Source organism: Malus domestica, chromosome 10 (genome assembly GCF_042453785.1).
Source record: "Malus domestica chromosome 10, GDT2T_hap1".
Taxonomy (NCBI): Eukaryota; Viridiplantae; Streptophyta; class Magnoliopsida; order Rosales; family Rosaceae; genus Malus; species Malus domestica.
The window spans coordinates 20,921,846-20,993,934 of NC_091670.1; the positions used below are offsets into that span (position 1 = coordinate 20,921,846).

At 38.4% G+C, this 72,089-nt stretch overlaps 1 long non-coding RNA gene and 1 pseudogene across 1 annotated transcript; both read right to left on the reverse strand.

Moving 5' to 3' along the window:
- Positions 1–29,790: 29,790 nt before the first annotated feature.
- LOC139188338 (uncharacterized) lies at positions 29,791–31,547 on the reverse strand. The gene is made up of 3 exons (XR_011571710.1): positions 31,411–31,547; positions 30,755–30,813; positions 29,791–29,918 (listed from the first exon to the last, which is right to left on the reverse strand). It is a non-coding gene; the product is annotated as an uncharacterized lncRNA (long non-coding RNA).
- An 8,986-nt stretch (positions 31,548–40,533) lies between these two features.
- LOC103431944 (squalene monooxygenase SE1-like) lies at positions 40,534–58,660 on the reverse strand (annotated as a pseudogene).
- Positions 58,661–72,089: the final 13,429 nt, after the last annotated feature.

Sequence of the window (72,089 nt, forward strand, 5' to 3'; positions counted from 1 at the left end):
CCTCTATTACTCGTTGGCAGGACACATCAAGATGGCCTTCTAAAGAAGCCAGGATGACAAGAGTAGCTGCAACAGTTGAAGGCCAGTAACGAAGTTGGTCGTGGTCCTGCATCTGCAGCATTGCCAGGTACCTGGCAGGGAAACGGAAAACACATAAATATAACAAAATTCAATACCAGGACCAAGACTTATTACACCAAAGAAAACTTTAACCAAACCCATTATCCCAACTTTAGAAATTCCAATTGTAACATCGAATTTTTGCCCCACCCTCACAAAACCCTAAAAAGGCACCAATCAAAAAATAAAAAATTCATGATGATTTCTAGAATCAGACCTCAAACAATCAGTACAACAATCAAACGATCTTACCTCAAAATGTTTTTCAAGTCCTCCTTACATTTAATGTCCACGGTACATAAAACAATGTGGTTTAATTACTAATAATATTGACCACGGTTAATACCCGTGGTGGTTTAATATTTTCATAACGTGCTAATTAAGACCGTGGTAGTAAATTATTTTATTATAATGGGCCATTACTTGCTTGTTGTAAAAGACTGTTATCTACAACACGCTAAGTCCGTGGTAAATGGTCACTTTTTATAACGGGCACATAATGTCCGCGGTAAAATTAACGTGGTAAATGAGCTATTTTCTTGTAGTGCTGGTTGGTGGCCTTCAGTTGTGTCTTGAGGATCGCAATAGTGACCCTAATTTGTTGGATGATGCGTGCTTATGCATTTAAGGGGGCAAGATATTCTTGGGTCTTGGTCGTCTGCAAGACAAACACACTTCAGAATGATTTTTGTCTGAGGCCTCAGACAGTTTGGGGTGAAGTGAGATGGTCGTCTGAACCGTAGTTTAGGTTTCGAAGTTGATGGACCAGAGAGCGTCTTATTTTAAATTTATGGCCCAAACAACTGGCAGACTCATTTTCGTTGAAGTCCTTTAGTATTAATTAGATGATTTGATCACACTTTATCACCAGAAATTTACTAAAACTAAGTGTTTCTGAAAGTTTTCTGATACGATTCGTTGCCTCGTAGGAGGCAAATACATAAGGTACAAAGTCTTGCACAACTAGAAAAACAATAACTTCTAGTTCTAACTGCAACATAATAAAATCCTAATAGAAAATACTAATTACAATTACAATAAATCCTGAAAGCCAACTCATGGTAATACTCTGTTAGATTAAAACGGTATTTCTCTATTTGAATTTCGTTTCACAATTAATGTGTTTATTTCCTATTGGTGATACATATTTGGTTTGCAAATTTGGTTTAAAATTTTGGTCTCCTACTCTTTTCTATTAGAGTCCATTTATGGGTAGGACTTTATTATATTAAAGCCTATAAATACTTCAGATCCCTACTCATCCTTCTATTATCCCAAACCCTAAATTCCCCATATAGTTCTCGTGATAAAGGTGCGGTTGTGAAGAGAAGATCTTGAGTTCTTTTCTGTTGCAGTGCAGCCGCTGTTGATCATCATCTCTTTCACCATGTCGAGCACTCCAGATTAGTTGATTCATTGTGTCCTAATGGCATGAAACTGATAAGGACTTACATACACTTCCTCAAATTGTTGCAAAGATTCATAACTCTTCAGAAGGAAAAGAATGGAAAACAAGAAAGATAAATTGTAGAGATAGAGAAACGTAGAAAACGAAGCTCTCTATATTGATGAACTGATTTTAATTTAACAAATTAAAACTATATGATCTGTTCTCAAACCTCACAACACTCCTCAACATATGTACTTCTATAAGTGATGATTTTGGATCATCAGTATATTATGCAGGTTGCAATCAAGCCACCCAATCAGTCTAAGACATACTTTCTCGTGATAAAATTATATCTTGTTCAGATCAAGCAACTTCAACACCCAAGAATTACTTCTCCCCAATGCCTTTCGTCTCAAACTCCATCTCCAAGTACTCCTTCAGTCTAGAAATTTCTTCCTTGTCATTTACAGTCACAATCATATCATGTACGTTAATTAAGACTCTTGTCAGTTTACTCCTGTAGTTCTTTTTTTGTTGAAAACTTTACTCTGGCAGTTCAGAAAGAATATGATTGGAATTCATCTGCCTGTTCCTGATTCTTCATTTGAAGAGGAGGAGCTTTGTAATATGCCGGGATTGTTGCTGGAAAGAACATTTGTCTAACTCCTTTGCCCTTAATAATGGGGAATATAATTCCTGATGCACCCTAAAAATAAAAGGAAAAACCAAATTTTAGTTCAAGTGAAATCTTACGTTTGTATTAATTGGTAATTGACAAGCATGTTGATAACGAGGAACTATTGGGAATTTAAGTGAACATACCAAGATCAATCTAGTCCCAAGCCATATACCTTTAGGCGTAGGGAATGTAATCATTAAGCGGCCAACTCCAAAGACAGCCACAGCAAAGAAATGGAGAAACAGATGGACCGGACGGGGATTAAGACCAGAGAAAAGAGACATAGGTCCGTATGAACATATGCCTCCAAGGCTCAAATAGTCGAAACACGCTTCTCGGATTTCCTGTCTTGCCGGGTCAGGTGATGCACAAAATACCTTGTACAAGGCTCCGGTCAATGTGCACAAATAGAACGAGAAACGGTGTTGGCATCATCGTGGACAAGACCTTGACACAAGATGTTGTAGATGTCAAGAGGGTAGGAGATAGAATCATGGCAATCAAGATTGTAATAGGACAAGAACTTATCAATGTGATTAGTGCGTACGCACCTCAAGTAGGGTTGGATACGAGTTCGAAGGAGAAATTTTGGGAAGACCTTGGAGACTTGGTGCAAGGAATTGCTCAGACGGAGAAGTTATTTATAGGAGGAGATTTAAATGGACACGTGGGCAGGGAGACAGGCAACTATGGAGGTTTTCATGGTGGCCATGGTTTTGGGGAGAGAAACGAGGATGGGGAAGCTATCTTGGATTTTGCAATGGCATATGATCTCTTCTTAGCCAACACCTTCTTTAAGAAGAGAGAAGAACATGTGATCACCTACAAGAGTGGGTCGTCAAAAACACAAATAGATTTTCTTCTAATGAGGAAAGGGGATCGTATAACTTGTAAGGATTGCAAAGTTATACCAGGAAAGAGCGTGGCTAATCAACATCGCTTGTTGGTGATGGATGTACATATCAAACGAGTGAGAAAAAAGAACAAGACTTGGAAGTGCCCAAGGACTAGATGGTGGAATCTAAAAGAAGAAAAACAAGCCATTTTCAAAGAGAAAGTAATCACCCAGTGTGTGTGGGATAGAGAGGGGGAAGCTAACCAAATGTGGGATTCCATGGCTAGTTGTATCCGAAAAGTAGCAAAAGAGGTATTAGGAGAGTCCAAGGGCTTTGCCCCACACCAAAAGGAATCTTGGTGGTGGAATGAGGAGGTACAAACAAAGGTGAAGGCTAAGAAGGAATGTTGTAAAGCCTTATACAAGGATAGGACCGATGAAAATGGTGAAAGGTATAGAAAAGCGAAGCAAGAGGCGAAGAAAGCTGTGAGAGAAGCTAAGTTAGCGGCTTATGACGATATGTATAAGCGACTAGATACCAAAGAAGGAGAGTTGGATATCTATAAACTAGCTAGAGCAAGGGAAAAGAAGACAAGGGACCTAAACCAAGTGAGGTGCATCAAGGATGAGGATGGAAAGGTTCTTGCTACAGAGAACGCGGTTAAAGACAGATGGAAAGGTTATTTTCATAATCTTTTCAATGAAGGACATGAAAGGAGTGCTTCTTTAGGGGAGTTGAGTAACTCAGAAGAGTGTAGAAACTACTCTTTTTATCGTAGAATCCGGAAGGAAGAAGTGGTTGTAGCTTTGAAGAAGATGAAGCATAGAAAAGCAGTAGGCCCAGACGATATACCAATCGAAGTGTGGAAAGTTTTGGGAGAGACAGGTATAACATGGCTCACTGACCTTTTCAATAGGATTTTGAAAACGAAGAAGATGCCAAATGAGTGGCGAACGAGCACTTTGGTGCCTATCTACAAGAATAAGGGCGATGTACAAAATTGCATGAACTATAGGGGTATTAAGCTAATGAGCCATACAATGAAGCTCTGGGAGAGAGTCATTGAGCATAGATTGAGGCAAGAGACACGGGTTTCGGACAACCAATTCGGGTTCATGCCAGGGCGCTCAACCATGGAGGCAATCTATCTCTTACGAAGATTGATGGAAAGATATAGAGATGGGAAAAAGGATTTACACATGGTCTTTATAGATTTGGAAAAAGCGTATGATAGGGTCCTAAGAGACATTCTTTGGAGGATTTTAGAGAAGAAAGGAGTACGAGTAGCATATATCCAAGCTATACAGAATATGTATGAAGGAGCAAAGACTGCCGTAAGAACTCATGAAGGACAAACCGAAAGCTTCCCCATAACTGTAAGATTACATCAAGGCTCATCCTTAAGTCCTTACCTTTTTGCGTTGGTAATGGATGAGTTAACAGGACATATTCAAGATGATATTCCTTGGTGTATGCTTTTCGCAGACGATATAGTGTTGATAGATGAAACTCAGGAAGGGGTAAATGCAAAGCTTAACCTTTGGAGAGAAGTGTTGGAATCTAAAGGTCTTCGCCTAAGCCGATCAAAGACAGAATATATGGAGTGCAAGTTCAGTGCAAATGGAGGCCAAAACGAGTTAGGGGTGAGGATCGAAGATCAAGAAATACCAAAGAGCGACCGTTTTCGTTACCTAGGATCTATCTTGCAAAAGAACGGAGAATTAGATGGAGATCTCAACCATAGAATACAAGCTGGATGGGTGAAGTGGAAGAGTGCATCCGGCGTGTTGTGTGACCGCCGTATGCCACTGAAGCTCAAGGGAAAATTTTATAGGACGGCAATAAGGCCGGCGATGTTGTATGTCACAGAATGTTGGGCGGTGAAGCATCAACACGTACACAAAATGGGTGTAGCGGAGATGAGGATGCTTCGTTGGATGTGTGGGCACACGAGAAAGGATAAGATTAGGAATGAGGATATCCGGGGTCAAGTAGGAGTAGCCGAAATTGAAGGAAAGATGAGAGAAAATCGGTTACGGTGGTTTGGACATGTGCAAAGAAGGCCTACTGACGCTCCGATTAGAAGATGCGACTATGGGACAGAGGTTCAAGGCCGAAGGGGTAGAGGAAGACCTAGGAAAACTTTGGAAGAGACCCTAAGAAAAGACTTAGAGTACTTGGATCCAACGGAGGACATGACACAGGACAGAACACAATGGCGTTCTAAGATTCATATAGCCGATCCCACTCAGTGACTTGGATTTTCCAAGTCTCCAACCGAGAAGTTTTCCTTACTCGGGAAATTAAGGGAACACTACCTCAACCTACATGCTCCACTCACAAAGCTTCAACATACAAGCTTCAACAAAAGAAAATTCAAAGAACTTAGCGAAGAAGGCTTTGGTGTATTTAACACAATACGTTGAAATGAAGGAAAGCTTATTTATTGATATTCCCGATAAGTTACAAATATGTACATATACTTGAGTCAAAATAAACAAACAAGAGGGAGCCTTCACAAAGGTTGCTTAGGAGAAGTCTCAGCAGTCGGTAGAGCCCCAGAAAGAGAAGGCACCGGAGGGGGATCATTCGGAGCCTCAGTACTGGACAAAACCCTAGAAGGAGGAGGCATCAGAGGTTGATCATTTGGAGATTCATTACGCGGTACAGCCCCAGAAGACGAAGGCAATAAATGCCTTTGGAACAAACCCACAAATCTCTGATGATCAAGTAAAACTTGACCATCAGATTCCTTCATCTGGTTAAGCTTCCTCTTCATGTTTGTAGCATAGTCATGTGCGAGCCGGTGCAACTGTTTATTCTCATGCTTGAGCCCTCTAATCTCCTGTTTGAGACTTATCACTTCAGCCGCCAATGATTCAACTTGGCGGGTTCGAGCAAATAGGCGTTGGGCCATATTAGACACAGAACCTGCACACTGAACACTAAGAGCCAGAGAATCCTTAACAGCCAACTCATCAGACCGTTTGGAAAGTAGTCTGTTATCTTTGGGAGTGAGAAGGTTCCTGGCCACTACCGCAGCGGTCATATCATTCTTCATCATGGAATCCCCAACGGTAAGAGGACCAGTAGGGGAGACGAAGGATGGGCGCCATATGTTGTCTGGAGAAGGCGGGGCTGCCTCTTCAACAAGGTTCAAGTCAAAACGACGGTCGGAGGGGCCAGACATTTTCAAAGGTGTTGAAGAGAGAAGAGGTCGGACAAATCAAGATCTTAGAAGTGCAAGAATGGAGCTTCTACTGGTGGATATTCAAGTGTGCTTTGGAACTTAATGTCTGCCCCTATAAAAATCTGCACTCGATGAAGCTTCAGAAATCGAAGAGGCGCCTGCTCAGAAATCGAAGAGGCGTTTGCTTTCTCAAAAGCTGGGCTGCTCAGAGACCACGAGGGTCGATCTCAGAAATCGAAGAGGCGTTTGCTTTCTCAAAAGCTGGGCTGCTCAAAGACCACGAAGGCCGATCTCAGAAATCGAAGAGGCTTGCTTTCTCAAAAGCTGGGCTGCTCAGAGACCACGAGGGCCGATCTCAGAAATCGAAGAGGCACCTACTTTTCCAGCCCTGTCAGCACCTGTCACACGCACACTCAGCTTTGCGAAAATTATGGGCATTATGTCGAAGATTTCTGGCGAAGTAAAAAGCACATGAATCGTACTGTTCAATCACCCACTTCCCACACGCAACAATAGCTCATGGGTACCACATATAACTTTGCCAAAGTTCTCTGACAAAGTTGAGACACGTGAAGCTTGCAGCTCCCACTACATCGCTCTGACCAAGAAAGGTAAAAGATTAGCAAAGAAACAACACTAACAAAGTTTAGACACATAAATTTTGAAGGTCTAGATACCATATTATTACCCACAAGGGTAAAGGAACAGTACCACTGCTGGATAATTGGAAAGTCCCGGTGTGTCAACCTCTGTGCTTCGTGGCAAGGTAGACTAGCAAACATGCCCAACCTTTACTCACATTCGAGAAAACACTCCCAACAAGATTGCTTGCTCCAAAATCGAAAAGGCACCGCCCTCTGAATCTCGAGACCCAGACTCCCAACATGATTACTTTCTCAAAAATCGAAGAGAGGGTAAAGGAACAGTACCACAGCTGGATAATTGGAAAGTCCCTGTGTGTCAACCTCTGTGCTTCGTGGCAAGGTAGACTAGCAAACATGCCCAACCTTTACTCACATTCGAGAAAACACTCCCAACAAGATTGCTTGCTCCAAAATCGAAGAGGCACCGCCCTCCGAATCTCGAGAGCTAGACTCTTAACATGATTACTTTCTCAAAAATCGAAGAGAGGGTAAAGGAACAGTACCACTGCTGGATAATTGGAAAGTCCCTATGTGTCAACCTCTGTGCTTCGTGGCAAGGTAGACTAGCAAACATGCCCAACCTTTACTCACATTCGAGAAAACACTCCCAACAAGATTGTTTGCTCCAAAATCGAAGAGGCACCGCCCTCCGAATCTCGAGAGCCAGACTCCCAACATGATTACTTTCTCAAAAATCGAAGACACCGCTCTCCGAATCTCGAGAGCCAGACCCCCAGTAGGATTACTTTCTCAAAAATCGAAGAGGCATCGTTCTCCGAATCTCGAGAGCCAGATCCCCAACAGGATTGCTTGTTCAAAAACCGAAGAGGCACCACTTTCCCAACTTCAAGAGCTGGATCTCCTTGGATAAAGCTTGTCTATAATCTTCACACGCAACATCAGCTTTCCAGATACCACTGACCACTTTTTCAAAGTGATCTGACAGAGTTAAAACTTGTGAAGCTGGCAGCTCCCACTACCGTGCTATGACCAAGCAGGGTAAAGGAATAGCATTATTACTTGATGTTAGGGAGACTCCTATATATGTCGACCTCCATCCCCAACGGACAGGCAGACCTGCAAAAATGCTCAACCCTTCCTCTTATCTGAGAGGGCACTCCCAACGAAGCCTTTCGAAATATTCAGCTTTCTTTCCCCCTGATAATACCTCTGTAAACAAGCTATACTAGAGCAAGAATATCTCATATCATCAGGGTTAAAAGCAAGAATATCTCATATCATGCTTTTTCCCTGTCTTTTCCTTTGGCCTTGTTCTTACCTGCAAGACAAGGAGAAAGAGAGCAATCAGTCAGCACTTGGAATCAAGCTTCCAGCCAGGAACTGACTGCCTGGAACCCCTTACCTGATTACTTACCTGGCATTGCTCTCGAGTACTCATCTTCAACACCTTATGCTTCCAGGGAAGATCCCGCATCTGCCTGAGGAACAGATAGGGCAAGTGAGAAGGATACAAGGAAGCATGTGGAGACAAGCGTAACAGCACACGTGCCGATACATCCATTACTCTGTCAAAAGCAAAAGTATCCCATATCAGCAGGGTTGAACGTACTCTAGATTTGATGGACTTGTTTTGACCCTCAAATTCTTCAATCGGCCTTATCTCTGGAGGAAACCAGAAAACCCTCTAGCCCAGTTCAAGAATAGGCCTGTGGAAAGTTACTTCTTCAAAAGCAAAAGTATCCCATATCATCTCTTCTCATTTTTCTTCTCTTTATCCTTCATGTTGCCTGCAAGATAGGGAGAATGTGAACAATCAGCCGGAGCTCTGATTGCTTACCTTGTCTGTCACCTCTTTCAGCAGATCCCCTAGCTCGGCGACTTGGGGGACTCCTACTACATGGTTTGTATCGCGCTTGACCAAGCTTGAAACTACAAGTAAGCTTCAAGTGACATTGATACATTACCTTGTGCATCTCCACCAGTTACAGATACCACCCCTGGATGGAGGAAGAGTACTTCCAGAGAAGATGCCACATCTACCTATGAGACAGATAAGGAAAGTCAAGACGATACCACACTCCAGTACTTAGAAGTTTCGTGGTTACGAGATCATTCTCCCACAATATTTCCTAATGTCATTTGTACTAAATCATTCACTTGTACTCACTAAAGGAGAGCTTGAACCTATGTACTTGTGTAAACCCTTCACAATTAATGAGAACTCCTCTATTCCGTGGACGTAGCCAATCTGGGTGAACCACGTACATCTTGTGTTTGCTTTCCTATCTCTATCCATTTATATACTTATCCACACTAATGACCGGAGCAATCTAGCGAAGATCACAAAAAGTGACCGTTTTCGCTACCTAAGATCTATCTTGCAAGAGAACGGAGAATTAGATGGAGATCTCAACCATAGAATACAAGCTGGATGGATGAAGTGTAAGAGTGCATCCGGCGTGTTGTGTGACCGTCGTAGGCCACTGAAGCTCAAGGGAAAATTTTATAGGACGGCAATAAGGCCATCGATGTTGTATGGCACAGAATGTTGGGCGGTGAAGCATCAACACGTACACAAAATGGGTGTAGCGGAGATGAGGATGCTTCATGGGATGTATGGGCACACGAGAAAGGATAAGATTGGGAATGAGGATATCCGAGGTAAAGTAGGAGTAGCCAAAATTGAAGGAAATATGAGAGAAAATCGGTCCTGGTGGTTTGGACATGTGCAAAGAAGGCCTACTGACGCTCCGGTTCGAAAATGTGACTACGGGACAGAGGTTCAGGGCCGAAGGGGTAGAGGAAGACCTAGGAAAACTTTGGAAGAGACCCTAAGAAAAGACTTATTTTTGGATCTAACGGAGGACATGACACAGAACCGAGCGCAATGGCGTTCTAGGATTCATATAGCCGACCCCACTTAGTGGGAAAAGGCTTTGTTGTTGTTGTTGCTGTATATCTGAGTGATGATTTATACCTTGCGCATTGTGTAGAACGATTCTAGATATTCGCACAAAGTTGGTGCGTCATTGAGATCAGTTAGGGGTCTAAGAACATCCCTAAGAAGAACAATGTCTGAAAGAGCCACAGTCATTCCTCCTCCGGTTAAAGGGTGTCTCATGTTGAATGCATCACCCAATAAAATTGCATCAGGAGTGGGAACAGGAGTAGCAGGCATGCTTTTTGTAGGATTTATACACCCAAGGGTGTGTTATAGATATGTGGTATTTGTCCCACATTGACCGTTTCTCTTTCTCTCTTCCCTCCTAGCCACTATATAAAGAGTGCTTTGGAAATGGTGAAAATACACCCAAAAAACCAATTCTCTTAGCGCTAGAAAGGAGAGATATTGCTCTCCACTCTTAGTAATCTTTCTCTCTCTTAGTTTAGCCTCTAGGGTATCACCTTGGCCCTAAGGTTAGGAGGCTACTAAGAATTACAATAGTTTGATCCCTATGCAGTGGCACAAGGTACGTAGGCAATCTACCGAGGCTAGATGCAACCGAATCCTCCCTTGGATGACGCTTTCCTTCGTGGTTCATGCAACAATTCGTAGAAACGGGACAGCGAACCAAAATTCGTTAATTGTTAATTCCGCAAGGTACGTCCTATATCGAATTCCTTATATTCGTTAAGTAAAACAACACGTAACAAATAATTACGTATATGGTGAGCATACACAAAATTTATGACCGTGAGCAAAAATACTTCTAGCAAGTGTCAAATACCGTCGAAAAAGGCATTTTACAGTCGTAAATACTTACTTCTGAAGGGAAATAGCCATCGCTGGGCGTCGAAAATTGTCCTATTGGAAATACTTTTGTTCTGACTAGAAGTCGGAATTAATTCATTTTTGACACACATGACTCGTTAATAGTTATATTTATGTCGGAAATGAATGTTGAAAATGGCAAACTTATTTTATTTTCGACATGGAATTGTGGTCTTAAATATTTATGAAGTTTTCAAAATTACTTTTCAAACGACAACAAATGTTTTTTGCAATGACTTTTTTCCGACCAAACAATTGCATCAGAAAATCTTTTTCCAACAAAATAATCTTTATTTACGAGAGTGCACAATCATCGCAATTACAATTACCGACCATACGAGCTTGTCGAAAAGACATAACGGCTTGACAAAAATAGGCACAAAAACATATTTGTGATGATCAAGCGTCATCGAAAATATTTACTTCCAATGGTGAAGCTTTGTCAGTAATACATATTTGCAATGGCAAGCTTTGTTGGGAATATATATATATTTTCGACAATGAAACCTCGTCGAATATATATATATATATATATGCAATGATGAAGTTTCGTTGATAATATATATTTCTAACAGTGAAGCTTCGTTGGAAATATATATTATTGACCATATTTAGTCGTTGCAAATTTTTTCAATTGAAAATGGGTATTTCCTATAGGAACATCTTTGTTAGAAATGTGCATATTAAATTATATATTTAATATATATTGTATAAAAATAGGTATGTAATCGTTACTAATAAATTAACCAAACCATTGTATTAAATTTCTCAACATCCAACCATCAAACTTGTTTGTATATACTCCAAGACTACATACGTAAAAAATCGCAAAAACCAGACATTCAAATATTAGGTAACGGGACGAAACATTTCGACAGTTATAAACGAAAACTCATGATTTAATGATTATTTTAACTCTAATTTTAATGATTTTTTTTATAAATACACTCCTCAACCCTATAAGAGTATGATGAACGAATTCGATCTTCAATTTAGAATATTTGCACTAGTGGATACCATAAATTATTATGTTCTACTTAATGGAAGTATAAAATAAAGTTTGTTGAATCTATCATTTTGAAGGAATACACATTCTACAAAACTAGTTTCAACGATCCAATATATGCTCCAAGATCGCATACGTAAAAAATCATAAAAAACATACGTTCAGATATTAGGTAATGGGACGAAACATTTCGATGGTTATAAATGAAAACTCATGATTTAATGGTTATTTTAACTCTGACTTTGCTGAATTTTTACAAATATACTCCTCAACCCTATAAGAGTAATATGAATGAATTCGATCTTCAATTTAAAGTATTTGCACTAGTGGATACCACAAATTATTATGTTCTACTTAATGGAAATATAAAATAAACTCCAAGTGTTTGTTGAATCTATTGTTTTGAAATGATACACATTATACAAAACTAGTTTCAACGATCCAATTGTCAAGCTTGTTTGTGTATGCTCCAAGATCACATACATAAAAAATCGCAAAAAACAAACATTCAGATATTAGGCAACAGGACGAAACCTTTCAACGGTTATAAACGAAAACTCATAATTTAATGGTTATTTTAACTCCAATTTTGCTGATTTTTTACAACTACACTCCTCAACCCTAAAAGAGCATGACGAACAAATTCATCTTCAATTTAATATTTGCACTAATGGATAGTACTATTTTAATACAGTTTATATGATCTATTTATTGTAGAATTGAAATTAAGCATCAAACTTATTTCAAGAATAGTCCAACGACACATGTGACTATTGGTAAATAATTGATTCCAACAAAACCATATGCCTTAAAAATTTATTCTGACAAAGAAAAAAATTTGTTGAAAAAAATATGATCGCTTCCAACAACAATTAATCACCCTTGAAAATATAAAATCATTACCGAGAGGACTTTTTTTCCCTCGAAAATACTAAATCAATTTCGTCAACATGAGTAAACCTTCGGAAATAACCATTCTATTTCCTATAAGAACTCTACTTGTCATTAATACAACTTGCACCAATTCTTCCCGCCAAACAAAAGTGCTTTTCCGACGAAACTTGAAACTTTTTTTTAGGACATTATGTGCATTGGTAGTAAAAATTTGTTTCATGCCATGTTACCGACGACCCATATTTTGCAGTCTCAAAATGTGTTTTTTAAGACAGTTTTTTAGGGGCCTTGGAAAATCTAAAGACCTTAACTTTGGTCTGAAACCGAGTAGACACCATTGCACAAAATTCTTAAAGAAGTAAAGGGACATCACTCTTATTCTTCATCAAAAACACCCAAGTTAATCGAGTATAGTCATAAAAAAAGTAACAAACCAATGAAATCCATTAGAAGTAGCCTCGTCGAACCCCACATATCAAAATGTATCAAATCAAATGGAATTGTAGCTTTAGAATCACTTATGGGAAAGGAAGCACGATGACTCTTAGCCATGACACATGTTTCACACTTGAACTTTGAATCACTACAAGTGCGAAACAAAGAAGGAAATAAATGCTTCATATAACTGAATGATGGATGTCCCAAACGTCGATGCCACAACCAAATTTGATGTTTGTCATCCACTTTAGCACTTAAAAAATGATGATCATTTGAACCTAAAACAATAGCATTCTCCATAGTCAAGATGTACAAACCCCTAATTCTTTTACTGCGGCCAATTATCTTCTAAGTTTGAATGTCTTGAAAATAACAATATATGTGGGATAGAAGTGAGCAGAACAATATAAGGTATCATGTAGTTTTCCTACCGAGAAAAGATTGCACTTAACATCAGGAACAAGTATCATCGACCAGTGATAAGGTTGAAGTAAGAGAGATAGTGCATTCACCTTTCATAGGGGAAGGTGCTCCATTTGCACTAGTAATATATCAATCACGAACATAATCACATAACTCATCAAACATTCTAGGATTACTAGTCATCAATTATCCATATATTTGTTTCACCAAGATGCATAAGAACACCGATTATATTGAGCTAAAACACGAACAATAAAGGCACAAAAAATACACAACGAACAAAGGAAGGAGATCACGACAAAGTCTTAACATCAAAATTAATGCAACATAAGAGATTGCTCACCAAATCACACATAATTTTTGTTTTGATTTGGGATACTTCAGATCACTTAGTGAAAAAGAGCAAGTTCAACACGAAAAAACTACCAATTCCCATCAGCTCCGCAATTTTACTCCTTGATCATTCCTATTTGTATATGAATTGTGAAAACATATACTATTATTGATACAATCTTTAAAATAGGTGAATTCCAACCAGTTCTTTTATAATTTGTCCTCTGAATTCAGACAACTGTAGAAAGCAATGACATTTAAAAGCTTTTGTGGGTTACAACGAAATGTCGACAAACAAAATAATGTTTTCCCAGCTCCTCTTTGTGTCACATACTCATTGGTAACCTCACTCATCTCAATCCCTCTCAATAGTCTCTAAAGGAGTTCATAATGGGTAAGAAACTGGCACACTCTCACAGTTTATCTTTCACTCAGTATACTCCAATATAAATCTTAATCAATTAGCCACACTCAAAAGATGAAGGCAGCTAAGGCCCACACTAAATATGATGCTTAAATAAGGGGTAGAACATATTATTCATGCTCATTCGAATGAAAATAAAGTAAAAGACATGAAATTTTCAAATGTGAAGTACATAAGGGGTAGAACATTTATATTGGAGTACTTTAACTTATTAGTTGAAATTTTAAATGCCTACAAGTTGGCTTAATGAAATTTGAGAAACAAAAAAGTAATGAAATTATAGAAGATATTCTACTATCATAAATTTTCTCAAGTAGAGCTAGAAGTTAAGGTCACCCCAGCTAAAAAAAGTTTCTAGCTCTTTCCCTATACTCACACTACATAGTAAACACATTACAGAATAAACAACCCCAAACCATGAAGAAATTGAATAGAATGATATTATTATGAAGGAAGTTAGGATTACACTATAAACTCAATTAGCAATGAAGTGAGTAAACCAGTTCTTTGCAAGCCCTTACAAGGTATGGTAAGTTTCAATTTGAGATATTTCCTCACATCTTCACAATTCATAAACAAATAGGAATGACCAAGTAGTGTGCTCGTTTTCAAAGTAACGTCTTCAGAATTCAGAAACCATATTGTTATAATGTTTCATGGAAAAACAATGATAAAGGAATGAAAACTAAGTGCTAGCTATATGCACCTAAGAACTTATGATTCCATATGCAAGATCCAATGAATCAAAGGCTCACAAACAAACATGTCAATCTTCGGTTTGTTTGATTGACTTCGCTCCGAACTCCACGTGTTTGTTAACCTTCTTAGGAAAAGGAAATAATTAAGCCACTTAATTATTTTGTCAAAGAAACAAGAACTAGCTAGTCCACCTTTAGTATAGACAAAACTATGTGAGTAGTTTTTTTTTTTTTTTTAATTATGCATACGACAATATAACATACTTTGTGAAAATATAGACAAAACTATGAATTCTATCAACACAGTAAAACAGGCAAGTTATGATTGAGTTCAATGCAAAATTCAAAAGCACCAATCCAGTTTCAATAAAGCATGAGAACAGAGAGTAATGACAGCTACAATCAACCTAGATTTAGTTCATTATTTGATGTCTGTGTACAATAATATGCCAAGAAAATATTTTTCTTTTAAATGAAAATCGTGAATTACTTGAACCTTCACTTCCTTCTTCCCTTGAGTGGTAGAAAAGTTCCTGGATGGCTACAAATACAAATGTGAAACAATTAATCCACATTCTGCAAATTCCATTAAACTTCAAATAACTTCAAATAACTGCAAATTCTTAAAGGTTTTTCTGAAACCTTTAAGAAAAACACACGCACAGATACATAGTGTATATACTGCTAAAGCTGTGTTTAGTTGAAAACAATGTGAAAGCAACAAATTAATTAAATGTTAATCAGAAATTTTCATCCTTTCAAATTTCTAACTATCCTAATAAAAAAATTTGTCCCAGTAAAACATTTTTCGTTATCTAGAAACAAAATATGAATACATATTTATAATCAAAACTAATTAATAAATTAATCAATAACCCAAGATTCCCAATTCGAACCCTAAATCCCTAAACAAGGATTCCCAATTCCAACCTTAAATCCCTATCCCAGGATTCCCAATTCGAACCCTAAATCCCTAACCCAAGATTCCCAATTCCAACCCTAAATCCCCAAATGTTGTAAATAAAACAATTCAACATAAAAATTGAGAAAATTACACTTATAAATAATTGAATTACGGGAGATGAATTAAGGGAGACTAGGTGCTTACCTAGTAATATTGTGGCGGCGAGCAGAGGGTGTGGCGTCGGAGTGCGGCGGATGCAAGAAAGAGAGTGATAGAGAGATAGAGAGTGTGCGAGAGAGGGAGAGAGGGAGACACTAAGATATTGAGTTTGAGATATAGAGAGATAGAGTGAGGAGCTTGATAGAATCGAGAGAGAGAATAGCTTGAGTTCAGATAGAATCGAGAGAGAGAGGAGCTTGAGTTCGGATAGAATCAACAGAGAGATTGAGCGAGTCTGAGATAGAGAGAGATAGAGTGAAGGCGCTGAAATAAAAATGCGTCCAATTTTGGCAAACAAATCAAATATTTACATATTTACGTGACGAGGGTGTTTAAATTTTCATCACACCACCAGTTAAAAAAAATGAATTTTAAATATTTGTGCGACAAACATTTCTAAAATGTCGTCGACCATATATGTAAATTTAATATATTTTTTGGTTTAAATAAATAAATAAATTTTTTTATATTAATTTTGTTACAAATTTTAAAGGAAAATTTTGTTTGTATACAAAGTAAATACCATTCAATAGATATCATTACATTACATCACAATTTTTCATTAATCCTCATTTGAACTAGAATAAATATCATCACTATCGTCAGATTCAGACTCCCATTCCTCCTCGTCGTTCGCGCGCTCGGGTGTATTGTATCGTGATAGATCCCTAAGGTTAATCATAATGGAGTCAGTCAGTATTTTGATTTCAAGACCTTCGGCTACCTAATACGATTCTTGTACAATAGTCATATCCCACAATGTATATGCACCAAGTTCCATTGAAGTCTCCAATTGTTGGTCAGCAACGTCACTAGAATCGTCATCAACAACAAGATCTCGATCTGGAATATCATACAACCCTATGTGCTCAACTTCTGAACTACTTTCCATCCCCTCCCGCCCTTAGGGTCATCTATATAGAAAATTTATTTGGCCATCATTGCCAAAATTTAGGGGTTGTTGTTATACCAACATCTGTTAGTGTTGACCGATAGCAAACCATTGTCTCACTTAACACCTCCAACCCTAAGTGGGTTTGTATCAAACCAGCGACACCTAAACAGGATAACTTGATATCGGTCTTTGTAAAGCAATTGCACAACACTTGTCAGTTTTCCATAGAAATTAATGTATGCAATGTCGCCCGCACATGGGACATGTACCCCACTATTTTGCATAGAAAACTTGTCATTACGATCAGTTGCAAAAAACTTGATGCCATTTACATGACAATCAGAGTACAATTCTGCGCTTAAGGCCCCAATAGCTAAGTTGTACAATTCTTCAGTGTAAGTGAGCGAATTTATTTCCTTCAATTTCTTCACCTAAATAAATGAGAAAAGGTTGCCATGTTAGTTTAACATTTACAACTATGCAAATAACCCAAAACACGAACAACTTACATTTTCACGAAACCATCGAGAAAACAATTCACAATGCTTTTTGGCATATAAAAGTGAAGAATGTTCCTGCTTCATCAACTTTTCATGCTTATCTAGGCAGGTAATTGTCTCATCACAATTGTTAAGTACAAACCAATGTGCTACCTCCATGTCCATTTTGTCAAACGACTCCCCTCTAATTGGTTCACTAAAGGGTCGTGCAATTTGGGCAAAAACAGAAAGTTTTTCACTTCTCACACCACCATCATTATTGCATTGCTATTGGTTGAACATAGTCTCAACATCTTGTAGGTACATTGCACAAAATGTAAGTGACTCAAATGATACCCATGCCTCCACGTTTGATCTTTCAGGCTTTGCCCTATTTCGTACACTCTTTTTTAATTCACCAAGTAGTCTGCATCAATAAACAAAATATCGTATAAAATTAGTCAAATCGTACATACATCATGAACTAAAGTACTTATGGCGATTATATACCTTTCTATCAGATACATCCATCGATAATTGACGGGTTTGGCTATAACTGCTTTCTCCGGCAAGTGAATCATCATGTGGATCATACTTGTGAAGAAAGTTGGAGGAAATATTTGTTCAAACTTGCATAGCACTTCAATAATATCGTCGCAAAGATCTTGTAGTTAATTGAGAAAAATATCTCGCCAACAACATAATCGGCTTTACCACGTCTTCGGGCAAAAGGTGTCGAATTCCCACAAGGAGAAGTTGTTGAAGTATAGCATGAAAATCATGACTCTTAAGGCCAAAAAATTTGCCTCCATCTACGTTTGCACAACGGCCGATGTTTGTAGTATACCAATATGGAAACTTTACAGAAGATAGAAACTGCAAAAACTCTTTCATCTTATCCGGTTTCACTGAAAATAATGCGAGCTTCTTTCTGGCTATGTCTCCATCCCTCGTCATCCATAAACCTAGCCTAATCCCCATTTTTTCTAGATTGATTTGAGCTTTTGTTGTGTCCTTTGTTTTTTCCTCGATGTGTAGTATAGTTCCGACCAGTGTATCAAACACATTTTTCTCAACATGCATTACATCAAGGTTATGTCTCAATTTTAATTTGGACAAGTATGGGTGCTCGAACAACCTCGTTTTATGTGTTCAATTTAGATGTGTATCTGGTCTTGTCCTATTTACAGATTTTCCTAACAGAGCAAATCGAATTGATTCACCTGAGCCAAAATTTCTTTGCCAGACCATTCTCTGGGTCTTGGCCAAAGTTCTATGCCATTGAAGAAGGATGTCTCATTTTAACGCCACTCGTGGTCCCACGGCAACCATCTACGATGCCCTAGGTAACAAACTTTACCCGCGTGCCAACTAGACATTGTGTTCTCTTTGCAAACTGGGCATGCGTAATAGCCCTTAGCGCTCCACCCAGACATCATAGCGTACGTAGGAAAATCATTTATAGTCCACATCACGGCTGCTCTCAAAGTGAACATCTCCCCGGTAGATGTATCGTACGTGGGAACATCGTTTTCCCATAATTCTTTTAGTTCATCGACCAACAGTTGTAAATACACATCAATAGACGTACCCGAATCTTCTGTTATCAACAACGTCATCATCATATATTCTTTTTTTATGCACTTCCAAGGCGGCAAATTATACGAAATTGCGAAGATTGGCCAAATGTTGTGGTTTTGGTTTAGAACCCCGAACGGATTAAACCTGTCTTCCACAAGTCCCAATCTAACGTTATGGGGTTCACGTGCAAAATCGGGGTATAACCGATCAAACTCTTTCTAGGCCTCTCCATCTGCAGGATATCTTATAACATCATCATCCACTCGTCTATCCTTATGCCACCTCATGTCGCTTGCAGTGTGCGTCAACATATATAATCACTGCAACCTAGGCTTTAATGGGAGATAACGCATAACTTTGTGTGGAATCTTCGTTCTTTGATTCTGAGAGATCATTTTAAACGCGACTCATTACATATAGGGCATTTATCCACCACTTTATTCTCTTAGTAGAACAAAATGCAATTATTTTTACACGCGTGAATTTTTTTCATATCCCAATCCAAGACCACTCAGCATCTTATTTGCACTTTTATGATCTTTATGAAGGCAATTTTCCTTGGGAAGCATCCTCCTGAAAACCCCTAAAAAGTAATCAAAACACTAGTTCGACATACGAAACTTTATTTTGCCACGCTTCAACTTAACAATGGCCGTGAGCACCGAAAATCCTTCACAAACGGGGTATAATTCTTGCTTGGCACATTTTGATAGTTTTTCATATTTTTCGAATGCTTCACTGTCCATGGTGGGAGAGACGTCATCTTCTACTTCCTCATTCGTATTCGAACTAGTGGTTCAAAAAGCATCATTGATAATATCCATAATTTGGTCATTTGGCTCAACAACAAATTCAACTGTATCCATTGCTTGGGTAATGTGGGAGGATGAAGCATATTGTATTTGTTCTCCATGATGATTCCACGTAGTATAGGTTTCCATCATCCCATTTACGACTAAATGGTATCGACCAGTTTCAAAATATTCATTCATTAAGTTGTTACACTTTCTACAAATTTGAGTTGAACCGCAGTTCTTTGTAATTGCAGAATCAATGAACTCATTTATTCCATCCAAATAATCATCAGCATATTTGTCAGGATTCTGTATCCACTGTTTGTCCATTTCACCTGCAAACAAAATTTTTTTTACAAGGGTTACAACAACTTCAATTATGACATGCCACCTTATGCCTCCGGTATGGGTCTTATCTCATTCGAGAATGTACAATTACTTGTTGTAATTTACGGTTCCAACAAAAATGTTTGCATACAAATACATAAACTCACAACACTTATAAACTAAATAAAACACAATTTAAACGAATGGAAATTAAATAAGGTAGTTAAGAAAAATTATACCTTCAACTGTTGGAAACTCCAGCAAGGGAAAGCAGCTGCTGCAATTGTTTTGCAGCTTCTACCTTCCTACAATCTGGTTACGTTCAGTAAAGTGAAAGACTTTGCGCGATGAAAATATCGTGGTGCAAAACCTTGCGCTTCAACTTTTTGCCGCCATCCAACTATGTTTTGCCGCGTTTTTATAACACATTGAGCAACGAACTATTTCGTCGCACATTACTTTTCTTTTTTGTCAACATTCGATTTTTCGAAATTAAAATATACATATTTATAAAAATGCATTAATTTTATTCATAATAAACATTAAGTACATATTTAATTAAACTCTTCATACTAAAAAAAAAACTTAAAATTCAGATCTAATTATTAAATAAGCAATAAAATAAAAATAAAAATAAACCCTATTCTACTCATCCACCTGTAGTTTTGGTTCTTGCTGCAGTTTTGCCGCGCGGTGATTATCAAACTTCCACTCCCAGAAACACGACTTGAACATGTTATCGATAACCTTCATCAGATTTGGGTCACTTTTGTCAATGTTCCAATTGGGCTGTGATGCAAAAATTAGTAAATTAAAAGCTCACTATTATATTATATTTAACAAACATTATTATTTAACTAATAAAATTAACACATATAGCTAACTCATCAATCATGTGCATCTTTAGCTCTTCGGGGATGACGCTCCAAGACTCTCAACCTGCAACACATTTGGTACGCACCAATGCTTCAACACCGGACCATAAGCTGGCGTGTTGTTCTGACTTCACAACCCTTATTACTTTGTTAGCAATGATTCGGTAATAGCTGCAACCATAAGTATGTCAGACCCGTACCACAACAAATTTCTTCTTGTCTATCCACAAAATATTTTTTCATAATACTGAAGCTAAATAAAAAATTTGTACAAATGCAAAATTTACAACCCAACCTTGTCTGGAACCTTCGCCATTCGTTGTCTTTGACAAACGCACATCACTGTCGGCCATTGTACTAACAATCAAAGAACGAGCTGATTATAATCTGCAGACTTGGTAAGCATTTCCAAAATGAATTGTGAAGAATAAGGAGAGCAGGAGCACACATTTATAGGAAGGTAAGGAACTTTGTGCGACGAAGACTTTGTCGCGCAAACATCTGTACTAATGCGATAATGATTTCTCTGATTCAGATGCACCAAATACGTTGACCTAAAAGTGAACGCCATTTGCGCGATGAAGGCTTTGTCACGCAAGGTTTTGCATAGTGACAACCTTTGTCACACAACGTTTTGCACAATGACAAGCTTTGTCGTGCAAATGTTCTACCGACAAACATGATCGATTGTAATTATGAAGTTTACGTAAACATAGATATCTATGTTTACGTAAACTTCATAATTACAAACAAAATTTTCAATTATAATATTTATTCTAAAAATAATTAAAACTTTAAATATTAATATTATATTCCATTCAATTATTTAAAAAACCAAACAGAAATTAAAGTTTAATTAAGTCCAAATACACACCTTAAAAAAAAAACCTTAAATTTAATTATTGTCCTAAAAACATAAATTTAAAACTACTAGTTCGATGGTACTCCATTTTCTCGATGTCATAATGCCACCACTTGTAACCTCCCTTCAACGCCATCTCCATCAACTTCATCAACTTTTTGTTTGTATCATCATCAAGAGTATACTTACACTGTTACACAAATATACAAATAATTAATTCCAACATATAACAAAAAATTTCGCAAAATTAATTAATGATCCATCAACAGTATACTTACAAATAATTCATCCATCACCACCTTCTTCACATTATCGAGCACATATTTCCAAGAACGTCACTCCGCATTAGGACAATTATTCCACATGGCTACACCAATCGCTTGCGCGAACTCCAGATGTTGCCTCAAATCATACGGGTTAGGGGGCACGCTTTGATCCTTGTTTTTATCCTCCATTGCAGCACGAACAGAATTGTGAAGAATAAGGAGAACATAATTGTGAAGAACAAGGAGAGCAGAAGCCTATATTTATAGGAACATTGGGGCCTTTGCGTGACGAAAGCTTTGTTGCGCAAAGACCCGCACTAAATACAGTCTAGATTCCTCTAATTTACATGCAGTGAATGGCATGACTCAAAACTGACTGCAACTTGCGCGATGAAGCCTTTGTTGCACAAGTGTTCCTCTGATTCCCATGCATTGAATGCTTTGCCCCAAAAACTGAACGAGCTTTGTGTGACGAAGGCTTTGTCACACAAAGGTTCTGCAAGAAAATCATCGTCGTGCATTTATTTTCGTGCCAAAAAAAAAGACCTGCGGTTTTCTTACTGGCATTGCGTGACGAACTTCTGCGTCGCGCAAAGTTAACCAACGTTGCGTGAAGAAGATTTTTTTTTCGTTGAACAAAACGACTTTGTGCGACGTATTTTGCTTTGTTGAGCAAATCCTACTAGTGAATTTGAGGAAGAGTATGTAAGTCCTTACTAGAAGGTATTGTTTTTCTTGTTGTGCAAGACTTTGTACCTTATGTATTTTCCTCCTACGATGCGACCAATCGTTTCATAAAATTTTCACAAATGCTTAGTTTTTGTAAATTTCTTGTGATATAGTGTGATCAAATCATCTAATTAATACTAAAGGAGTTGAACGAAAATGAGTCTGCCATTTGTTTGGGCCATAAATTAAAATTAGACACTCTATGTCCATCAACTTCAAAACCTAAACTACGGCTCGAACAACCATCTTACTTTAGTCTAAACTGTCTAACGCCTTGGACATAAATCCTTCCGAAGTGTGTTTGTCAACGCAGATGACCAGGACCCGAGAATATCTCGCTCCCTAAAATACATAAGCATGCATCATCCAACACATTAAGTTCATTGCTGCGATCGTGCTAACTACCTCAAGACACAACTGAAGGCCACCAACCAACAGTTACAGTCACTAGCAGCACTAAATGAATGATTTACCCCTATTACAGCTCAGTGAAATGATCAATGTTGCATTTTATCTCCTGCTTATAAATAGAGCCATAAGACTTCAAGCTGAGGACCTTTATCAAATTCCATCTCTATGATTAAATAAAACCTTGAGTGATTCTTCAATAAACCAACACTTTTCAACACAAACCTAATCTTCAACACAACTTTCTTAACTCCTCAACTACAATCTCAAAGCCTTCTTTGTAACAAAACACTACCTATCCCTAAGATCTAAAATATTACAGCTTTGCCACCCCGTGGTATGATTTGGTTGATGTGCAATTCCAACCACCCTGATTTCTGCTCTAAGGCACATGTTTTGAACTAAGTCCAATCCGATACCACTAATCTTGGCAAGCTTCTCTAGCTTTATCTTGCCTTTCATGGCCTGAATCTTGTTAGAGGTTTATTGTTTTAATTACATTTTCAGGAAATTTACATTTCAAGTTATGTAGCTAGGGCCATCAGCTTAGATTTTACTTTTATGAACCTTTATAATCTTGACTCCATCATGAAATGGTTATATTCTGTTTTTCGTTTTACCTTCTATTTCGTTTTCATTTACTTTTTGGGCATGCATACATGAAGTTGCATTGAATTTAAAGTCTTCGTTCACTCAAGGCATATAAAAGAACTTAACTAAGTCAATGTCCCACTCGATGCACAATCATTTAGTTAAAAATTTAGATTAACGCTCATCTTTCTCTCGAGCCATCTCGTCGCATTGAGATTGAAAGCAACACTCGGAGCAAATACGTCTTGAACCCAGTCCTGACTCCTCTGAGTTTTGATACCAACACCATTTTAGTAAAATTACTTTGTTTAGTGTTTTTAAGACCCATAATTTTTAAACAATAGAAAAGCAATTAATTTATGTTTAAGCCTCATTATTATCAAATAATATGGTGTTAATTAAAATGCATCGTTGAAATTTCTGTATATAAAGATTCTTCAAAATGTTTTGTATGCATGTTCTTGCATCTTGGAAGCACACATGCATCAATCCAATTCAACCCCCAAACACATATAGCAGCTATAAAATATCGGACTTTTAATGATGCACTTTTTTTTTTTAAAGTGCGTAGTCAAATAATAAACTATTGCATAATCTTAGAGAGTTCAATGCTAGAATTTTAGAATTATGTGGATTCCGTGGATTTTTCAATTACCAATTTATTAATTAGCAATATTATTTTAAGTTCTCATTATTGAAATGGTGATCATGACCATGACAAAGTGGTCTTATGGGCGGTGGTGATGATGGTGGTAGACGTGGTGGTCATGGTGACGGTGGTGTAGGTGGTGGTCATAGTAGAGGTAATGATGATATTTATGACAATGAAGGGTCGGGGTGGCAATGGTTTTAGTGGTAGTGGTGGGATAAAGGAGATGGTCATGATAAGGTGGTGATGGCAACATGGTGGTAGAAGTGGTAGTAATGATAGTCATTTCATTATGGTAAGTGTTGGAGTATATCATCAAATTGAGTGAAGCGAAATCAATCAAAATCTTAGGGGGAGAGGCTGGATTTGCTATGACAAAAAACTTTCTATAAATGCACTCAAATTCCATCAAAATCTATTACTTTTAAAAATCCTATAAAATTAGTGTTCTAAAAGTCACTAGGCAGTAACCAAGACCTTGGCAGTTTTTTCTTTATTTTCATCAAATTTATTATATAACTTATAGTTAAGTGTCTACTTATACTTTTTTATGGTATTTGTATAATATCGTTTCAGTGGTTTGAGGGATTCATAGTCATATTCTTGTCGTTTGTTATTGCAAGGTCTTCATATGATTGTAATTTGTATATGTTCTCCGGTGTCTTAATTATCATACATTTGAAGAGTTTGTTTTAAGTTGTGTTACTATTCTTTTTCCTTAAAAAAAAATTGACACCCATGAAAAGCATGATTAACAATAACAACTATGGATATTTTGTTTCAACCCAACTTTCTTATCTCTAGACCACCCAACTAAAAAAATTTATTTTGTTGTTGAATAAATAAAAAAGAAAAATTAATATTATAACCCAAAACACAAACAACAACAATAATCGTTCTACATCTTTTTTATTTAATCCGGTGAACCCAACCCTAAGGGTGGCAATCCTTCTCCGATGTCGTCGGCAACAACGATCCCTCTCTATTATTTTTCGAATGTCACATCTTCTTTTTCTTCTCACTTACATCTTTGATTTCTCTTAATTTTGGCAAATTACACACAATAGGTTTCAATGAATACAAAAAGCAACCAAACTCTGCAGCCACAAGGCTTCTGTGCATTTTCACTCCAACACCCTTCCATCTGAACATTAAACCAAATTGAAAAAGAAAAAAATTTACCGTTAGAGAAAATGCAGAGGTTTAACAAGAAAAAAAAAGAAGAATTGTAGTTGTTTAGTTTCTATTTAAAACACAATAAAACAAAACCACTCAACATATGCCTGTAAAATAACCCAATAAAATGAAGAAAAAAAGGTATCTTTATCATATAATAGAAACAATAGGAAAAAAAAATATTAAGGGGATGGTCGGTGTCGACAACTTCCGAAAAGGGTTGCCGACGTTAGGTTCCTGTCATTGGATTAAATAAAAGGGAACTTTAACGAAAAGCTCCTGGTACTGTTCACTTTAACGAAAAACCATATTTTTACACTAAAAAGTCAATCCTGGTACTATTCACTTTACCCTTTATTTTGTCCTTATTATTAAAACTCAAAGTTTTTAAGCCATTTTCATTAGTTTTCCTTAAATAAAAAGGATGTAAAGAGATTATTGTCGCTATTTATGAGTGGGTATATAAAATTATTCTTTTTTGTTTATTTAGGATGAACTTGAAAATTTGGTAGATAAATGTTTTAGTTGGGTATGAGATAAGAAAGTCAAGTTCAAATAAATTTTTTCTACAACTATGATATGTTAAGTACATTAAAACCATTTTTGTTAAAAAACATGTACATTAAAAACATGACCTCCGTGTTGCGAGTTACATATATATATATATATATATATATATATATATATATATATATATATATCAGTTAAAGTGTAAATAGTAATATGTTATCCCACATTAACGTAGTATATATGTAATACCAATTGTAATTTCTATATATGAGTCTTTGGAGATTAATGAATATACAAAAAATTCCCAAATATTGTGATATATATTTTTTGGTATTTTACCATGTTTAATTCAACTTGGCATCAGAGCCGTTCACTCTTGTTGACCTATGTACTTTACTTTTATGCCCTCTTTTCTTAGTGTATCGTGCCCTAAGTGTTCAATATTTAGGAATGCTACTTCTAACTTAATTGTTTGGTTGAAGAACATGTAGTTCTGCCTTTTATAATGGCCCTAAATCTAGGAAAACCTCACTAATTTTCACCATGCAGATTCCAACTGTTGCCTTATCGAACCCCTCGGGGAGGAAAAATGAAAAAGAAAACATAAAATGTAGACAAAACCCCATTCCATTTTAATCTCAAAATATATGGTGATTTTTCTGTGCACTATTGGAAACAAAAATAAAGTCTAGGAGCTACCTAGTTCTGAAGCTGCCATCCATCTAAGCAATTATTCATTCTATTTTTTCTTTAGGCATAAAAATGTTGTATGCCCAAACGTGTTTGCAGATTATTGTTTTGATAATATGTTGGTGTTAACTTTGTCATGGCATGCATTTGATAATTAGTTGGAATTAATTCATGTCACTTTGAGAATGCTTTTGCTATAAGTTCTCATTTTATTTGGTGGCTGGCAATTGAGCTCCATGTTTAACCACAGTCATCCCATTTGATAAGACATTGAGCTACTATATCACACATTTTAGCCTCATTCACATTTGCATTACACATGTTAGGGATGCAACAAGTTTTGTAACTGTCATGGTACCAGTTGCTGTCAGTTTGTTCAAGTTTTGTAACTGTCTTCCATTCATAATTTGTTTACAAGTTTTTTACCTTAGTATTTGGAACTTTGTTTACGATTTTATTTATTTCTTTCCTATTTGATCGTTAAGACCTTCTAGGGTTTTTCATGACAAACGTGAGTTTTCTCTCAATTATTCTTAGTGGATTCTAGGGTTTGCTAATGGATTCTACCTTGATGTTATCGTTTGATTTCCCTTCAATATATTTGTTGCATCATATATGTCATTGTAGATGGATCAATTTGTTTGTTAGTTTTTATGAATAAACTTGTTCCTTGCAATACTCTTTTTTTATTGACATCTCATGCTTTCATTCACCTTATATATGTGAAATGAAATGCATATAATAAGATGATATCTAAACAGATGCATGATCGTTTTTTTCTTGTTTTTGTAGATGTCGAACTTAATATCAAACCGGCTGGCAGCTAGTAAGGGCAGTCAGACACCTTCTCCAAGAGGTAGTACTGCCGCCACCTCCACACCTAATATGGGCACGACGAGTGTCCCTCCAGTCATGCCTTTGGGGCCAACAGTGTCTACGGCTCCTGTGTCATCGACTTCTTTGGTGACGCATCCTGTACTAAGCACCTGGCGGACTCATCGACGGCCCTAGAGTTCTGAGGAGGCTCAACAATCTGGTGAGGCTTCTTCAATCCATGGAGAGGGGTCACAGGCAGGTAAGCTTGCTCTGTCCATGGGTAAGCTCGCTTCTGATTTCATGATGGTCAAAGCAACATTGACATTAGTATGTAGGCATGCTTGAACCTTCAAAACTATCACATTCCCATTAAGTAGAACGAACTTACTAAGAACTTCACTTTAAGTGTTTTGCCTCTATTGTATTCAATTTGTGTAATCCCAAAAATAGATGCTCTCTATATTAGTAGAACCACTACTATAAACGATTTAAGTTGGAAGTTGGCACACCTAGCCTTGGAAGCCAAAACTTGTTGCTGACTCGCAATGTGAAGTTATAGGAGTCATGGAAAGTTGTCCCACCTGAAGTTAAGTAAGTCGTTCTTCGTGAATTATCGGTAAGTATTTTCAACCTTAAATACTAAATTTTTATTAAAGTATACAAAGATTATAAATTTTAACTACTATTTATATGTTGAGTTTTGCAGCATCACTATGAGCTCTCCAACCTCGATGTCAATCAAATGCAGTACATCAACGAACTTTGCTCCAGGATGTTCACTCAATGAAAGAGCGACCTTCATTATGAGCTATATGATGGTCTGGAAGTCGCTCTAGTAGTTGGGTGCCCAATAAAGTTTGTGGACCGCCGGGATGAATGGCAGTGGGTCTGCGACCATTTTCAAGACGAGAAATACCTCATATTATAAAATTTTCAAAAATTTTCATTTTTTCATTCATTTGTTATAAATATCTAAACTAATATGTTTTTTTAATTCAACAGAAAAAAGTGAAGGCAAACTCGATCAATTGGTCAAAGAAGAAACTTCTTCACCGATTCGGCTCACGACGCTTCTCTTATAGGTTGGAAGAGCGACGTAAGGTGTATATTTATTTTAAGTTTTCAATCTATTTACTCTTTATTACACAATTGATAATCAATGTTAACACTTTTTAAAGTTTTCAGGGGGGTCAAAGTTTCTAGAAATTGACATGTTCGAGGAAGTGTACGTTCGGCCTGGGGATGAGTTGATGGAGCAGCTTCATATAAGTTATTTCAATTTTTTAATATTCAATTAGTATTAATATTAATTACATGTATATTCAAATTAATTTGTTTATTTCATTTTTCTAGTCCACCATGGTGGAGAAGGGCCATACCGTTCCCAGCTTCCCGTAGAGACCCCGATCGAGAGGGTGTTTCCCTCTAAGGATGCTAGTTTTCATATCATGATAGACACTCGATTGGACCTTCGGTCGTCGGCCTAGGAATGTTCACAGAGGGCTTGGAAGCTCGCCTTCGGGCCCGTCTGCCTCATCCTCTAGGCAAAGATCAAAAGAGGTCGAAACCCTTACATCTGAAGTTGCGGACCTGAAGGAGCGAATTGCCGCCCAGCAGTCTCAGATTACGACCCAAAATAATTTGATGAACCAAATTCGTCGCGCACTTCAAATCTCTGGCATTCACTTCCCCAACATTGAATCACCTCCAGAAACGACCTCATAACCCCCCGCCGCAACAATTACGACCTCTCAGCCCCCCAATCCAGCAGCTACGACCTCTCAGCCCCCCGACGCAACAGCAACACCATCAACCAGTGATTGTGACATTGAGGACTACTTTTTTAGTTTTGTTTTAAATAGTTTTCAAATTTAAAAATACATTTTTCCATTGCATCTACATTTTCAATAATTTTTTAATTTAATATTCTTCTTCACATTTTATATTTTTAATTTCATTAAATTATTTTTTACATAAAACAATAGTAGTAACATTTAAAAGGAAACAAATTAAATAAATAATAAATTATTTAAAAAAACAAATTTTAAAATCTTACTGTGAGGGCCTCTATATCCGTCGTGCAAGAATTTGTGGATCGAACTTCTATGTCCATCACGAAAGAGTTTGGGGGTTGAACATTTACATTTGTTGACACACCCCGTCCCGAAGGAGGGCATGCTGGCCGTCACGTGAGAGTGACGTAACCATTTATACAGTTTGGAAGCTTTAAAAAAATACAATTACTAAGATAAAACACCCAAGGGTGAGTCCTACTTTTGTGAATTCTGTCAGAACACTGCTGGATTCCTCGTGGCCACCAAAGCTCTGCTAACTTGAACCTAGAGGGGCGCAAAACAAAGTTGAGTGGGTCAGTAAAACAAAGTTTTTCGAAAACATTTCATTTAAAACATTTCTAACCTCTCGTTGTAAAACCTGTACACTTTCCCAAAAAATAGTATATATATATATAACCATAATTAATCTCAAACTCAAATCACAAATCTTTAACACTTTCCAAGAAAAATATGCCATGCTATGCATCAAAACATAATAAGGATGCAACATTATAACAGGTGAAATAAGGAATCAACCAGAGACCCTGCAGTTGGGTCTTGTACGGTTAATTCTATAGCTCAATATCCAATCCAACCGGAGTCACAACTGTGACCTGTACGGCACTACTCTGCACATAAATCGGAACTACCTAAAGTAGTCTGTACTATAAGAATGGTGTAAGAATACGCTCTAGTGCTTCTCTCATCAATCATATGTGCACATAATCTAAGGTCACCTACTAGTCGGAACCACCTCTAGTGGTCTGCACGACTAGCATTTCGGAACCCTCTATCGGCCTGTACGACATGCACCTACTTGGATCCAAGATGAGCGTGCGGTGCGGTGAATAATATAAGCACTAACACCAGGGGTGCAAGTTATGAGCTCTCAACACAATTCATATCATCAATGATTCACATGAATAACATAAAACTCACCTGATACTCACCTGTGCGTCCACAGCACCAATTCACACATATATATATATATATGCATCAATTATCAATTCATATATTTCATGTATATGTATGCATGGCATTTTAAAACATACTTTCATTTAAATTCAATTTCTGGGAAAATCGATAGTATATAGGTAAAAACAGAAATACTGCCCACTCACCTGGAGTTCGCCCAACAACTCCCTAGCACCACACATCAAGGCGTCATGACGATCAGCGCCTAGAACAATAATCAAATACAACCTCAGAAATCATATCGATAGAATATATAACTTATATAAAACACGTCAATACGTAGTTTGATCCGAAAGATCTGCAACTCAGATTTCAAATCCATAACTTCCAAAGGTCCACAATATACCTCTAGGACAACATCCTAAAATTTCATTACCATCCAACGGTCGGATCTCCGTCAATTTCCAAAACCAAGTAACGGTTAACATTCTATTTTATGAACTCACAACTCCAATTTCGAAAGATCCGTAAATCAAATTCCCAATGCGTAAGTTCCTATAATCCTCAAATATTACGCATTACAACGTATCAAAGTTTGGTGACGATCCAACGGTCGAATCGTCAATTCACATTTTCACCTAACCACGAATCGAAACGAACTTAGGTTCAATTACTCAATTTATGCCCATCAATTATCAAAACTGAACCTAGAACCTTAAACACATGCTAAGAATGACATTGGCGGGCCATTGGCCACGCGCCGCCGCACGGGCCGCCCCGGCTGGCCGGAAATTCAACTATTTCCAAAAATTCTCAAAAAATACAAAATTGAAGATCTCAATGAGTAGACTAAACTTTATACCTGAAGCCAAGGCCAATTTGGCCTGGAAACACTTCAATTTCATCAAAATCCGTGAAGAACCCTAGAAATGGGTGTTTTCAATTCAACCTCCAAAACCACTCCGATGCTCCAACTACTGCTTGGGCTTTGTTCTAGGCCTTAAGAGGATTCCATGGGTGGTGGCAATTGGAAGAAATTGCTTCGAGATTGGGTGATTCGAAGCCAAAGCCGCTGCACCCCTCATTGCGTTTTTCTCCATTTTCAAAGCCAAATCTCTCCAATTTTGAGATGGAATGGGTAGAGGAAGGCTCCTAGAGGTTTCAAAGCCAAATCCCATGAGGTTTCTTGAAGCAATTCGCCGGAGAAACGGGTGAAAAGCGTCGGAAATAAGCATGGATGCCGACCGGGTCAAAAACGGGCCAAGAGGATCCGGCCGATCCCCCGCGCCACTCTCTCCCTCCTTTCCTCCTTTCCTCTGTTCTGATTGGCCATCCTCTCCATCTCTCTTCTCCTGATTCGTCAGCTCTCTCTCCTTTCTCTCCCGGAGCTTCTGCTCTCTCTTCCTCTGGTTAGGCAGTTTCTGCCCAATCTCTTCTTCTTCTCCTTCCTCACACGCACACACACACACAAAACCTTCCTTCACTTTTTATTTATTTATTTTTGTTTTCCTTTACATCCGAGCCATCCATTTAATTCTTCAATAAATCTGGGCCATCCAAATTTTAATAATAAAATTTATAATATGCCCAAACTTCAAACTTTAAAATCTTTTTCGTTATAACTCTAAATAACGAACCGTCAGCGCCCACACATTCGTAGCGACGAGTACTACGAGGATATGTCAAGAAAACAAATCTTAGATGGCATGACACAACGATTAACCTCGAATAATGCACATACCTCAAAGGGCATTTTTGTAAAATCCTTTATTAAAACTTTAAAACTTTTAAAATCAGGGACGGGCTGTCATAATCTACCCACCTTAAAAAAATTTCATCCTCGAAATTTACACAATCTTTACAATCCATCGATATCCATAAAACAACCTGGAACACATCCATCTCATTCGATCTTTTGTCTCCCAAGTAGTTTCTTCTGCTGAATGATTCCTCCATAAAACTTTTACCAAGTACACTGTTTTATTTCTTAGGACTTCCTCTTTCTACTCCAAAATAATCATGGGTTCCTCATTATAAGTCAAATCCGGATTAATCTCTAAGGGTTGAAACGGAATCATACACGACAAATCTGCTACTTTGTAACGAAGCATCAAAACATGAACTACACTATACACCTTATCCAATCCCAAAGGTACACAAACTTGAAAGTATTTCACCGATTCCTTCAATAGTCAAAGACGACCTGATGTACTTAGGATTTAACTTGTCTTCCATTTCGACCTGAACCGTACCTTTCCAAGGTGATAATTTCAAAAACATCCAATCTCCTGCATTACACGTCCGGTCAGTGGCATGTTTGTCTGCTAAGCTCTTCAGCCGATCCTGGCTCACTTCCAAGTTAAACTTAATTACTTGAATATTCCAAGTAGTCTCCTCCAGTAACTCAAGGCCTTGAATACCATCCGTCCACAATTCTAATAATTTCGAAACACAAGACACAGCTTTCCACGGCCTTATGGCGTTGCTTTAGGGAATAAACTGAAATGACCAACATACCCAAGAAGTTCAACAGATCCGTAAGCCCAAATCTCTTTTCCATAAGACAGATAAATAACTGTTGCACTTCTGGAAAGGTTACTGCTCTTTCATTAAAGAATACTACGCTGATTTAGTAAGCCAATCAATTATCACCTCAATTTCATCATAACCATCTCGTGAATGAGGAAACTTGCACACATAATCTATATTAATATTTTCTCATTTCCGCTGTGGAACGGGAAGTAACTACATCAATCCAAAAGACTTCTTTCTTTCCGTTTTAACCTGCTAACAGATGTTACATCTATTTATATATACAAACATTTCTCTTTTCATACCTGACCAATAGTAAAATGATCGAATGATATAATACATCTTAGTACCTCCATGATGCATTGTATAAGTTGAACAGTACACAAATTCCAAAATTGCTTCCTTTAACTCCATAACATTAGGTATAAACACCTTGTTCTCTTACATAAGCTTGCCATCTGATTCTCTAACTCTGAGATCTTTCTTTTTCCTGTTATTCCTTGCTTTAAATAAATTCTTGAATTTCTTCGTCAATAGCTTGAGTCTCGAGTACGACCTACCAAATAGGCCTAACTTGAAAATTAGCAAGTATGTTTTCTTTTCGATCTTCCATTCCCAACTTTACTCCAGTAGATCTCAAATCCACAAAAAGATGAACATGGCAATCGTACCAAGCATTAATTCTCGCTAGGGTCTTCCTACTAAAAGCATTGGCCACAACATTTGCACGATCACCCTGGTCGTGCAATCATAATCACTAAGCAACACAATCCAGCTTCGTTGCCTAAGATTAAGATACCTCTGAATAAACAGATATTGGATACTCTTTTGATTCGTAAAAATCTTGCACTTTTCTTCCCATAAAGACAATGTCTCCAAATTCTCAAAGCAAAAATGATAGTCGCTAATTCTAAATCATGAGTAGGGTAATTCATCTCATGAGGTTTCAATTGTCGTGAAGTGTAGCAATCACTCTAACATGTTGCATCAACACACATCCTAACCCATTCAAGGATGCATCACTATAGACCTCATAATTACCTTTATCATCTGGGAGTGCTAAAACAGGTGTATGAGTGAGATAATGCTTCAGTTGCTAAAACTTTGTTCACAATTTTCATCCACTCAAACCTAACCTCTTTTCTAGTCGATCTCGTCAATGGCAAAGCAATGACTGAAAAATCCTTTACAAACGTCTATAGTAGCCTGCTAGACCAAGAAAACTCAGTACCTCAGTGACGGTTCGAGGTTGTTCCCAATTCTCCCCAGTTGTCACTCATTGAAGATCTACATGAATACCTTGTGCAGATATCACATGTCCTAAAAATGCCACTTGATTCATCCAAAATTGACATTTGCTAAACTTAGCATACAACCGATGTTCCCTCAAACATTTTAACACCAACTCAAAATGACTAGTATGCTTTACTTTCACTTAAGAGTATATCAGACCTCAACTCTTTCCTTGAAGACACATAGGCACCTCTAAGCTGATCAAACAATCATCAATGCGCAGCAATGGATAACGGTTCTTACTCGTTACCCGATTCAATTACCTAATATCCATACATATTCTTAAGGTCCCGTCTTTCTTCCTTATAAACAAAGCTGGGGTTTTCCAAAGTAATGTACTAGGTTGACTGAAACCTTTATCAACCAATTTCTGTGACTAAATTTTCAATTCCTTTAACTCTGTAGGAACTAATCTATAGCATAAAGTCTGTACTTGGAGACAATTCAATAGTGAAGACCACATCTCTGTCTGGTGGCAATCCATGTAAATCATTCCGGAAACACATTAGGAAAATGTCTACCACTCGTACGTCATCCACAATACTAGGAGTACGATCCTGCAACACCACATGAGCTAGGGATCCTTGTCAACCTTTTGATAACAATCTCTTTGCTCTCACAATAGAAATAACGGCATGCCTCACTCCCCTTTGCTCAATCACAAAAGTAACCTCTGATAATCCAAGACAATGGAAAGTAACTGATTTCTCGTAGCAATCCATATTGGCACGATTATAATGCAACCAATCTATGCTTAAAATCACATCGAAATCCACAATGTCTAATGGGATACGATTCACTGGCATAATTACTTCTTCCACCATCACTGGACACCCTGAATAGTCATAACCGACATAGAATGACCTACCTGTTTACTTGCTTAACGAATCCAACAAATAAGTTATGGATATTACGGTCTGCAGCCCACAATAACGATAATTCATTGTCGTCTCAATAAGTAAGCAACAATTCTTAAAGGTGCAATATTATCATTTTACTCCTCACAGGGAAAATACATATATACGCCTCAATCGTGCTCATTCACTACTTCCTTTGGCAACATCGTCAATAATAAGAATTATATCAGCCGAAGTCAGCTAGAATGACATGTACGGCTGAGTCTACAGCTCGACCATCCATGTTAGCACATAAGTCGGAGTCACCTATAGTGACCTGTACGACTTACTCATCAATTTTCCAAGTAATATGTCAAGGAAGACTGCTGGGTAACAACTGATCCTAGGGACAATTCATACCTCTATGTCTCATCTAACCACATGAACACATTCACAACTTCCCACACTCTCCAAAGTGCCTAATATTGTACCTACGGTACGAAGATAAATTTCCTCTACCAGAGTCACCTTGTCTCTGAGATCTGGGATCACTAGTAAATCTATCACTTCGCCTCTGATTAGTGACACTAAAACCTCAGCTGGGAAAATTAGCTCTAGTTTCACTTCTTTTGAAGCTCTGAGTCTTCCGAGGTCCTTGATATGACGGATATTTAACTTTATCGTCTTTGTTCTAATTCTCATTCTTTTCTTATTCCTCTTTACTCTTGTTGATCATGTTCTCAGAGTCCTCAATGCTCAACAACATCTCGCAAACTCCTGGTAAAAAGTACAATGGATAGTGGTCGCCAAAGAACGCCACTTCTTCTTATTATCCAGCCAAAAACAACATAACACCTTGACCGGATTAGCAACAACATCCGGATGGAAACAAGGCAAGTCTGTAAACTCTCTATAATAATATGCCGGAGGAATGAACTTTTCCTTAAACAATTCTTTAAACGACTTCCAAACAGCTGTTCTTTCGATAACATCGGATAACATTCCCATCTCCATCAGAATGCAGATTCAACACTCAGAAACTAGGTAGTCATCTCGACCCACCTGTCGGGAGGAAGATTCCCTTGACTTTGCATAATCCGAAACGTCTTTTCCCAAATGATTAAGCCATCGATCTGCTCCCTTAGGTTCTTCATTTCCCTAAAGTGATTCAAATTTACCTTATAACCAGTCTCAAAAGGTTCCCTTAGATAATAAACTGAATCACAATGGCAATAATTTCCCCCCAAACTACTATATCAGGGAAATTAGGCTCATCCGAACTACGTGGCTCGCTATGAGAATTTGTGGCGCAAGAATTCGTGGATCGAACTTCTATGTCCATCACGAAAGAGTTTGGGGATCGAACATTTACATTTGTTGACACACCCCGTCCCGAAGGAGGGCATGATGGCCGTCACGTGAGAGTGACGTAACCATTTACACAGTTCGGAAGCTTTAAAAAAATACAATTACTAAAATAAAACACCAGAGAGTGAGTCCTACTTTTGTGAATTCTGTAAGAACACCGCTGGATTCCTCGTGGCCACCAAAGCTCTGCTAACTTGAATCTGGAGGGGCGCAAAACAAAGTTGAGTGGGTCAGTAAAACAAAGTTTTTCGAAAACATTTCTAACCCCTCGCTGTAAAACCTGTTTACTTTCCCAGAAAATAGTATATATATATATGACCATAATTAATCTCAAACTCAAATCACAAATCTTTAACACTTTCCAAGAAAAATATGCCATGCTATGCATCAAAACTTAATAAGGATGCAACATTATAACAGGTGAAATAAGGAATCAACCGGAGACCCTGCAGTTGGTCCTGTACGGTTAATTCTATAGCTCAATATCCAATCCAACTGGAGTCACCACTGTGACCTGTACGGCACTACTCTGCACATAAATCGGAACTACCTAAAGTAGTCTGTACGATAAGAATGGTGTAAGAATACGCTCTAGTGCTTCTCTCATCAATCATCTGTGCACATAATCTAAGGTTACCTACTAGTCGGAACCACCTCTAGTGGTCTGTAGGACTAGCATGTCGGAACCCTCAATCGGTCTGTACGACATGAACCTACTTGGATCCAAGATGAGCGTGCAGTGCGGTGAATAATATAAGCACTAACACCAGGGCTGCAGGTTATGAGCTCTCAACACAATTCACATCATCAATGATTCACATGAATAACATAAAACTCACCTGATACTCACCTGTGCGTCCACAGCGTCAATTCACATATATATATGCATCAATTATCAATTCATATATTTCATGTATATGTATGCATGGCATTTTAAAACATACTTTCATTTAAATTCAATTTCTGGGAAAATCGATAGTATATAGGTAAAAAAAGAAATACTACCCACTCACCTGGAGTTCTCCCAACAACTCCCTAGCACCACACATCAAGGCGTCATGACGATCGGCGCCTAGAACAATAATCAAATCCAACCTCAGAAATCATATCGATAGAATATATAACTTATATAAAACACGTCACTACGTAGTTCGATCCGGAAGATCTGCAACTCAGATTTCAAATCCATAACTTTCAGAGGTCCAAAATATACCTCTAGGACAACATCCTAAAATTTCATTACCATCCAACGATCGGATCTCCGTCAATTTCCAAAACCAAGTAACGGTTAACATTTTATTTTATGAACTTACAACTCCAATTCCGAAAGATCCATAAATCAGATTCCCAATCCGTAAGTTCTTATAATCCTCAAATATTACGTATTACAACGTATCAAAGTTTGGTGACGATCCAACGGTCGGATCGTTAATTCACATTTTCACCTAACCACGAATCGAAACGAACTTAGGTTCAATTACTCAATTTAAGTCCATCAATTATCAAAACTGAACCTAGAACCTTAAACACATGCTAAGAATGACATTGGCAGGCCATTGGCCATGCGCCGCCGCACGGGCCACCGTGGGTGGCGGTCGGCCGCCCCGGCTCGCCGGAAAATCCAACTATTTCCAAAAATTCTCAAAAAATACAGAATTGAAGATCTCAATGAGTAGAGTAAACTTTATACCTGAGGAAAAGGCCAATTTGGCCTGGAAACACTTCAATTTCACCAAATCCGTGAAGAACCCTAGAAATGGGTGTTTTCAATTCGACCTCCAAAACCACTCTGATGCTCCAACTACTGCTTGGTCATTTTTCTAGGCCTCAAGAGGATGCCATGGGTGGTGGCAGTTGGAAGAAATTGCTTCGAGATTGGGTGATTCGAAGCCAAAGCCGCCGCACCCCTCCTTGTGTTTTTCTCCATTTTCAAAGCCAAATCTCTCCAATTTTGAGATGGAATGGGTAGAGGAAGGCTCCTAGAGTGTTTCCCATGAGGTTTCTTGAAGCAATTCGTCGGAAAAACGGGTGAAAATCGTCGGAAATAAGCATGGATGCCGAACGGGTCAAAAACGAGCCAAGGGGATCCGGCCGATCCCCCGCGCCACTCTCTCCCTCCTTTCCTCCTTTCCTCTGTTCCGATTAGCCATCATCTCCATCTCTCTTCTCCTGATTCGTCAGCTCTCTCTCCTTTCTCTCCCGGAGCTCCTGCTCTCTCTTCCTCTGGTTGGGCAGTTTCTGCCCAATCTCTTCTTCTTCTCCTTCCTCACACGCATACACACACACAAAACCTTCCTTCACTTTTTATTTTATTTTATTTTTCTTTACATCCGAGCCATCCATTTAATTCTTCAATAAATATGGGCCATCCAAATTTTAATAATAAAATTTATAAAATGCCCAAACTTCAAACTTTAAAATCTTTTTCGTTATAACTCCAAATAACGAACCGTCAGCGCCCACACGTCCGTAGCGACGATTACTATGAGAATATGTCAAGAAAACAAATCTTAGATGGCACGACACAACGATTAACCTCGAATAATGCGCGTGCCTCAAAGGGCATTTTTGTAAAATCTTTTATTAAAACTTTAAAACTCTTAAAATCTGGGACAGGCTGTTACATTTGTCGCGCAAGACCTAGGAGGTCGAACCCCAGTTTCATCGCTCAGTACGCGCAATGACCACCAATTCCATTTCGCAATCATCATTTTGCACGACGAAGAGCTTTCCTCCATCGTGCAAAGCCTGATGTCACGATCTTTGCGCGACGCTCTCTTCGCCGCCCAATGTTTCTGGCGACGGTATTGGCCTTTGCGCGACTCTCTCCCCTTCGTCACCCAAGCAGTTATTCTTAGAAGTGTTGCAATGGTTCATAACTATTCAGAAGGAAAAGAAAGGAAAACAACAAAGATAAATTGTGGGGATAGAGAAATGAAGAAAATGAAGCTCTCCCTATATAAATGAATTGATCTTCTAATATAACAAATAAACGTATATGATTTGTTCCCAAAACTCACCACACTCCTCAACATATGTACTTCTATAAGTGATGATTTTGAACCATCAGTATATATGCAGGTTGCAATCAACCCACCCAATCTACGTCAATAAGTCTAAGACATACTTTCTTGTAGGCTGGGTTCAAAAAACTGAAAACCAAGAAAACCCGAACCAAACACCTAACTGAAACCGAAAACCGAAAAATTACCAAACCAAAAAAGAAAAAACCAAACCAAACTCGAACCAAACTGAATCCCTTTACACAATGAATGGATGCCCATGATGTTTCATTTGCGAAACTTTGTTGCCAAGTTTGAAACTAAGCCTTGGAATTTTTCAAGGAGCATAGTTGGTTCAATTATGGAGGATATTTCATTGGATATAGAGGAAAGTTCTTAAATGCTTTGAAACTTGGAAGAGCTTCTCAATTTTCTTATTATTAGTTTAACAATGCAAGCTTCTTTTCTAAATTTCATATTAAAAAAGATCAAGTTTTATAAATAAAAAATTATAATAAAAACAGAAACCGAAACCGAACCGAACATAACCAAACCAAAAATGGAGGCAAAAATGATTCCTCGCCTCGTAGGAGGCTAATAGGTACAAAGTCTTGCACAACAAGAAAAACAATAACTTCTAGTAAGGACATACATACTCTCTTCCTCAAATTGTTGCAACTATTTAGAAGGAAAAGAATGGAAAACAAGAAAGATAAATTGTAGAGATAGAGAAATGAAGAAAATAAAGCTCTCTCTATATAGATAAATTGATCTTCTAATATAACAAATTAACCATCAGTATATATGCAGGTTGCAATCAAGCCACCCAATCTACGTCAAGTCTGAGATGCAGGTTGCAATCAAGCCACCCAATCTACGTCAATAAGTCTGAGACATACTTTCTCGTGATAAAAATATGTCTTGTTCAGATTGGGCAACTTCAATACCCAAGAATTACTTGTCCCCAATGCCTTTCGTCTCAAACTCCATCTCCAAGTACTCCTTCAGTCTAGAAATTTCTTCCTTGTCATTTACAGTCACAATCATATCATGTACGTTAATTAGGACTCTTGTCAGTTTACTCCTGTAGTTCTTTTTTCTTTTTTTTTTTTGAAAACTTTACTCCGGCAGTTCAGAAAGAGTATGATTGGAATTTGTCTGCCTGTTCCCGATTCTTCATTTGAAGAGGAAGAGCTTTGTAATATGCCGGGATTGTCGCAGGAAAGCACATTTGTCTAACTCCTTCGTCCTTAATAATGGGGAATATAATTCCTGATGCACCCTGAAAATAAAGGGAAAACCAAATTTTAGTTCAAGTGAAAACTTACGTATGTATTAATCGGTAATTGACAAGCATGTTGATAAAGAGGAACTATTGGGAATTTTAGTGAACATACCAAGATCAATCTAGTCCCAAGCCATATACCTTTAGGCGTAGGGAATGGAATCATTAAGCGGCCAACTCCATAGACAGCCACAGCAAAGAAATGGAGAAACAGATGGACCGGACGAGGGTTAAGACCAGAGAGAAGAGATATAGGTCCGTATGAACATATGCCTCCAAGGCTCAAATAGTCGAAACACGCTTCTCACATTTCCTTTCTTGCCGGGTGAGGTGATGCACAAAATACCTTGTACAAGGCTCCGGCCAATGTGTTTATGGTAGATGAAACAGGCTGCAGAAAGAAAACCAAGTATAATAATTATCAGCAAAGTGGAAATCGCAAACAGCACCATCAAACAAATTATAAATTTCACGTATGAGATAATGTTTGTTCATCCAGGTATCTAATATATTATGTTGTCAGACTCTCAAAGTATACATTAACATATCATATTGTCTAAACATGGAATTTTTTTTATTCCATATCTGATGATTTATACCTTGCGCAATGTGTAGAACGATTCGAGATATTCACACAAAGCTGGTGCGTCATTGAGATCAGATAGGGATCTAAGAAGATCCCTTAGAAGAACAATGTCTGAAAGAGCCACGGTCATTCCTCCTCCGGTTAAAGGGTGTCGCATGTTTAATGCATCACCCAATAAAATTGCACCAGGAGTGGGAACAGGAGTAGCAGGCATGCTTTTGTTTTGCATTGTTCTGATGTTTCCTTTTGTCAACCGCCACTAGAAAAGACTTCAAGAGCTGAGGGGGAACCTTAAATACCAAAGTCCTTCGATTAGTACTTTTCAATTGATAAATATTTGTCACATTTGAATCGAAACTTAACAAGTCAAGCAAATAATAGATAATAACCAATATAACCGAATGCCACATGGCATTATCTAGTTGATCCGATGGTAGTTAAGGTAGAAGGGTAATATTGTAATTAGTCTTTGTGGCTATATAAGAAGTAGTAGTGTGTTCAGTTGTATGGAGATATCATTGTAATCTTTCTGAAGTTTCATATATACAATCTCTCTTTCTCTTTCTCTCTCTCTGTCTTCTTCCATCTCCTTAGTTCAGTCATCCATTGTTGTTCATGTTAATATGGTATCATCGCCGGCATTGGCTCGTCGCCATTCTTGATTCTGGTGAAAACTTCGGCTGGTTTGGGTGCTGTTTTGAAGATTGGGTGTTCGGAGATTCGGGGCTCGAAGAATGGGCGTTTGGTAATCTGGATCGACGTTCTTGAAAATCTGGAGCGAATCAGGTGCTTTTGTTTCTTTCTTGGAGCTGTGGTATTTGGGGTTTTGGTTCAATTTGTTGAAATTTAATTGAAGCGACTATTTAGGGGTTTTGGTAGAATAGTGATGTGTTGATTTCTGCAATTATCATTCTTTCTGTATTGGTTCTTGGAGTATCATTCTCTAGGACTTATCGGTTTAACGAAGAAAGTGTCATTCTTTCTATGAATTTGGAGTTTCAGTCTCCTGTGCTGTGTTTTGGAGTGTCAATCTCCTGATTTAGTGTCTGTATTATTCATTCTATGAATCTTGGAGTTTTAGTCTCCTGTGTTGTGTTTTGGAGTGTCAATCTCCTGATTTAGTGTCTCTAGTCGAAGTGTGTGATTTGTGTTGTGCTTTGGAGTGTCAATCTCCTTATTTGAGCGTGGTTCTGTGAATCTTGGAAGTCTCTTGTGTAATCGTGGAGTGTCAGTCTCCTTGTTTGGTAATTTTTTCATTCAGCGTTTTGATTGATTGAATCTTTTTCAATGGCGTCTTCTTCATTCAAGATTGAGCATTTGTTGGGTATGTTGACTATAAAACTTAGAGATGATAATTTTGCCAAATGGGCCTTTCAGTTTCAGTCGGTTCTTAAAGGGTACAAATTATTTGGTCATTTTGATGACACGATTGGTTGCCCATCAAAGTATGCAGTTAGTTCATAGGCTGGTATTACAAGGGAGATTACCACAGAGTTTCTTGATTGGGAGTCTACTGATATGGCTCTTATTAGTCTGCTGTTGGCTACACTAACATATGAGGCAATGGAATATGTCTTGGGGTGCAGGACTGCCTTTGAAGCATGGTCAAATCTTGTTGAACGGTATGCTTCTGTTTCGAAGTCTAGGGTTAATCATTTGAAAACTGAGTTGCATACGATTCAGAAGGGGGCAGATAGTATTGATAAATACTTGTTGCGTTTGAAGAATATAAGAGATCAGTTAATGGCTGCAGGAGAGACAGTTTCTGATAATGATATTATCATTGCTAGGTTGGCAAGTTTACCTAAGGAATATGGTGTTATTCGCACTATTATCTTGGCACAGGAATCTTCCATTACCTTACAGGAATTTCGTGCACAATTACTTGGAACTGAAAAGGAGATTGAAGGAGAAATGAATCTGCTATCTCAGAACATGGCTGTTATGTATGTTCACGGTTCTCACTCTGGTCAGACTACTAATTTGGGATCTGTCATGTATGGAAGTGGATCTTCGAATGGTGCATCTTCATCCAATTCTCAACATCATGCTCATATACCTGCTACTACAGGTGGCACAATTAGTCAGCAAACACAGAGTGCATTTAATAATGCTTATCACCATGGTGTGGAGTTTCAGATGTTTGGATCTAATACGCTTCCTCCAGGGCATCATGATCAATCATATGGATATGGTCTTGTAGCTCAATCTAATTCTGGTCAGCAGCAAGGGTTCAGGACTCAGAACTATAATGGGGGTAATCGTTTGGCAATGGCAATGGTGGTCAATACAGGAATAATAGCAACAACTATAGAACTGGTAACAATTTCAGAGGTCGAGGGTTTCATAGTGGTAATGGTCATTATTCATCCGGGTCAAGACAAGTTCAGAATGTTACTGGATCATGGTCAGGCAATACAGAAGCTAGGCTAAATGTTGTTATTGAGTGTCAAATTTGCAATAAACGAGGGCATACTGCAGTGAACTGTTTTCACATAAATACGAGCAATACAACACCTGGTTTTATTGTGGAGTGTCAAATATGTGGCAAAAGAGGACATTCTGCTCTTGACTGTTTCCATAGAGCCAATTACACTTATCAAGGACAGCCACCTCCATCTTCCCTATCTGCCATGAATGCACAACAAACATCTCAGGTCCTTCCTCCGGATTCGTGGATTGTGGACTCGGGTGCGTCACACCACATGATTGCCGATATAAATGCATTAAATCAAGTGGCTTCTTATCAAGGTTCTGATAATATAACCATTGGTAATGGTTCAAGTTTACCAATTACACATATTGGCTCCACTGCTATTCATATTGCTGATCTTTCTCTTGTTCTCAGTAAAGTTCTTCATGTTCCAAATATTGCCAGAAATCTTCTTTCAGTGAAACAATTATGTGCAGATAATAATAGTTGGTTTATATGTGATGAGTGTGAATTTTTTGTGCAGGACAAGAAGACAAGGGAGGTGGTGTATCACGGAAGGAGTAAACCAGAAGAGTTGTTTCAGATTCCGGTGGTTAAAGTTTCTGGAAGGCTAGAATTTGTTACAAGAGATCCAATGGTTTACTTAGGGAAAATGGTGAAATCAGATATTTGGCATCAACGATTAGGACATCCAGCACATGATACAATGGCAGCAATGTTAAGACAGTCTAAAGTTGTACACAAGATAGATAATACATGTACTACTTGTACTTCTTGTATTCAAGGAAAAATGTCTAGAGTACCTTTTCCGGTTAGAAATAACAGATGTGTGGTTCCTTTTGAGAAAGTTCATACTGATGTTTAGGGTCCAACTCCTGTAAAGTCTGTGGAAGGTTTTAGATACTATGTACTGTTTGTTGATGAATATACAAGATTTACTTGGATATTTCCCATGTGCAACAAATCTGATGTATTTGCAATTTTTGTCAAGTTTTATACTTTTATTTGCACTCAGTTTGGAATGACAATTAAAGGGTTGCAAACAGATGGTGGAGGTGAATATACTAGCAAGAGGTTTACATCTTTCTTGGCTGAAAAAAGGCATTATGCAATTTATTTCATGTCCTTACACTCCTCAACAGAATGGGATTTCTGAGAGGAAACATAGGCATGTGGTGGATACTGCTCTCACTTTACTAAGTGCTTTTGGTGTAAGTAGTGAGTTTTGGTACTTTGCTTGTGCACATGCAGTATTTCTGATTAATAAAATGCCTTGTAAGACTTTGTCCTTTAGTTCTCCTTATCTGCTGTTATACAACCAGTTACCTGAGTTGCAGTCTTTGAGAATATTTGGATCTGTTGTATTTCCTTGGATAAAACCTTACAACAGTCATAAATTGCAGTTTAAATCCAAAATGTGTATTTTCTTAGGTTATGCAATGGGGTATAAGGGCATTATCTGTTATGATCAACAGTCCAAGAAGTGTTTTATATCAAGGTATGTCATTTTTTAAGAATCCATTTTTCCTGCAAAGTTAAAGTCTTCTCACAGTGGTGATATTTCTGGTAAGTCAACTGGTAACACTAATACTGTGATTCTGCCATTTCCTATTCCCCTAAGTGCTACAAGGAATCATTCTGAGCATAGTCAGTCACCAGTTATTCATCCTGTTGGGACATCAGGATCTGTCAGTACTTCTCCACAACTTCAAAGTCATGCATCTTCATCAGCATCAACACCTGGTAATTCCAACTCTTCAGCTAGTGATACACCACATCAATCTCCTTTGCTTCCTGTCCTCGATCCCACTCAACTACAGGTAATACTTCCTCTTTCTGACAGCTCATCTCATACTGGTTCACCTGTCTTACCTGTCCAACACCCACCACATCATGGGATTCAAACTAGATTACAAACAGGAGCTATCTCAAGAAAGAATTATACTGCTTATCTTACAGCGTTACCTGAGTTAAGTTCATTACAAATTCTGGACTCAGGTTCTGATAATTCTGGTTTTGGTCCAACTACTGGTGCATGCTTTGCTGGTTTTTCGTTCTTAGCAGATATATTTGAAATTGAAGAACCTAAGACTTTTAGGGTTGCATCTTGTAAATCTGAGTGGCAAAAAGCTATGCAAGAAGAGTATGATGCTTTAAAGGCTCAAGGTACTTGGATTCTAGTTCCTACTCCATCCAACATAACCATTGTAGGCAGTAAATGGGTCTATAAAATCAAGAAAAATCCTGATGGGTCAATATCAAGGTATAAAGCTAGGTTAGTTGCTCAGGGTTACACTCAAGAACAAGGGCTGGATTACTCAGAAACATTCAGTCCAGTGGTAAGACACACCACTGTAAGACTTATTCTTGTCTTAGCTGCCCAATATGGCTGGAATCTGCGACAACTAGACATTAAAAATGCCTTTTTGCATGGTGATCTCAAGGAAGAGGTTTATATGCAGCAGCCTCGAGGCTTTGTGGATACTTCTTCTCCAAATCATGTGTGTAAACTCATTAAGTCGTTTTATGGCTTAAAGCAAGCCCCGAGAGCCTGGAACTCAAAGTTTACGAGTTATCTTCCATCTCTTGGTTTCAAAACTTCTCTTTCGGATACAAGTTTATTTGTTAAAGTCGATGAAGGCGATATTATTCTTCTACTACTCTATGTAGACGACATCATACTCACTAGCTCTAATTCTACAAAAATTCAAGTAGTAATCACTAATCTTGCAGAAGTGTTTGATCTCAAGGATATGGGCAGATTATCTTTTTTCTTGGGCTTGCATATTCAGTATAAAGATGATGGGTCACTGTTTATAAGTTAATCTAAATATGCTAAGGATTTACTGAAGAAGGCGGCCATGGAGACATGTAAGCCCACATCCACACCATCAAAACCACATGCTCAGCTACTTGAACAAGAAGGCACTGCTCTCTCTGATCCAAGTCATTATCGAAGTCTAGTAGGGGCTCTTCAGTATTTGACCTTTACTCGGCCAGATCTTGCTCATGCTATTAACATGGTCTGTCAGTTTATGACTTCCCCAACAGATCTTCACATGCACCTTGTCAAAAGAATCTTGAGATACCTAAAAGGAACACTTGACTATGGTCTGCACTACAAAAAGAGCTTGGATTTCAATCTACTTGCCTATTCAGATTCAGATTGGGCAGCACACATAAATACCCGAAGGTCTATATCTGGATTTGTGATTTACTTAGGAGATAACCCAATCTCATGGCAATCTAAGAAGCAGTCAACAGTTTCTCGTAGTTCCACTGAGGCTGAATACAAAGCTCTAGCACATTATGCAGCAGATTTGTTTTGGATTCGGGCTCTCCTCAAAGATATGCATCAGAGAATTTTGGTCCCTCCATTACTTTACTGTGATAACCTTAGTGCCTTGGCTTTAAGCTCCAATCCTGTTTTTCATTCCAAGATCAAACATCTTGATACCGACTATCACTTTGTTCGAGAAAAAGTGCAACGAGGTGATTTGATTGTCCATTATATACCTACTACAGATCAGGTGGCAGATGTGTTCACAAAAGGATTGCATAGTCCCGTGTTTGTCAAGCACTACCGACAGCTTGCACTTGCTGTTTCTGATCAGTTTCCAGCTGGTTGATTCAAACTTCACTTGGCTGTTCAGTTTGAGGGGGAAGTAATAACCAATATAACCGAATGCCACATGGCATTATCTAGTTGATCCGATGGTAATTAAGGTAGAAGGGTAATATTGTAATTAGTCTTTGTGACTATATAAGAAGTAGTAGTGTGTTCAGTTGTATGGAGATATCATTGTAATCTTTCTGAAGTTTCATATATACAATCTCTCTTTCTCTTTCTCTCTCTTTGTCTTCTTCCATCTCCTTAGTTCAGTCATCCATTGTTGTTCATGTTAATAATAGATACCTGAGGAGCCACCACAGTTTTCAAGTACTTGGCCATTTCACCATTAGCTAGTGAAGGTACTTTTGTGCCGGGAACATCTACCAAACAACGAACCTCGGTACTACTGATAGGGTAAAATAAAATGGGTGAAGGTTCTCCCAAGATCACATGCCCGTGGTTTGCATAAGGAAGGTCACAGTTCTCCAAGATCAAACCGACGAAGCAAGAAGGATTGTCAACCTTTGGAGAACAGAGATTGCGGCGGAGATATGAAAAGCACCCATCGCAAACTATTGTTAGCGGAACATATGATCTCATCTCCTCTCCAGCCTTGTTCTTGTACGTAACACCCTTGATGGTGCCCTTTTCTTCAATTAGGGCTGTAACAGTTCCTTGTTCCAGTGTCACGCTGTTAAGGATATGAGTTACAAGTTGAAAAAGATTACTCAAAACAATCAAAAGACCAAGAAAACAAGAGATTTTTCTGTTTGCCCAGAACACAACTCGGTACACCAAATATAATAATGCAATTGATTGGAAATTTGAAAAAAAAAAAATTCAACCAATTATATTATGACACTTGATGTACCGGACCGTGTTCTAGACACACACTGAACAATTTCTCCAAGAAAACATGGAAAATGAGAATTACTTTTTATGAGTTGCACCCCTTTCGTGCATTTTATGGATGAAACGTCCGTTGTGAAAACTTCTCCTGACGATATCTGAAGCATAATTTTTCAAGCGATAAGACAGTTTTGTGTCATTCCCATTTTTATAAAGAGCATAACCAAACACTTTCTGTGCATCAATGGACTCATTTGCAGTCTGCATGTCACAAATATGAATTGTTGATCAAAATCGATGCACGCAAATTTGGTATTAAATAATCAATTAGTACAGAAACTATGGCAATGTGTTTAGCAAATTAAACAATTTTAAGCAATTGCTTACCTTCAAGACCCAACTCAATCAATTTGAGATAGCCTCCAGGCTGCAACAGCTCACCAACAATTCTGTCGGGCTCACTCAAGTCTCTTTCGATCACGTGTACGCGGCGCCCTTCCTGTAACGATGAAGCAAAACATATGTTTATACTCAAAAGCTCACATGATCAAAGATTGTTAGCCAAGAAATTAAAGAAGATCTGAATGCTTAATTAGCTAGCCTTCTCAGAAATCTTTATTAAGCTTTGACTACTTAGCTTATCTGGGTTGTTTGAGGAAAATAGATTATAAAAAGTAACAACAATTTAATTAACTAATTAATAATGATTTCTCTCCTCCAAGTATTATCGTTGATCCACTTGTTGAGGAATCTCATTCAGATATCTAGGAAATGGATGGAAATCAATGTACTGTGACTATGTTTTGATGAAATCTACTATCGTAATTTTTCCAACAACAACAACAACAACAACAAAGCCTTTTCCCACTAAGTGGGGTCGGCTATATGAATCCTAGAACGCCATTGCGCTCGGTTTTGCGTCATGTCCTCCGTTAGATCCAAGTACTCTAAGTCTTTTCTTAGAGTCTCTTCCAAAGTTTTCCTAGGTCTTCCTCTACCCCTTCGGCCCTGGACCTCTGTCCCGTAGTCACATCTTCGAACCGGAGCGTCAGTCGGCCTTCTTTGCACATGTCCAAATCACCGGAGCCGATTTTCTCTCATCTTTCCTACAATTTCGGCTACTCCTACTTTACCTCAGATATCCTCATTCCCAATCTTATCCTTTCTCGTGTGCCCACACATCCCACGAAGCATCCTCATCTCCGCTACACCCATTTTGTGTACGTGTTGATGCTTCACCACCCAACATTCTGTGCCATACAACATCGCTGGCCTTATTGTCGTCCTATAAAATTTTCCCTTGAGCTTCAGTGGCCTACGACGGTCACACAACACGCCGGATGCACTCTTTCCATCCAGCTCGTATTCTATGGTTGAGATCTCCATCTAATTCTCCGTTCTCTTGCAAGATAGATCCTAGGTAGCGAAAACGATCGCTTTTTGTGATCTTCGCTAGATTGCTCCGGTCATTAGTGTGGATAAGTATATAAATGGATAGAGATAGGAAAGCAAACACAAGATGTACGTGGTTCACCCAGATTGGCTACGTCCACGGAATAGAAGAGTTCTCATTAATTGTGAAAGGTTTACACAAGTACATAGGTTCAAGCTCTCCTTTAGTGAGTACAAGTGAATGATTTAGTACAAATGACATTAGGAAATATTGTGGGAGAATGATCTCGTAATCACGAAACTTCTAAGTATCGGAGTGTGGTGTCGTCTTGACTTGCCTTATCTGTCTCATAGGTAGATGTGGCATCTTCTCTGGAAGTACTCTTCCTCCATCCAGGGGTGGTATCTTTAACTGGTGGAGATGCACAAGGTAATGTATCAATTTCACTTGAAGCTTACTTGTAGTTTCAGGCTTGGTCAAGCGCGATACAAACCATGTAGTAGGAGTCCCCCAAGTCGCCGAGCTAGGGGGTCTGCTGAAAGAGGTGACAGACAAGGTAAGCAATCAGAGCTCCGACTGATTGTTCACCTTCTCCCCATCTTGCAGCAGCATGAAGGATAAAGAGAAGAAAAATGAGAAGAGATGATATGAGATACTTTTGCTTTTGAAGAAGTAACTTTCCACAGGCTTATTCTTGAACTGAGCTGGAGGGTTTTCTGGTTTCCTCCAGAGTATAAGGCCGACTGAAGAATTTGAGGGTCAAAACAAGTCCATCAAATCTAGAGTACATTCCACCCTGCTGATATGGGATACTTTTGCTTTTGACAGAGTAATGGATGTATCGGCACGTGTGCTGTTACGCTTGTCTCCACATGCTTCCTTGTATCCTTCGCACTTACCCTATCTGTTCCTCAAGCAGATGCGGAATCTTCCCTGGAAACATAAGATGTTGAAGATGAGTACTCGAGAGCAATGCCAGGTAAGTAATCAGGTAAGGGGTTCCAGGCAGTCAGTTCCTGGCTGGAAGCTTGATTCCAAGTGTTGACTGATTGCTCTCTTTCTCCTTGTCTTGCAGGTAAAAACAAGGCCAAAAGAAAAGACAGGGAAAAAGCATGATATGGGATACTCTTGCTTTTAACCCTGATGATATGAGATATTCTTGCTCTAGTATAGCTTGTTTGCAGAGGTATTATCGGGGGGAAAGAAAGCTGAATATTTCGAAAGGCTTCGTTGAGAGTGCCCTCTTAGATATGATGAAGGGTTGAGCATTTTTGCAGGTCTGCCTGTCCGTTGGGGATGGAGGTCGACATATATAGGAGTCTCCCTAACAACAAGTAGTAATGCTATTCCTTTGCCCTGCTTGGTCATAGCACGGTAGTGGGAGTTGCCAGTTTCACATGTTTTAACTCTGTCAGAGCACTTTGAAAAGGTGGTCTGTGGTATCTGGCTCTCGAGATTCGGAGAACGATGCCTCTTCGATTTTTGAGAAAGCAATCATGCTGGGGGTCTGACTCTCGAGATTCGGAGAGCAGTGTCTCTTCGATTTTTGAGGAAGTAATCATGTTGGGAGTCTGGCTCTCGAGATTCGGAGGGCGGTGCCTCTTCGATTTTGGAGCAAGCAATCTTGTTGGGAGTGTTGTCTCGAATGTGAGTAAAGGTTGGGCATGTTTGCTAGTCTACCTTGCCACGAAGCACAAAGGTTGACACACAGGGACTTTCCAATTATCCAGCAATGGTACTGTTCCTTTACCCTCTCTTCGATTTTGAGAAAGTAGTCATGTTGGGAGTCTGGCTCTCGAGATTCGGAGGACGGTGCCTCTTCGATTTTGGAGCAAGCAATCTTGTTGGGAGTGTTTTCTCGAATGTGAGTAAAGGTTGGACATGTTTGCTAGTCTACCTTGCCACGAAGTACAGAGGTTGACACACAGGGACTTTCCAATTATCCAGCAGTGGTACTGTTCCTTTACCCTTGTGGGTAATAATATGGTAGCTAGACCTTCAAAATTTATGTGTCTAAACTTTTGTTAGTGCTGTTTCTTTGCTATTCTTTTACCTTTCTTGGTCAGAGCGATGTAGTGGGAGCTACAAGCTTCACGTGCTCAACTTTGGCAGAGAACTTTGGCAAAGTTATCTGTGGTACCCATGAGCTATTGTTGCGTGTGGGAAGTGGGTGATTGAACAGTAAGATTCATGTGCTTTCTACTTCACCAGAAGTCTTCGACAGAATGCCCATAATTTCTGCAAAGCTGAGTGTGCGTGTGACAGGTGCTGACAAGGCTAGAAAAGTAGGTGCCTCTTCGATTTCTGAGATCGGCCCTCGTGGTCTCTGAGCAGCCCAGCTTTTGAGAAAGCGAGCACCTCTTCGATTGATTCGGAGAACGATGCCTCATCGATTTTTGAGAAAGCAATCATGCTGGGGGTCTGGCGTGCCTCTTCGATTTTGGAGCAAGCAATCTTGTTGGGAGTGTTTTCTCGAATGTGAGTAAAGGTTGGGCATGTTTGCTAGTCTACCTTGCCACGAAGCACAGAGGTTGACACACAGGGACTTTCCAATTATCCAGCAATGGTACTGTTCCTTTACCCTCTCTTCGATTTTTAAGAAAGTAGTCATGTTGGGAGTCTGGCTCTCGAGATTCGGAGGACGGTGCCTCTTCGATTTTGGAGCAAGCAATCTTATTGGGAGTGTTTTCTCGAATGTGAGTAAAGGTTGGGCATGTTTGCTAGTCTACCTTGCCACGAAGCACAGAGGTTGACACACAGGGACTTTCCAATTATCCAGCAGTGGTACTGTTCCTTTACCCTTGTGGGTAATAATATGGTAGCTAGACCTTCAAAATTTATGGGTCTAAACTTTGTTAGTGCTGTTTCTTTGCTATTCTTTTACCCTTCTTGGTCAGAGCGATGTAGTGGGAGCTGCAAGCTTCACGTGCTCAACTTTGGCAGAGAACTTTGGCAAAGTTATCTGTGGTACCCATGAGCTATTGTTGCGTGTGGGAAGTGGGTGATTGAACAGTAAGATTCATGTGTTTTCTACTTCCCCAGAAGTCTTTGACAGAATGCCCATAATTTCCGCAAAGCTGAGTGTGCGTGTGACAGGTGCTGACAAGGCTGGAAAAGTAGGTGCCTCTTCGATTTCTGAGAGCGGCCCTCGTGGTCTCTGGGGAGCCCAGCTTTTGAGAAAGCGAGCGCATCTTCGATTTCTGAGATCGGCCTTCGTGGTCTTTGAGCAGCCCAACTTTTGAGAAAGCAAACGCCTCTTCGATTTCTGAGATCAACCCTCGTGATCTCTAAGCAGCCCAACTTTTGAGAAAGCAAACGTCTCTTCGATTTCTGAGCAGGCGCCTCTTCGATTTCTGAAGCTCCGTCGAGTGCAGATTTTTATAGGGGCTGACATTAAGTTCCAAAGCACACTTGAATCTCCACCAGTAGAAGCTTCATTCTTGCACTTCTAAGATCTTGATTTGTCCGACCTCTTCTCTCTTCAACACCTTTGAAAATGTCTGGCCCCTCTGACCGTCGTTTTGACTTGAACCTTGTTGAAGAGGCAGCCCCGCCTTCTCCAGACAACATATGGCGCCCATCCTTCGTCTCCCCTACTGGTCCTCTTACCGTTGGGGATTCCGTGATGAAGAATGATATGACCGCTGCGGTGGTGGCCAGGAACCTTCTCACTCCCAAAGATAACAGACTACTTTCCAAACGGTCTGATGAGTTAGCTGTTAAGGATTCGCTGGCTCTCAGTGTTCAGTGTGCAGGTTCTGTGTCTAATATGGCCCAACGCCTATTTGCTCGAACCCGCCAAGTTGAATCATTGGCGGCTGAAGTGATGAGTCTCAAACAGGAGATTAGAGGGCTCAAGCATGAGAATAAACAGTTGCACCGGCTCGCACATGACTATGCTACAAACATGAAGAGGAAGCTTAACCAGATGAAGGAAACTGATGGTCAGGTTTTACTTGATCATCAGAGATTTGTGGGTTTGTTCCAAAGGCATTTATTGCCTTCGTCTTCTGGGGCTGTACCGCGTAATGAAGCTCCAAATGATCAACCTCTGATGCCTCCTCCTTCTAGGGTTCTGTCCAATACTGAGGCTCCAAATGATCCCCCTCCGGTGCCTTCTCTTTCTGGGGCTCTACCGACTGCTGAGACTTCTCCTAAGCAACCTTTGTGAAGACTCCCTCTTGTGTGTTTATTTTGACTCATGTATATGTACATATTTGTAGCTTATCGGGGATATCAATAAATAAGCTTTCCTTCATTTCAACGTATTGTGTTATATACACCAAAGCCTTCTTCGCTAAGTTCTTTGAATTTTCTTTTGTTTAAGCTTGTATGTTGAAGCTTTCAGAGTGGAGCATGTAGGTTGGGGTAGTGTTCCCTTAATTTCCCGAGTGAGGAAAACTTCTCGGTTGGAGACTTGGAAAATCCAAGTCACTGAGTGGGATCGGCTATATGAATCTTAGAACGCCATTATGCTCGATCCTGTGTCATGTCCTTCGTTAGATCCAAGTACTCTAAGTCTTTTCTTAGAGTCTCTTCCAAAGTTTTCCTAGGTCTTCCTCTACCCCTTCGGCCCTGAACCTCTGTCCCATAGTCGCATCTTCTAATCGGAGCGTCAGTAGGCCTTCTTTGCACATGTCCAAACCACCGTAACCGATTTTCTCTCATCTTTCCTTCAATTTCGGCTACTCCTACTTTACCCCGGATATCCTCATTCCTAATCTTATCCTTTCTCGTGTGCCCACACATCCAACGAAGCATCCTCATCTCCGCTACACCCATTTTGTGTACGTGTTGATGTTTCACCACCCAACATTCTGTGCCATACAGCATCGCCGGCCTTATTGCCGTCCTATAAAATTTTCCCTTGAGCTTCAGTGGCATACGGCGGTCACACAACACGCCGGATGCACTCTTCCACTTCATCCATCCAGCTTGTATTCTATGGTTGAGATCTCCATCTAATTCTCCGTTCTTTTGCAAGATAGATCCTAGGTAACGAAAACGATCGCTCTTTGGTATTTCTTGATCTCCGATCCTCACCCCTAACTCGTTTTGGCCTCCATTTGCACTGAACTTGCACTCCATATATTCTGTCTTTGATCGGCTTAGGCGAAGACCTTTAGATTCCAACACTTCTCTCCAAAGGTTAAGCTTTGCATTTACCCCTTCCTGAGTTTCATCTATCAACACTATATCGTCTGCGAAAAGCATACACCAAGGAATATCATCTTGAATATGTCCTGTTAACTCATCCATTACCAACGCAAAAAGGTAAGGACTTAAGGATGAGCCTTGATGTAATCCTACAGATATGGGAAAGCTTTCGGTTTGTCCTTCATGAGTTCTTACGGCAGTCTTTGCTCCTTCATACATATCCTTTATAGCTTGGATATATGCTACTCGTACTCCTTTCTTCTCTAAAATCCTCCAAAGAATGTCTCTTGGGACCCTATCATACGCTTTTTCCAAATCTATAAAGACCATGTGTAAATCCTTTTTCCCATCTCTATATCTTTCCATCAATCTTCGTAAGAGATAGATTGCCTCCATGGTTGAGCGCCCTGGCATGAACCCGAATTGGTTGTCCGAAACCCGTGTCTCTTGCCTCAATCTATGCTCAATGACTCTTTCCCAGAGCTTCATTGTATGACTCATTAGCTTAATACCCCTATAGTTCATGCAATTTTGTACGTCGCCCTTATTCTTGTAGATAGGCACCAAAGTGCTCGTTCGCCACTCATTTGGCATCTTCTTCGTTTTCAAAATCCTATTGAAAAGGTCAGTGAGCCATGTTATACCTGTCTCTCCCAAAAGTTTCCACACTTCGATTGGTATATCGTCTGGGCCTATTGCTTTTTTATGCTTCATCTTCTTCAAAGCTACAACCACTTCTTCCTTCCGGATTCGACGATAAAAAGAGTAGTTTCTACACTCTTCTGAGTTACTCAACTCCCCTAAAGAAGCACTCATTTCATGTCCTTCATTGAAAAGATTATGAAAATAACCTCTCCATCTATCTTTAACTGCGTTCTCTGTAGCAAGAACCTTTCCATCCTCATCCTTGATGCACCTCACTTGGTTTAGGTCCCTTGTCTTCTTTTCCCTTGCTCTAGATAGTTTATAGATATCCAACTCTCCTTCTTTGGTATCTAGTCGTTTATACATATCGTCGTAAGCCGCTAACTTAGCTTCTCTAACAGCTTTCTTCGCCTCTTGCTTCGCTTTTCTATACCTTTCACCATTTTCATCGGTCCTCTCCTTGTATAAGGCTTTACAACATTCCTTCTTAGCCTTCACCTTTGTTTGTACCTCCTCATTCCACCACCAAGATTCCTTTTGGTGTGGGGCAAAGCCCTTGGACTCTCCTAATACCTCTTTTGCTACTTTTCGGATACAACTAGTCATGGAATCCCACATTTGGCTAGCTTCCCCCTCTCTATCCCACACACATTGGGTGATTACCTTCTCTTTGAAAATGGCTTGTTTTTCTTCTTTTAGATTCCACCATCTAGTCCTTGGGCACTTCCAAGTCTTGTTCTTTTGTCTTACTCTTTTGATATGTACATCCATCACCAACAAGCGATGTTGATTAGCCACGCTCTCTCCTGGTATAACTTTGCAATCCTTACAAGTTATACGATCCCCTTTCCTCATTAGAAGAAAATCTATTTGTGTTTTTGACAACCCACTCTTGTAGGTGATCACATGTTCTTCTCTCTTCTTAAAGAAGGTGTTGGCTAAGAAGAGATCATATGCCATTGCAAAATCCAAGATAGCTTCCCCATCCTCGTTTCTCTCCCCAAAACCATGGCCACCATGAAAACCTTCATAGTTGCCTGTCTCCCTACCCACGTGTCCATTTAGATCTCCTCCTATAAATAACTTCTCCGTCTGAGCAATTCCTTGCACCAAGTCTCCAAGATCTTCCCAAAATTTCTCCTTCGAACTCGTATCCAACCCTACTTGAGGTGCGTACGCACTAATCACATTGATAAGTTCTTGTCCTATTACAATCTTGATTGCCATGATTCTATCTCCTACCCTCTTGACATCTACAACATCTTGTACCAAGGTCTTGTCCACGATGATGCCAACACCGTTTCTCGTTCTATTTGTGCCCAAATACCAAAGTTTAAACCCTGAGTTTTCTAGATCCTTTGCCTTACTACCAACCCACTTAGTTTCTTGTAGGCATATAATATTTATCCTTCTCCTCACCATAACTTCCACTACTTCCATAGATTTTCCCGTTAAGGTTCCTATATTCCACGTTCCTAAACGCATTTTGCTCTCTTGAACTCTACCCTTCTGTCCTAGCTTCTTCACCCTCCCCCGTCTAATAGGATCAAAGTACTTCTTTTGTGTGTCCCGGGTAAAGTTGATAGGAGCATATGCTCCCAAACAACTTTGAGTGGAGTCGTTCGAAAAGAAGTTTCTATGGCCCCCTTGCTCATTTAACACTGCATCCGGGTGCCGATGGAGATACAGCGACCCTTGCTCACTTATCACTGTGCTCGGGCCTCTAATCCATAATATTCATTTTATAGTAGAGAGAATTATTTTGCCACCTTCCCAAGAGTGTAAGTAAGGGCAGCACCGGCAACTCCGGCACCGACAATGACAACGTCCATGCCACTAGCAATCTCCGGTAGTCAATTACCGTTCTGGGATGGCATCCGCACGTACCCATTTCCTTTAACGCCGTCGGAAACTTTCTCGACCACCTTCTTCTTCTCACCGCTGAGAGTGGTGTTGATGATCATGAAGAAAACAGAGCCCAGCAGAGAAACCAACACCCCCACCAAGAGCATACTGATAATCCATCTCCAATGTCAAAATAAAAAAGATATCAACCAAAATTAAAAATTTGGAAGAATGGGGATTTGGGTTGTAGCTGTTTTCACAATCTGTACGCTGCTTCGAGCTGTTTTATTTTATTTTATTTTATTTTTTTTACATGTGCTTTTTGGTTGTGAAAGTGAAGAGAAGAGAAAGTGCTTATATAGAGTTGGGCATATGCTATAGCTTTGAGGGTTGGAGCCTGCCGATGAAGTTTTTTTTTTTTTTTTTTGGTCGGAAGAACGATTCAAAGAAACAGAAAGGCACAAGGCCAAGGCCAAACAACAAGCAGAGAGCGTCCCCACGAACCCAGGGAGCAGAAACCAAGATAAATAGAACACAAATAGATGCCGACAAACAAGACCCCAGCGTCATCCCATTTACCCAAGCAAAAAAAACCCCCACCCATTACATTAGAGGACACAAAAGACCGTCCTTGTTCAAGACACACACAAGCGAAGATGGAGGTCTTACAACCCAGCCAAAGCCGCACATCTCCGGAGAAATATTTCTGGCGACAAAATTCGTCGCCCTATTTGCTGACCATGGAACCCATAACCAAGAGCATGATTGAAAACTCCTCCCAACCTTCAAAGCACGGCTAAGAATTGGGAGCAGGTCCCAATCACAACTCAGAAAAGGAGCAATGAGGGACCGAATAATAGCTTGAGCATCCGATTCAATCACCACCTCCTGTAGTTGTAGATTATTCACCAGAACGCATCCCCCCATTGAAAGAAGCTAGGGCAGTGACAATAGCCCGATTAGTTCTGAAAGGAGATGGCATCCCCCCATTGAAAATTGCGTCACATCGGGCTCTTCAAATAAACCAACACGAAAAAACTAAATAAGACAGAGCACGATTCAATTCCTCCTTACAGCCCCGAACTTGATTGATTACCGATCACATCCGATCACCCAAAGTTGTAATAGAACTTCGAATAATTTGAAGACGCATGGGACCCTCATTCCACACCCTAGCAGCCCACGGTCAAAGAAGGAGAATATGCTCCATAGACTCATCACATTCCTCACAAATAGGGCAAAGAGGGGATAAAGCACACCTGCGCTGATAAAGGTTGAATTTGGTGACACAAGCATTACGGAGAGCCCTCCTGCCGATGAAGTTATGGGACCATTTTTTAAAAATTCATGTGGGGTTGTGGTAGGGTGTGGCTTATCGTAGGGTAGAATTGTGTTGGATAGAGAGGACAAATATAGAGTCGCTTGTGGACAATTTAAAGGTGTCAATTACAACATAATGCTAATCAACGGTTAGTTTTTGTTGGACTCTAACTCTACTATGATGGACTGATCCTCTTCGTGAGGATCTTGGGAATCTTCCAATCACATCCGTTCATCGTACATCATATGGTCATAAATCATTGTAATTTTTTTATTTAAAATTGAATATAAACAATACCTGACAAAAACTAGCCACACGATGTACGATGAACGAATGTGATTACAGGATCCCTGGGATCCTCACAAAAAGGATCCGGCGATGATACTCTCTCATATAAAATACACACATTCATCTCCATCATCATCTTTGTCATCATCAATATATTATTAGATTTAGATTGATTTTCTTTGTAAGAAATGGCATGTAGATGGGAGTTTAAATGCGAGCAATCTTTCTAAGAGAAATACTAAGAAAACTATCTTAAAAATGAAATTCTTCTTGGACTCTTTGTCGCTTTATCTTATTTGCACAATATTTTATAATGTTGACACACGATTTGACGTCAAACTGTGAGATGACAAATAGTCCATAAGAGTCCCATTTTGACAGTCTTCTTAGCATTTATCATCTTTCTAATTAATTGATTGAGTAAAGATCGGAGGTCATGTTTTTAATGTACTTACATATCATAATTGTTAGAAAAATTTTATTTGAACCTAACTTTCTTATCTCTATACCCAACTAAAATTTTTATCTTTCAAATCTTCAAAATCATCCTTAAATAAACAAAAAAAGAATAATTTTATAAACCCATTCATAAATAGCAACGATAATCTCTTTGCATCATTTTTATTTAATCCGGTGACCCAACCCTAACGTCGGCAACCTTTTCCGAAGTCGACACCGACCACCCCTTACTCTCTTTTTTTCTAATGTTTTTATTATATGATAAAGAAAGTATACTTTTTTTTTCTTAATTTTATTAGGTTATTTCACAAGCACATGTTTTCCTTTTTTGTCAACTTCACAAGCACATGTTGACTGGCGTTGTTTTATTGTGTTTTAAATAGAAACTGAACAATTACAATTCTATTGTAAAATTGACGGTGTGTGCAGTGGAATAAATAAATAAGATATAAAATTTATGAGGTTCCTCTACAGTCAGTGTGTACGTCCTCGGGGCAGTAGTGATGCTTTCTTTTATAATCTGAAATAATAAGATTACAAAGATAACTCTCTCTATTCTCTCCTCTCTTTTTCCTCTCTCTGCCATGAACCTTCTGGCTTCTCTCTTCCGTTCTTCTTCTTCTTCTTCTTTTTATTCTCTTTGTAACTCCTTTGATTTATAGGCAAAGCAGGAGCACCAAAAGCAAGCAGTGGCAACTCCTAGTGGAAGGACATGTAGAGTGGGATGAGTGAGATGTAGTGAGTTGGCCATCCACACATTGAATGGCTCATAATATTATAACCCTCCCCCTTGGATGGCCATAAGTCTTCGATTGACTTGTTAAAACCTTGATATGTTTTTTTATGCTCCCTCTGATGAGTAGTAACACATATGTTGTACTTGTTGTCTTTCCACAGGCTATTTCTTGAACTGGGTTGGAGGGCTTTCTGCTAAACTTGCATCAAAGATCTGAATTTACTTCATTTATCTGGAGCTAAATTTTATTCAAGGGTGGTGGACACTTGATCTTAAACCAGACTTGTGATTTCTTCAAGGGCCTTAAGACTTGTTCTTGAATGAAATAAGACCACGAGCAGCTCCACGTGACAAGTGATATGTGGCTCAGTCAGGGATGAATCGACGCGTGTTTTGTTGTGATTGTCTCCACATGCTTCAATGTATCATTTTCACTTGCCTTATCTGTTACCCTTGCAGAAGTGGTATTTTTCCTAGTTTTTCCCCATGCAGGTTTGGCATCTTCTCTTGCAGTATTTGCCCTCTGATGCAGGAGTGGAATGCAAACCTTGCATTTCGATAGTCCTTCAGAACATCACTTATCAGCGATTCATCATGCTTGGCAGCTTCAGTGTAAATAGCTAACATCATATCGACAGTTGAAGATGAGTACTCGAGAGCAATACTAGGTAAGCAATTAGGAAAGTTTTCAAGCAATCATTTCCTTACCGGAAGGTTGATTGCAGGTTCTGACTGATTGCTTTCTTTATCCTTGTCTTGTAGTTAAGAACTAGGACAAATGAAAGGACAGGGAGATTGCATGATATGAGATACTTTTGCTCTCGTTCCTGATGATATGAGATACTCTTGCTCTGGTGTAACTTGTTTTGAAGAGGTATTCTTAGAGAGAAAGAAAACTGAGTATGTTGAGAGGTTTGGTTGCAGATGCATTTTCGGAAATGAGAAAGAGTTAGGAGTTTTGGATGTGTGCCTTGCCATTGAGGATGAAGGTCAACATATATAGGGATTTCCTTAATAGCAGGTAGTGGTGTGGATGTGGCTTTGTCATCCACGCTTGTCGGCAATAGTGTTGTAGTTGGAATAGTGAAATTCATGCGTTTTCAACTTTATCAAAGATCTTTGATAAAGTTGCACGTGATATCCAAAAGTTGAGATTGCATCTGAGAAATGTTGACGAACTTTATCCTGAAAATCTGGCTTTTGAAATTCGGAGAGCGGTGTCTCTTTAATTTTGAACAGGTGACCCGGTTACCTATTCTTTTATAGATATATCAATTTTGTTCAGATACACTCAGAAAATTGTTGCGTACAAAAATTTCATTTTCTTGCACTTCTGAGATTTTATCTGACCTCTTTTTTCCTTCATCATTTCTAAAAAATAGCTTACTATCTAACATTTGCTTATATTTGAGTCTTATGACTAATACAGGCGAGCTGGATCAGGATAATATATGGCACATATCTTCCTTATCTTCAAATGACCCTCTTACAGTTGGAGATTTTGTGATGAAGAATAACATAATCGCTACAATGGTAGCTAGAAATCTTTTCACTCCAAAGGATAACAGAATCCTTTCAGAAGGTCTGATGAGTTGGCCGTTCAAGACTCCTTGGCTCTTAGTATTCAGTGTGCGGGCTCTGTTTCTAATATGGGCCGACGCCTACTTGCTCGAACTCACCAAGTTGAATCATTGATGGTTGAGGTCGCAAATCTTAAACAAGAGATCAGATGGCTCAAGAACAAGAATAGAGTGTTACACATGCTTACAAATAATTACTCAACGAGCATCAAAAGAAAGCTTGACCAGCTGCTGGAATCTGAAAGTCGGACTCAAAGTGACAATTAGAGGCTCGATGCTTTATTCCAAAGGTACCTATTGCCTTCGTCATCTGGAGTTTTACGAAGTATTGAGACTCCAAATAATCAACCTCTGGTGCCTCCCCCTTTTGGGGTACTTCTAAGTACTGAGGTTTCACATGAGGAACCTTTGTGAAGGCTCCCTCATGTTTTCATGTGTATGTACATGTCTGTAATTTCTCGGAGATATCAATAGATAAGCTTTATTTCAGTCAATGTATTATGCCAAATACAATAAAGCATATACTTCACTAAGATGTGGTACTTTTGAACCAAACATCCATTCATCTTTTCCTCACGAGGATGAATGATTTTTCCTAGTGTCTAAATATTAATTAACGGCTTGAGTTTTCAACTCATGATCTTCAATCCATATGATTCTTTAATATCATAAACATCATGGATAAGGTTCGTGTTGGCATATTGTTCGATCTGCAGTTCGAGACAATATTTCTCTCAACACTTTATAATCTTTCTTGACTCTTCAGGAGTTCCATTCTAATATTATTAACTCTTGCAAGAGATTTAGTATGTTGCAACAATATGATAATGATAGTACTCACTAAGGCAATTATACCATCCATTGGTATTGAGTATATAATTTACGCTTTACCTTTCCAAGGCTTTCTTCAAGCAATCTAAATCCTTCAGGGATTTTCTACACTTCATGACACATTTTCCTTTGGATTTTATACAGAGCAATTTGCTTCCATGTATACTTGAGGGATTTACTTATGGAGATATGATGTGGGCGACTTATAACCCTTTGTATATAATTCTCCATTCATATGAACTTGTTTACAAGAGTATAATTTCAGGTTTTAATTAGTAACCTTGTGTCATATCATGTGAGTGTAATTCACTATATTACAAATGCCCATATGTAACCTCATTTGGTTCAACATCTTTTGGCTATTTGTATTATATTCATATTTATATATATATATAGATCCATTTTTCCACGTTCTTACAAGATTGTAATGGAATTTCCTTTCTCCATTTTTGGCAAATAATATTTCCTTTTGTCGACGAACAAAAGAACGTGACTCAATATCAATAAAGCTCATTGATGAATTTAATAGCTACTTGTAAAAACCAAAACTACCATTGGTTATCATCAATCAGTGATCTCATATTCTCATGTGCATGCACATGCATAAAAAAATTTCATTTCTTTGGATATCTATTGCCTCTTCAAGGGCATTATACTATCTCTTACAGGATAGTCATAATTTAGAGAATGTGGATCATAACCTCCTCTGGAGCATTATAGAGCTTGTATTTTAATCTCCACTTTTGGGAGTTGAGTCATTTGGAACCTATACGTCTATCATGCTTCATGCATAAGACATCAGCATTCCCATGTCCGCGGATTGTCCTTTTTGGGACATGTATCCATACGGCAACTGTCATGCTTCTGACATGCAACAGTTATGCTTTGGGAATGCAATAATTCAGTAGTGCCATATTCTTCTTCTTTCGAATGACTGAACATTTTGAGTCTGAGAGTTTGCCATGCTTCAGGCGTGCAACATAACTCATTTACTGCCTCATTATTTTGTCTAACAGGGACATCAATTCTTGTAGACACATTTGTAGCAAGTATATGTGATGTTATCACTTTCGTTGCATCATTAAATCATTCTCACTTTGTTTTTATATTGATTGCTTCATAAATCAAAATAAGACAAATTATCTTCGTTCTTCTGGAACGGTCTTTTCTCATCATTCTTCTAGAATGATATTTTCTCATCGTTCTTTTGGAACTGTGTTATTTTCTCCCCCTAATAGCGGGAAATTGTCTTATCAAAATAACAGTCTGCAAACCATTCGGTAAACATATCCCCAGTAAAGGGTTCTAAATATTGAATGATAAATGGTGAATCAAATCCAACATAAATTCCCAATTTGTATCAATGCCTTATTTTAGTACATTATGATAGTGCAATAGGCACATAGATAACATAACCAAAAACTCGTAAATGTGTAATGTTTGGTTAGTGCCCAAACATGAGTTGTACTGAGAAATATTGATGGTTGGTGATTGGTTTCAACCAAACTTAATAGTGAATTATGTAAAATGGCATGTCCACATGTAGAAAACTTGCAATTTCGTTTTCATGAGCAGAGCGCGGGTAATCAATTTCATCCGCTTAATAAATAATTCTGCTAAACCATTTTTGGGTATGGACATTAGGAACATGGTGTTCAACATCAATGCCCAGTGATATGCAATAATCATCAAAACTTCGAGATGTAAACTCTCCAGCGAATATGCATTATATCATCATTTGGCACTTATCACAATTAAGTTGTGGCACTTCGGCTCTTCAAACTTAAGGTACTCATCAAGGAACTTCATGTCCAATCTTGAGGATCTAGGGACTTCATTCCTGATCTTTTTACATGATGGAACTTCGGGTTTAATCATTTTAGGTGATGGGGATTAAGAAACTTCAAGTTCTGATAAGATCAAGAAACTTTGGGTCCAGTATGTACTCATCGTAACAAAAAGAAGTACAATAAATAAATTAAAGCAATAAGCGGTAATTCTGGCCATGGTAAATAAATTGCATTTAAGTAAATAAAGCTTGTGACAAGGGTTTTGATTCAGCATCATTCACATAAATATCAAAGCTTTAAAGCAAAGGGTAATAATTCTACCCACTGTAAATAAACAAAACTTGTGATAGGGCTTTAAACCAACATCATGCACATAAATATGCCAAAACAGAAAAATGCAATGATGAAGTCCCCATCTTTTGCTTTCCTTTTTTTTTCTTGGTCTGCCACTTTCTTTTGTATCATTCTTTTTTTCTTTTTTTCATTTCACAACTTTAAGTCCCTTTAGTTACTCAGGAAGTAATAGTAACAATAAATTCCAATTAGTGTTCCTCCTCGGTGAGTTTTGAAAAAGTCGAAACGGTTCCCATAAGTTTTGGAGTCAAGAGTGTCTGCAACTTATGAGAAGATCAAACCATTTTTTTTCATTTCACAACTTTAAGTCCCTTTAGTTACTCAGGAAGTAATAGTAACAATAAGTTCCAATTGGTGTTCCTCTTCGGTGAGTTTTGAAAAAGTCGAAACGGTTCCCATAAGTTTTCGAGTCAAGAGTGTCTGCAACTTATGAAAAGATCAAACCGTTAGATTTAGCTCAAATTTTAGTATGATATGGATAAGAGGATACCGAACAACTTTCGTGAAGAAACAATTTTGATCTGAGCTACCGAAATGGAGTTTTGGTACTCATAAGGTGCCTATCCAATTTTCTGCTGAAATTGGAAACTGGTTTGACATTTCAGGCATCTGCAATGATCGCACCGTTGGAATTTTCTCAAAATTTGATATGTTGTAGGTACTGGGCGAATGAACAACTTTGAAGAAGAAAATATGATCCGAGTTCTGAAAGTTGAAGTTCCAAGGCTGTTTACATGGCTGATAAATTCTCTACAAATTTTGAGTATGTACTTTTTTGCTTCTACAAAGGATGATATACAGTCATACAACAATATATATATATATATATATATATATATATATATATATATATATATATTTTCTGCAAGAAAATCAGTAGTACAAAGATTTTAGGATGAAATGAAAAAAGTTTCTTATCTGTGAGATTACAGGCGACAGAGGTAAACAGGATTTGTGGCGTTGTGCTTTCCACTGACACGAGAGCTTCTCGTGCTAATAACGTGTTGTAAAATTGACGATGTGTGCAGTGGAATAAATAAGCAAGACACAAAATTTACGAGATTCCTCTACAGTCAGTGTGACTGGAGTACCTCCTCGGGGCAGTAGTGATGCTTTCATTTATAATCTGAAATAATAAGATTACAAAGATAACTCTCTCTATTCTCTCCTCTCTTTTTCCTCTCTCTTCCATGAGCCTTCTGGCTTCTCTCTTTCGTTCTTCTTCTTCTTTTTATTCTCTTTGTATCTCCTTTGATTTATAGGCAAAGCAGGAGCACCAAACGCAAGCAGTGGCAGCTCCTAGTGGAAGGACATGTAAAGTGGGATGAGTGGGATGTAGTGGGTTGGCCATCCACACATTGAATGGCTCATAATATTATAACAAATTCCTCTTTTTTTTCTTGTTAAATCTCTGTTTTTTCTCAAACGGTATATTTTTTCTTTTTCAATTTGGTTTAATGTTCAGATAGAAAGGTGTTGGAGTGAAAGTGCACATAAGTCTTGCGGCTATGGAGTTTGGTTGCTTTTTATATTCACTAAAACCCAATGTGTATATTTGTTAAAGTAAAATAAAATAAAACCAATGTGTATAATTTACCAAAATTAAGAGAAAGTAAAGATGTATATATGCGAGGAATTCAAGAAAGAAGAGGAGACCTACGAAAAATAGTAGAGAAGGATCGTTGTTGCCAACAACATCGGAGAAGGGTAGGGTTCACCGGATTAAATAAAAAAGGTGTAGAGAGATTATTGTTATTGTTCATGTTTTGGGTTATACTATTAATTTTTCTTTTTTATTTATTCAACAACAAATTTGGAAGTTTGGTAGATAAATATTTTTAGTTGGGTCAAGAGATAAGAAAGTTGGGTTGAAACAAAATATCCTTAGTTGTTATCATGTTAATCATGCTTTTCATGGGTGTCAAATTTTTTGAGGAAAACTAATAGTAATACAACTTAAAACAAACTCTTCAAAAGTACGATAATTCAAACACAGATGAACGTACAATCATATAAAGACCTTGCAATAACAAACGACAAGAATATGACTATGAATCCCTCAAACCACCGAAACGGCAGTATATAAATACCATAAAAAGGTATAAGTAGACACTTAACTATAAGTTATATAATAAATTGAAAAAAAAAAAAAAAAAAAAAAAACTGCCTAGGTCTTTACTACCGCCTAGTGACTTTTAGAGCACTACTTATTTTATAGGATTTTTAAAAGTCACAGCAGTTTCAACGAAGAGATTACTCATGCTACTAAACCAGCTCTGTATAAGTTGTAACTATAATTGAATAGATGTATGAACAAGTGAGATATTGAAATCTATGTACTTGTTTCTAATATTTTAGTAACACTGAATTAATGGGTGGTTAATTAAAGATCACCAACCGAGATAGCAGAGAGTGAAACACATGGGAATTTATTTTAAAAAACTTATTCAAAGATTTGCACTGCCATTGAGAGCTTGTTAGCTAGCTCCCCAATTTTTTCCCAATTAAGTTTGGTCAAACAGTACTGCTTTGCTGCATGATACTTACGTAGGCATTAGATGTGCACATAATAATTTACAAATCTGAATAATGTTAAGGAGTCTAAATTTAAAAACTAAATTTTCTAAACTAAATGACATGAAAACTGATGATTTGATTATTATTTAAGCATTAATAAACGTGTTCATTCTTATTTGTAACAAATCATTTAATCTATAAATTTAGTCTACCGAGCGTTGTATTTTAAAAGGTTTTCTGAAAATCATGGGAAGCGAAACAAATGAACTCTAGTGCTTAAATAAGTAGTCTTTCATACATATATATAGTCTTTCTCGTTAGAAGTTAACAAACAAATGATCAATTAAACATTTAAGTCTACGTGAGTTTTATATTCGTAATTTAGGGCAGCGGGGAAGTTGGGTCTAGTCAAACATCAAAGTGGAGCAATACTTTGTCTGGTTAATCACGATGACCATTTCTTTTGTTTTTGGTTAAAAATTAATTTTACCAAGTTTAATAAAATTATTGAAATATTTATCATTCTTTATTTAGAAATTACATTTTTTCTTAATCAAAATCAATAATAAAATTCAAGACGTACACAAAACACAAATCTCAGAAAAAACTACAAAAACAAGACACAAGTCTTCAACGTTTTACACGAATCTCATGCATTTCTTGATTGATAGTATATGGATGGTTCACTTTTTATGGTTCACTTTTTTGCATTTAAAGGAAATAAAAAGATTGTAAGTGGTTAATTGTCCAAGTGGATAGGAGCTTCTTCTTTAACTCAATGGGTCCTGAATTTAAACATTTCCCTTTCCTTAGTGTAGTATTTAGAATTAGTATCGCTTGGGAAAAAAATAAAGGAAAGATGACAGTGAAACTTTTTGAAAATCCAGAATATATGAAATTCATTATGATTACTCTGGAATCTGGATGTTAATTGGTATAAACTTATCAAGATCATGAATTTATGAGCCATTTATATGCGATAAATATTTGATTAATCAACAGTAGTTGGTTTAACCTTCACAAATCTTCAGTAATATTGTCATATACCTGGACTGTACTTAGCATGCCTCCACAAAAGTCATACGAAGTGGAACAACACAAATAACAGAAATTAACAACACCTTCACCGCATTTATCAATATGAAAGGTAAACATAAAATATCTAAATCACATAAGAATATTTATCTTTTTCATTAAAAGGTTTATCATATTACATATATATAAGAGTAATGTTAAAATAAAAAATAAAAAATAAAAAGCCTTTTGGACCGCATTAGCACATACAATAGGATATGGCAAATGATGCATATGGCCAACATCTAATGAGACAAACTCGATCATCAATTGACATGATACACATCAATTATTAACACATAAGATGATATACCAAAGTCATGCAAAAATATGAACTCCCTAACATTTCCTAACATTTTCTTATCTATATATAATGGATGTTTAACTAGGTTTATGTTTCTTTCTACCAATCCTTGTATGGCCAGAGATGGCTTAGCTATGATATAGTATGTGGCAATATTCAATAAATTAATGTCATCAAGTGGAAACAACAACACGTCCTTCATGGGTAACTTCCATCACATGCATGTGTATTACCTCTAATATATGCTTAACATATAACCCACATGAAATATCAAGTCAACTTTCTTTTTCTTTTTCTTTTTTTTTTCCAAAGAAATGTCAAATTAATTTAACACTCTTGCCTCTTGGTGATTAGTGATTTGTATTTCTTCTTTTCTTTTTTTCTTTTTTTTTTGAGATATATATTTTAGATGATGTGGATGTATACAAGAAGACATCGTTAAGTTCTGGTGTTAATTTCTATATTGTCCAGCCACACAGAGGTGGGAGATGGACTAGGTCAGAAGGAAGGAACCGGCAAGGTCTTTGATGAAACTATAGTTATTTTGCTTCCTTGAAGTTGATATCTAGCCACCAAGAAGATGGCAATATACATAGACGACTAAGAATAGTTGCGAAGTCCAAGCAACTACAGTTTTTTAATACCTTTGTTGCTTATATATGATATGAAATAAGCTATCAGTTATGCTATAAACCACGTAATAGTTACTTTTTACTTGATTAGAGGATGTTTTATTTTTTACTTACACGTGTACGGGCTGATCTATCAAAGGGACCAAATGATTCTGGAACCAAATTAATACCTAGGAAGGTTCTTTGTTTTTTTTTTTTTTTTTTTGATAATTGGAAATGTATAATAACCAGGGTAAAGATGCTAAAAGTACATAATGAGGCCTACAACGAGGCAAGCAACAGAAATAAACCGGTTAATGCAAGGGGATGAGGGAACCAGATGCATCAAGCATAACTAAAGGCGTCACCCCTTCCATTACCACAACTAAATTAAGGAGGGAAGGGAAGGGAAGTCCATCATTACATAATACATGAACCAGTGAAGATGGGGGCCTATCGACCCAAGTAAAGTCACACATCTCCACATTTCTTCGCAACGCTAAGAGGTCCGTCGCCATATTGGCTGATCTTGGAGTCCAATACCAGCAACAGTCTTGAAAGGATTCCCTAAGCAACTTGCACCTCGTCAGTGTTGGAAAAGCCTCCCACCTGCCATCAGGGCTAGCCTGTGTAAAAATCAACACCGGGACTCGAGAGGCCTCCTGGAAAGCACTGGCAGTAGTTACAATGGCTGCGAGCACCTGTCTCGGGTTAATAGGTTGATTTTGGAAAAGGAAATTGCATCTAGCTTTCCAAATTTGCCAGTATGTGAAGGCAACATAGGACAATATTCTATCCAACTCAACCTTCGAATTCCTGATGGAATTAGTTAGAGTAAGAAGCCAATTCACCCAAGTTGTGATAGCATTCCGATTAACCCTATAGTTCAACATACCACCAAACCATACCAATTCCACCCATGGGCAGAGAAGAAAGAGATGCTTAATGGCCTCCTCATGAGATTTACATATAGGGGCAAAGCGGTGAGGTAGCAGACTTTCTCCTAAAGAGGCCCGCCGACGTAGCTACAACATTATGCATTGTCTTCCATTTGAAGTATCAAATCTTAGGGGGCTATGAAGCTTCCAAATAATTTTTCATGTATTTTCTGGTACAGACAAAGAGGAAGACGATTCCAAGTTGACCCTCAGAGCAACCCTCGCATGAACATAGTGGTAGCTCGATTTAACTGAGTAAATACCTCGTCTATCATGAGGCCAAACCAACCTATCTCGTAAACTAGGATCACCAATCTGAGTATCCAAAATGGCATCATACTTCATTGACGAAATGAATGGTTTTAGAAAATCTATATCCCAACCTCCAATTGCAGGACACAATAAAGCCTCCACCCGAGTATTCCTACTCACCTATGTAGCACCATGTGGAAGAGGGTGTCCATCTGGTAGAGTGGGGAGCCATCTATCAATCCAAACCCAAACCTCTTTCCCATTCAATACTTGCCAATGGGTCTCCTTCAGTAGTAGATCTCGTCCCGAAAGTAAGCTTGACCAAGCCCACAAAGCTCTTCCACCACACTTGGCGTCAAAGAAATAGCAGTGAGGGAAATATCGAGCTTTCAGAACCCAAACCCATAGAGAATTAGGATCATGAATCAACCTCCAACATTGTTGAGCGAGGAAGGCGTTGTTGAAGTCCCTGAAGTTGGGGAACCCCAAACCCCCCATGACCTTAGGTAAGCCCAAAGTATCTCTAGAAATCTAGTGAATGTGCCGCTCGTCTCCTTTGTGGCCCCACCAAAAATTTGAAATGATAGAGTCCAATTCATTACAAACATTGGCGGGGAATTTAAATATGTTCATCGGGTAGGCCGAAATAGCCTGAACCACACCTTTTATCAATATTTCCCTTCCTGCTTATGATAAAGTTGATTGTTTCCACCCTTAAATTTTCCCCAAAACCCTTTCTTTAACATATGACAATCCTCTCTTCTTAGATCTTCCCCAGATGGCGGGCACACCTAGATAAATCCCAGGATTCTCCACCAGATGGCAGGCATCCCCAAAATTCCCCCGAGTTCCACTCTTGAGGTAATAGGAAGATTTGCGCCAAAGAATACACTGGACTTCAACACATTAACATGCTGCCTAGAAGCCTCACAATAATCATTGATTAGATTCACCATATTGGAACAATTCGTCTTATCTGTCTTTAGAAAAATTAAGGTATCGTCCGCAAAGAAGATATGTGAAATAACCGGCCCCCGAGGATTAATTTGAACTCCAGTGATCTTGTTTGTTTCACTCGCCCTCTAAATCAACAAGGAGATGACTTCACTTACGAACAGGAACAAGTATAGTGATAGTGGGTCACCTTGTCGAAGGCCACGAGAGGGAGCAAATTTCGAACCTATTTGCCCATTAAGTATAATAGCAAAGTTTACAATTGAAATGCACCCCAAGACAAGGCTGTGCCACTTAGGATCAAACCTCATCTTCTCCATAACTTCCATCAAAAAATCTCACTCCACCTTATCATACGCCTTGTGCATGTCAAGTTTAATTCCAAGTTCGAATTTCCTCCTGGCTTTCCAAGTTTTGAGGAAATGGAATAGCTCGTGAGCAATCCCAACATTGTCCTGGATTTGTCTTCTAGCCACGAATGCGTTCTGTGAAGGGGAGATCAACTCCAAAAGCAAGGGCTTGATGCTGTTTGCCATGACTTTTGACAAAATCTTATTAGAATAATTGCACAGGCTGATTGGACAGAAATGAGAAACTGCATCCGGGTTTAGGACTTTTGGGATTAGAACAACAAGTGTAGCATTGATTTTGAGAGGATTGCCATTGTCGTTCATAATATCCTCAATCACACCAT